Genomic DNA, 63455 nt, shown 5'->3' on the forward strand with positions numbered 1-63455 from the left:
AGGCATTTAGCCGATTTGTTTTTTATCGCCATAAAAATAAATCGTTTTAAATAACGCGACAAATTATCAAAACGAGAAAACATTTTAAGATTAATTCATAAGTCAATAAAAATATCATGCAATAATAATAAATTGCCTTTTTTTCTTCGATATATTGTTTTATAAAGCAACAAATTGTTTTAAATTAAGGCGAGCAACGGGAAAGTTTTCAGCTAAATCGAGATAAATATGGCACGATTTTAACCTGTTCATTTTCATTTTGATTTTGGAAGGATCAGGTCGCCATCACATTTGAGCATTTTATTTCAAGCAAATGGAGGTAAGATAAGAAACAATTTATTAAATGATATCTCGCCGCGATATAGCCTTGTTGTGCTCATGTGGCGTTAAACAAACAACAATCAATCAATCAATCATTAAGTTATTGTTGTAAAAAAACTTCTATAAAAAGGCTTTTACACGTGTCTGCCGTAGTATACACACGTTAGGGGAATTAAGTTTTTGGTGCATAAAAAACCCAACCCTTTTTCCCCAGCTGTGAAAGTATAATGGTCGCTTTAAAAAATAATCAGGTTTGACTATAAATTAACATAGGGTGTCACGAAATTTACGTTGAAGAGAGCCAGTCGAGTTCTAATTTTTTTAATTCACAGTTGCGGCAAAATAAGATCCTTTGATGTTTTAACTCTGAGACACCACAAATTCATTTGAACTATATAGACCCCCTCCCCCCTATATATAGTTCCAATGACTGTTCTTGTGACTATTGTTACTTTGAAGTTTTCAGTGAGAAAAAAAATCTCGTGCAGTACTAAAAAAATGACGGGGCAGATTAATTATTGTTCGGTTAATATAAAAAAGAAGATGTGGTGTAATTGCCAATGAGACAACTCTTCACAAGAGACCAAATGACACAGAAATTAACAACTATAATAGGTCACCGTACGACCTTTAACAATGATCAAAGCCCATACCGCAATGTTTTTGTATGTGCAATACACAGTACAAAGACGACAAATTTTATCAGTGTTTCGGCTGTTTTCTGTTCTTTAGTCAGGTTGTTGTCTCTTTGACACATTCCCAATTTCCATTCTCAGATTAAGTAAACAAAAATTTCCCTCTATGATATATATAAAAAAGAAGATTTGGTGTAATTGCCAATGAGACAACTCTAAACAAGAGACCAAATGACACAGAAATTAACAACTATAGGTAACCGTACGGCCTTCAACAATGAGCAAAGCCCATACCGCATAGTCAGCTATAAAAGGCCCCGAAATAACAAATGTAAAACAATTCAAAGGAGAAAACTAACGGCCAAATTAATGTACAAATAAATGAACGAAAAACAAATACATGTAACACAGCAACAAACGACAACCACTGAATTACAGGCTCCTGACTTGGGACAGGCACATACATACATAATGTGGCGGGGTTAAACATGTTAGCGGGATCCCAACCCTCCCCCTAACCTGGGACAGTGGTGAAACAGTACAACATAAGAACGAAAGAACATGACACAGAAATTACCAATTATAGGTCACCGTACGCGTACGGTACAAAACCAATACCGCATAGTCAGCTATAAAAGGCCCTAAATGACAAATGTAACACAATGAACAAAACATAAATATGTAACACAACAACAAACGACAACCACTGAATTACAGGCTCCTGACTTAGGACAGGCACATACATACATTATGTGGCGGGGTTAAACATGTTAGCGGGATCCCAACCCTCCCCCTAACCTTGGACAGTGGTGTAACAGTACAACATATAGGAACGAACTATAAAAATCAGTTGAAAAAGGCTTAACACATCAGATGGATAGAAATACATCTAACAAAAACAGAGTGGCTCAGCACTTATACATCCCAACAACAAAAAGACTATTGGGGAATATTGTCCCTTGTACACTCACAAGCTCGTGCAATAATATTAAATTCTACTCCGGACAATTCCCCAATATTCATACAATAACCCTACATAATATAGGATTCGTTTTCTGAGACAAGTGCCTGTGCCGCCATATATACATGTCTGGATCACAGGGGCCGGTAACATACTGTTTGAAAAAAAAATGTTTACACTGATATGTAATAATACGTATTATTATACTTTACTATAGTAACCACTATAATAAAATAACCTTCACAAATAACCCCTCTTTCCCGCGGGTAACTGCGCATAGGCAGAATAACTGTTAGGGAATATGCACGTTGTCAAAATAACCCCATATTTCCCGCGGGCAACTGCGCGTATGCAAAATAACTGTGTGGGAATGAGCGCGTAGGCAAAATAACTCATTTGGTGGCAATTTGCACGACGTCTTTCAAATAACAACTTAACGTTCAGTTCAGTATAATAATACAGTTATGGCCTTTATAAAAGTTAATATCCAAAATTATTAAATCTCGAAAAAGATTATTTTCCCTCGGTCCTACGGACCTCGAGGAAAATAACTCTTTTCTCGATTTAATAATTTTGGATATTAAAACTTTTGATGAAGGCCATAATTGTATATTATTACATATCAGTGTAATTTTTTTTTCAAACAGTATGTTACCGGCCCCTATGATATGGATCATGTGGATGATCGTACCTGGGGACAGTCAATACAGATCGTTTCATTCCCCTTTCACCGAATATTCCTCTGTGAGTTCCATCAAATGCGCTACAGTAGATATGTATAATCAGGTATATTTTAGTTACTATAAAAATAAAAAAATAAATAACATATGTATATAAATTGAATATCCGAATATTTTGTTTTGTGAAGGAGGGCGCACAAGAGAATATATATATATATATATGTATATATATAGTAGTATGATTTCTGTCTTTGGGGGCCACGGGGGGTAACTTCGATTTTATTTGGTAGGAGTGTGCCATTTTTGCCATTAAAAACTGTACCCATTCTTATATAGCATACACTGAAATTGGGAAAAAACAAATGTAAGGAAAAAAATCACAGGAAAAAAGTCACATACAAAAAAATCAGGGATAAAAAGTCAGAGGAAAAAAAGTCACAACTTTATTTTGAGATATTTTGTCTGCTTTTTCTTACAAAACTTATTTTATTTAAATTTCTTTTTGATTTTATTAATAAATAAGATGTTGTTCAACTTTGTATTCTTTTGTAAAGGGAAAAATTATCTTAAACTGAATAATTATAGCTCTTTATCATTTAAGCATTGTGATAAAGATTGAACTGAATTTTCTGCAATATAAACACTTGAAACTGCTTGAGAGAGGGAATTTATTTGCATCCCAAAAAATACAGAATAAGAAAAAAAGAATCACATGTAAAGAGAATAAATAATAATACATTGTGGCCTTTACATGTAGATGATTTCCAACCTTTTGAAATGAAGAAATACAAAATTTCTATTTCAATCTTTAAACAAAACTTATACACATGTAGACAACTTCAATGGGAAAAAAAACAATTCACCTGTACAGGTAAAGTACTGATGCAGGATAACATTTACACACCTTTTAAATAAATAGATAAAAAATAATGAAACTGATTAGCTTGACCACCAGTCCATGGTTTATGACCCCAATAAATGGCCAACATCCCAGGTTTTATGACCCCTCAAATAAATGGTCACCATTTGATGCGACTATAGCAGATGTTGACCATATACTAAGAGTTTGTTCCAGGTTGTACTCTGGGTTGTACTGTAAGAGGGAGGTAGGGGGTCTCAAGAATTTTTTGGGATGAGTTTTTTATTTTCACTTTTTGCGTGGTGGTTTATTTTTTGTGCACACGACCATTTATTTTCAACCTCATTTAAAACTAATTCCCCTCTTGTCATGCCAGATTATTTTTTTCCTGACAATTGGGCTCAAGTTATTAGGGCCCCGCCAAAGGCGGGTCGCCCTATAGTGATCAGTCCGTCTGTCCGTCGTATCGTCCGTCCGTCCGTCCGTCCGTCCATAACAAAATCTTGTCCGCTCCATATCTTGAAAACCGTTATTTTTTCAAAGTTTATACTTCACATTTATATTGACCAACACCAGAGGGTGTGTCATAATGTATGTTCAACTTTGTAGGTCAAAGGTCAAGGACAAAAACTTAGGTTTTAGTATAGAACCCCATGTCCTATGGGAAAGATCCTGTCCGCTCCATATCTCAAGAACTGTTATGATTTCAAAATTATACTTCACATGTATATTGACCAATACCAGAGAGTGTGTCATAATGTATGTTCAACTGTGTAGGTCAAAGGTCAAGGTCAAATACTTAGGTTTTGGTATAGAACCCCATGTCCTATGGGAAAGATCCTGTCCGCTCCATATCTTGAGAACCATTATGATTTCAAAGTTTATACTTAACATGTATATTAACCAACACAAGAGTTGTGTCATAATGTTTGTTCAAATTTGTAGGTCAACGGTCAAGGTCAAAAATTTAGATTTTATTATGGAACCCCATGACCTATGGGAAAGATCCTGTCCGCTCCATACCTTGAGAACCATTAGGATAAGTTTGTACTTGACATGTTTATTAAGCAACAATTTTGTAGGTCAAAGGTCAAGGTAAAACACTTACAGTTGGGAATCCCATGTCCTATGGTAAAGATTGTGTCTGTTATTGACAGCGGGCCCACAGTGATGGCTCCCAATGGCCATCTCACTGATATCTAGTTATTTTCAGCTTTTTTCAGGACAAGTTATTTATTATTCAAAATCCTCCTGGCCCTCAACATGGTCGTCCCCTTAAATAGTGTTTGAAGGTAGAATTTGCTAGATATTTTAATTTTTCTAATTTTGCCTTTTATAAAGAACTTCTAATATGAAGCCTACATACTTTTAAGCATTTTATCAAATTACTTTGAACTCATTTTCAACTTAGTAAAAAAGCTTGAAAAGTTGGATCCCTGTGTTTAAAAGTAATAAAAACTTTTTAAATGCATTTTTAGCTCACCTAGCCTAAAAGGCCATGTGAGCTTATGCCATCACTTGGCGTCGTCTGTCATCCGTTGTCCGTCGTCGTAAACTATTTCAAAGATCTTGGATCTTCTCTGAATCGCATTTATCCATACTCATAGTTGACTAAAGACTATATTATCATACAAAAATCACGTTTCTATACATAGAAGTCCATACATAAAGTATACCTGAGTTTGATTGCATTTTTTTAAGGACACAGAGAAGACAAAAATACCGTTAAAGATTTTTACGCATGACAGGAGGATAAGAAAAGGTGTATTTGCCTCTTCATTTGCAGATATGGTCAATAAATGTAAGTTTATACTGCTATGGTTTGAATTTGAATAGTAATAATAAACAAAACAAGAAGCTGGACATCCAGGGTGATGTATTGCCATCAACTTTGTCCTCTGTCCAACTGTCTCATCTGTTGCAAATTTTCCTTTAAAGAATTCTTCTTTTGTGAAACCTCTGAGTCCATTAAAAATACCTAAATGTAAAAATGCCCTACCCTACTAGTGAGGCTACCTAGCTAGAAAATAGCTGCCTACTCAAAATCTTTTATTGTCCTGATGTGAAAAAGTACACAATGCTTATTACCATTAAACACAGATCAGGTTCGAAATTGGAGAGTGTCACTTTAACTGTTACTGAGTTATGCCCCTTTTTAACATAAAAATTGCTAAATCTGTGGTTTCCAATCTCTAACGTTCTGTAGTTTGCCTCAACCAAATATTATGAAACTTACATACAATGCTTATTACCATAATACACAGATCAAGTAGTGCCACTTCTATCGTTCTTGGGTTATACCCACTTATAAACATAAAAATAGCTATAACTTTTAAGTTTCCGATCTCTAACTTAAGTTTGCTTCAATCAAATATTATGAAACTTATACACAATACTCATTATCATAACACACAGATAAACACACAGATAAAGTTCCAAATATGTGAGTGTCAAATTTACTGGTTGGTTAGTTATGCCCCTTTATAAACATAAAAAAAACAAAAACAAATATATTTACATGTGGGGGCATCTGTGGCCAATGGACACATTCTTCCATTTTTTACAACTCTGTTAGAAAGAAAAAGGACACAATATATATAAAGATTGTCTTAAATTCTAATGAAACAATTATCAAAATCCATCTAGGATAAAGATTGTTCATGAAGTAAGTAAATTGGTAGGAGCAACACAGGTCCTGTAGCAGTCTGTCAAAATTAAATTACTAAATATTAAATGAGCATGTCATTTGTTTAATTTTTGGAATTGGGATCATTTGCTGTAATTTACATAATATAATCACATTTATATGAATAAAGTCATTTCTTTTTAGGTAAGGAAAAGTTTACTATTGCAGAGGGCAACCATATAACATTTGTTCTAAATGAAGATGGTGTGGAAATAGATGACAAATTTTTTTCAACTCTCACACCAAACACAATCCTCATGATTTTGAACGAGGGTGAAACATGGAACAAGCAGTTTGGTATGATTTTTAAGTTTTGTTGTAAATTTGCATCAAGATGGTTAAAAGGTTCAAAATGGATGTTATAATTGCTTCCAATGTGCTTAATTATAGCATGGAGTTGTTGTAAAGATGAACAAACACTAAAAGCATCCAATTCTTTATTTTGTACAACCATAAACAAATGTCCTTAGCATTGTTTATAGACTTAGGGGATAACATTATTGTATTGTATTTTAACATCAATTCTCTATAAGAATCAACCAACAGGTGGCCACCAAAAAAAATTGAGAAAACTTGAAAATGTATTTTTCCATGCAATATAGTTGTGTTATCACTAGAAATAAAGAAGAAAATTTGATTCTATCATGATTTCTTTGTTGTTGCTAGGGACAAATTTTACCTTAGCAACCAGCTAAAAAATTTTACTCAAAACTGATATTCTAAATATGGTCAAACTATTTTTTAATTGCAATTAAGGTTAAAAACAGATAATCAGTGATGAACAACATGGTATTATTCGTAATAAAACATACAGATACTTTGATATTTGTGAAATCTTAACTAAGTATACATGACACAAAGTCAGGTCTAAACCGATAAGTTTAATTTGGCCGAAAATGGGCATGTTTTGACCCTTAAATATTTTTTTGCAGAAATGTAGACCATAAAGGACTTTAACTTCATTTGGAATCACCTTTTATTTACACATTTATTTAGAAAAATATTGCTAAAAAAGGTATCACAACCCCCCTTTTTCACACAAACATGATGTTATTATTAACACACTGTTTCACAGAGATCTGTAATTCACCAAATATTACTTCATGCTACTAACATTAATGAATTAATGGTTTAATTGTTGCATTTGTATGGGACTCTGGCCTAAGACAATGATATATTGCTAAATTTTAAAGGGCAGGCGGGCCAATGGTCGCCCTTAAAAGACCAGTATGTCCATCCTTGCCTATGTCCATAACACATCATGTCCACACGTATAATTAAGAAATAATTGATGCCAGCTATACTTTATTGCAGTTTTAACATGGGTAGGCATTATATTCGTGATTATTTTTGCCAGAGCGATAGCGAGGGCTAAAATAACACGAATATAATGCCTACCCATGTTAAAACTAAAATAAAGTATAGCTGGCATCAATTATTTCGATTCTGATTAGGACAATTACGGTAATTTCTATGTTCGCTGTGTATAAGTGTACGATCTTCGTGTAGGCTCTTCCATCAACCTCGCTGTCGATTTTTATCCAACTAGTTCAAACCAGTTTAATTTCGCAAAGTTGTAGGTTTCTAAAATTCAAAATTGAAACAGAAATTAACAAATTAATTTATCAGCCTAACTAAAACAATATTTGAGTCAAAATATAACAGAAAATTTATATTACAACAGTCTTTTCCTTTGAGGTCAATTTCTGACACGCACATTTTCAAGTCAGTTGTCAATGGCGGTGGACGCACAAGGAGAATCGGGTAGGTCTTTATTTTACTAAATTAATCGTAAATATTTCGCCGGTTAATAGTGTAGCATTGGTAAATATGTTTATATTTGATAGAGGATTCCTTGATAAAGTTGTGCTGACATTTGAGACTTGGAAGGAGGGGCCCTTTGACAGAGATCCATTTATACTTGCGATGGCTACACCTTGTAAAGTTGATCAAAGGGCACGCCTTTGTGCATCTGACGATTTCAAATGCTGTATTACATGATGATTAAAATTAATACTGGGTGACAATCTTGTTGCATTTGTAAAATGGATTGGAAACCTTAGTGGTATATTGGTAATTACGCCTATTTTTTTTTATAGGAGAATGGGGTTCGATTCCCTGCTAGGGTCAATCCATTTTATCAGAAATATATGAAACAATTTTGTCATTTCAGTACAACAGTAATAATAACCTATACTTGATTTTATATTTTATCATCGGAACATATGTTTCAATGAAATTATTCTATACAATGACATGCCTTTTTAAAAGGAGAGATGAAACGTGTTTTTCAGAGGGAGGGGTTTTGAAGTTAGAACAGCCAACATGAACGATGCGGTATCTAGGTCAAATATGTCAATTACGAATTGTAACACATTGTTGTCATTGTAAAAGTATAAGTAACAAAATGTGTATCATTTTAGTGTTTGAAAGTGGTTTAATTTAAGGAAATACATTAAATGCATATCAATTTGACGAAATTCATTTTTCTGCCGTAGTCAATATACGCATGTGCAAACTAATTTTATTGGATAATAAAGTATGGTTTCTTTACAAAGCTTAAGAAGCACGTCATATTAGAATTACAAATTTTATACATTGCATATATATTTATTTCCACTAGAAAATGTTTTTTAATGTATGTACAACTCTGTGGATCAAAGGTGAAGGTCTAAAACTTCGATCAGATAAGAAGAATGAAACTAAATTACTGCATTTATGTTGCGATTAAACGTCGAGGGTTTTCATTAATGTCCATTTTCAGATTTTTAGTTTATTACCGTTATTTGTAAACATAAAATTTGTAATCAATTCTAATAGGTATTGATTGCGTTTTTAAGAATGTGATAGGGGGTAACCTGGTATATCCAGCTTAAAAATGAGCCCCAAATACCCTATGTTACAATTAAACTTTGGGGTATTTAAAAAATTTCAAGTTTTAAGCAATTTTGGTTAAAAAATATACTTTTACCTCCAAAATAACAAAAAATGACTACCAAGATTAGTGTAGCAATTTTAGTATATATATGATAGTGGGCAATTTCAGCTGTAAAATGAGCCAAAAAAACATTATGTTGCAATTAAACTTAGAGGAATTTCATAAATTTCCGGTTTTCAGCGATTTTGGGTGAAAAACCAGACTTTTACCCCAAAAATAACCAAAATAAAAGACAACTTGGCTAAATGGGGATTTTTACTATGTGATAGTAGGCACTGCCATCTTAAAAAAAAGCCCAAAATACATTATGTTGCCATTTTTTCTTTGTTCGGTCAGCTTTGGCATAAATTGACAGGACAGAAAGGATTGTTTTTGCCTGTAGGGCGTTATTAATAAGCACCATGTAGTTGGTTTCAGGGGTATTTACCCAAAAAAATGTTTTGGTGAATTTGATAAGAAAACAACCTTTTCTTCATTTTTCATAATGATATTTGAGGGGAATTCTGCATTTGCAGTTAATCCCATATTCAAAATTATCAAAATTATCAAAATTCAACTATTTCTTCAGTTAGAAAAATATAGAGAACGGGCCTTAAATCTTATAATTAGACAGAAAATTTTATCAAATATGGTTTTAAGGATATATTACACCAATATTATCCACAACCCAACTTCTGTCGAGGAATTTCTTGTTTGTTTTAATTGTCTGATTTTATTCCTCAAATAGGTCAATTACTAGAATATATGCAAAAATACCTTTGAAACCAAGGAAAGTCTTGTTACCATGGCAACGAGACCACAGGGATGAAAATTTTGGTCAGATTCATGACCTTATTTATGGTTGAATACTTTAATTTGAACCCAAAAAGTATAATAATGAAAAAAAAAATGTGGCCAACATTTTTCATATTTGGGTGATTCTTACAGAGAATTATAAGATGTTTAAAAGCTCTGACAGCATCAATTGGGATTGGGAGTTTACTGGCAACATGTTAGCAGAGACATCCCCAATTGATGCCGTCGAGCATTAAAATACAATATTGTTATCTCCATTCTAATGAAACTGACAGAAATTAGCAATGTTAAATCAAACACTAAAAACTGTCAAATGCCGTCTGCACTTGCGTGACGTTTTCATAGCATCAATTTGACACTTTCTCATAATCTTTATTTTTTTTTGGGGGGGGGGGGCAGCATGACATTAATGTTGGACGATATAATACGTTAAAGACCCCTGCATATACAGGTATATGTTTAAAAAACTGTTTTATCCTTATGCTACAATTAAAGCTTGTCCATATTTCATAACTTCAACAGATGTGTTGCACCAATAATCTGTCAGACTTAATTGAGCTGTGAGAATGTTGTGATTGTCAACTGTGTCACCACACAGATATATATATATATAGATAATAAGATAGAGTGGATAAGTTTATTCTCTAAAACCAAATAACAATTAAAGGAACAGAGAGGTACATACTGACTTTGTGGGAGTCTAAGCAGACAAAATTTTAATTAATATTTATTTTAAGCATTAAAAATGCAACTTTGTACTGATTGATTGAGAAACTCAGTTCATAACTGAAAATGTGTTAAATGTCATTACTGAAGTTGCCAGCTCCTGGGTACAGTTCTTGAAACTAAAAAGATAAAAAAACAAAACACGAACATCTTTGTCCTAAAACACAGTTGATGGGAAACATTCAATTTATTGTAGAATCCAGTGGTAGAGAGCAAGACACATCAGCACCAGGCATGGAAGGTTAGTGAAATATTTTTATACCCCCGCTTAAGGAGTTATTGCCCTTTAAAGAGAATTTTACACAATTTTGTCATCATGTTTGCTAACATTTAAAAATCTTCTGCTCTGAAACAACTTGGCTAAATACTTTGAAACTTTAACTGAATTTTCCTTAGGTTATTGAGTTTATGAACTATATCTGAAGTTTTGCTCATCGACAAACATGGCTGCCATGTCTAAAAAAAGAATATAAGGGTCAAATGCAGTTTTTGTGGCTTGTTAATGATTTAACATGTTTAAGGGAAATTATGCAGTTTTTGGTTATTGTCTAGAATATTGTTATAGATAAAGATATAAACATCAAATATAATCATGATAAAATATTTAAGCAAAAAATTACAGGTGAGCGACTCAGGCTCTTGAGAGCCTCTTGTTTCTTAAAATCCTAAAATATTTCAACAAAGAACCAATTGTAGTGCATTTGAATTAAAAATGTCAAAATATTGACCATTTTGAGCTGCATTTTGGTTTACAAAATATGTCATTTTTTGCAAATATGGTCATTTTAATAGCCACTATATATTTTGAGAATACTTTTTAGCTCACATCTCCAAAAGAACATGTGATTCTGATGCATGTGGTTGAAATTATTAGTGTGCACCATGATCCGCAGAATTTTATTTATTCATTAAAAGAAGAGATGCTCCAACTAAAGTAACTGTTATACATGTACTTAGTTATTGTGATTTGTAATTAAATCACATTTTTAACTCCATTTCGTTTCTATTTCAGTGTCTACCTCAAAAATAATGGGTTTCATTGAACAAGCCAGAGCTTCAAAAAGAAAATGTGTAAGTTCTACTATATACTTCCGTCTGTCAGTCCTGTTCTTGTAATAAGGACATACTATGTAGATGTGCATATTGACAGCAAATTATGATCAAATTTTATTTCTATGAGTTATGCCCCCTTGAACCTTTTACCTCAATATACTACAGTCTGTCAGTCCTGTAATTGTCATCGTAACTCTTCTGAAACTACAATACAGAATTTCATGAACCTTTGTAGATAATAATAAGGACTTACTATGTAGATGTGCATATCGACAGGAAATTATGATTCATTTTTTTTATGATTATGCCCCTTTGAACTTATTGGCTTCAATATACTAGCTACTGCAACAGTTTGTCATGGCAACTTTTCCTGAAACCACACAACCGAATTTTATGAAATTTTGTATATAATAAGGACATACTATGTAGGTGTACATATCGACAGAAAAAACAAAGTTTTGTGGAGTATATAGAAATAATTCTGTACAACCGTCCTCCCTTCTGCCTGTCCGTCTGTCTATCTGCCTGTCTATCTGTCTGTCTGTCTGTCTGTCTGTCTGTCTGTCTGTCTGTCTGTCTGTCTGTCTATATTTCGTAAACGGATGGACCAATATTGATGAAACTTTACACAGTTGTAGTACACAATGTAACAATGTGCTTAAAGTAAAAAATTTCTGGTCGAAATTGTTTTAAGGGAGATAATTAAATTAACTTTGTTTTTATATAGCCATAAATGGCAACAGGTCTTTTAAGCGCAACTACTCCTTAACAGATCTATCAATATTGAAATAACTTTACACTGTTGTTGTATACAACCTGAAGATGTGCATGAAAGAAGATATTTCTTGTCAGATGTTTACAAGGGAGATAATTGCGATTTCTTAGTTTAAATTTCACAGTATTTGGCAATAGGTCTTGTAAGCACAACTCCTCCTAAATAGCTGTAGCAATATTAATGACACTTTACACAGTTGAATACATGACCAGAGAATATGCATAAAGGAAGATTTTCTTTGTCTGAAGTATTTAAAGGGAGATAATTGAACTTACTTTATATAGATGTAGTTATATTTATTTCCACACACTACTTAAAATATGCAAAGATAGATTACTCTAATCATTATTAATTTTAAATGTTCTGTCAGTTTAATATAGCTATATGTAAATGTATGCATATTCCCTTTATTTAAAGTCATTAATAGTAGTGACACATTCATTGTGTGTCAGAAATCAATGATGTATTAATTATTTAATCTCAATCCAAATTCAGAGCTGTATCAAGCTTGAATATAGTGTAGCAAATATGCAATAATGGCATGAGGAGTATCCTTAGTGAGTTGACTAACAGTTTTATGCAATACCCGGGTACTCTCATAATGCATAATACTTTCCACACTCATCTGTGTCCACTCTTGTTTTTCTATGAGTTATGACCCTTTGAACTTAGAGTTTTGGCCTAAATATACAACTGCAACAATTTGTAAGTGCAACTCCTCTGAAACCACATAACAGAATTTCATGAAACTTTGAAGTTAATGCGGACATGATATGTTAATGTGCATATCCAGAAAAATTTTATCAGTTGACTTTTGTAGAGTTGTGAGGCTTAGTACTTAGGATTCTTGTGAGATTTTGTTTTTCCAGTTACAATGTAGGCTTGCTTTAAATTATAAATAATATAATGCCTTTGTAAAAAATCTTTCTTCTTTTTACATGATTGTTGATTGAATGTTTCATAAATGTTAATACACATTTTTATCCGGATTGTTGAGGAAAATAACGTTATTGATTTTGGGATGTAAGGCATGTGGTAAGGCTGGTTGCAGTGAAATGTTGTCCGTGCATTTACTCATAAACTGTTCAACCAAGTCTTTTGAATTTTAATATGTTGTTACTGACATAATGGAGGTAAAGTTCAATTATGACGATTTTGCTTTTACCGTTAAGGATCGAGTTACAGTTCTTGAAATATTGAAAAAATGGCGTTTCCTGTTGTGTGTGTGTGTGCATTAACTCTTGAACTGTTCAACCAATGTTTATCTAATTTTAATATGTTGTTACTGATGACTAAATTGAGGTCAAGTTTGATATTGGTGATTGTAACTTTTACCATTTAGGAGTTTTGGTCCTTGTGATATTGATAATTGCCAGGACACAAATACATGTAAAAAATCTGGTTTAGCTGTCATTCTGATAGCTCTTGTTAAGTATAAATTTGCCAGATAAACATTTACCATTACTTTACACAAAACAAAGCTTAAGTACTAAAATTCTGTTAGACTGATATATTTTCCATTTATACTGAGTAAGGTAAGAATGGACAGTATATTGTTAACTCTTCTGCTTTTTAGCTCACTTGACTAAAAGCCAGTGTGAGCTTTTGCCATCATTTAGATTAGAAAAAAAATAGTATTCTCTATAACCACTGAGCCAAATGTTTTGAAACTTTAAAGTGATGATCTTTTTCATATCCTTTGCAAAATTTCCTAATTTCAATTCTGTAAAAAAAAAAGCAATTGGTCACAAGGGCTAAAAGTAGAACATTGAGGTAAAATTAAGTTTTTTGCTTATAGCTCAATAAAACTGAATCGGATATAGTAAATCTGGCCTAGGTAAAAATGATTGGAAATTGAAGATCGGTCTACTTTGAAATTTTCAGAAAAATCGTATACTAAATGTTTGAGTTATTGTCCCTTTTAAAAATTTAAATTTTGACAAATGTTTGAAGTGTTTTTCTATTATCTGGAAAACCATAGAAGATAGATGAAAGCTATGAAATGCAAAAATGACCAGAAGGATACAATCTATCAACCCACTATCTTTCCTACAAATCAGACAACCCATTTAAGAGTTATTGCTCTTGAAATCACATTATTTGAGGCTTTTGGCTTTTATGTCCAAATCTATGGAAGATACATGAAATGTATGATCAACACAAAATTATCTGAAGGAAAAATTTATTTCCCTGCTTCATAATAGAACAATCTGTCAACCCCTTCAGGAGTTGTGCCTCTTGAAATGACATTTTCGTTTAGGTTTTTGGCTTTTATCGCCAAATCCATAGCAGATGAAAGATTGGATATTAAAACAAAAATGATAAGTTGGACAAAATTTTTCTACCTGCCAAATTGGAATTTAACAGTGACTGGCCCTGAACAGCCCTGAAAATAATGTTCAGTTTATCTTAAAAGGTGACATAAGAGCAAATTTACTTCGGATTACCCCCCAGTAGATGTAAAACCTATATCCCATATGTAGTAATGTCACATCATAAGCAGGTAAAAAATCTCTTAATAGTGTCAGTTAGTATTTATCTGAACTAAGTATCTGCACCTTTTGTCAGTATGAATAAGATGGACTAGTTTTACTCTGTTTGTTTTGGTATGAGATTAAAATTTGATAAAGCTAAATTCATGGTATGCCAGATTGCTTGTACTAAATCTACAATTTCTTTCCTGATGGTGTAATGTCCTGTAGCGTAATTATTGGCGGCATCTTCTTTTCCTGTAACCAGTTGCTCTGGGTGGAAAAGTTGACGGTAGGTACCAGTACGAACTGTGCAATGTTCATAATTTAACTTTTCAAACTGTTGTATTATCTATATTGTTTCAGACCAATTTACCAGGAACATCTGCACAGAAACTGCCAAAACCAGATATAGTTAAACTAGGTATCGGTTGGCAGCATTATTCCTATAACACTTCATCTTATCACCAAGTAAGAAGCTCCCGAAATAAGCAGATTCCATCACATGATATCAACCTGGCATATAATAAAGACTTCGAAGAAACTCTTCAATGTTTACAAGACATTTTTTTCAAAAATGGCAGAAACTTTAAAGGCAGAATTAGTGAAATGGAGTTGAGGATTGGTAATAGTGCAGGGAGAGAAATCAGTAGGGATGGGTTCACTGCAAAACAATATTTTGAAAGTTGTCAGACACAAAAGAAACGAATCTACTTATTGACAAAAATCAAGGTAAAAAATATATAATTGTCCATCTTTTTAACAGGAATACAACATTGAATTATCACTTAACCATAATCAACGAGTGTTCAGTTTTATAGCAGTATTTGTAATTTTAATTTGCTGCAGAATATTGTCATAGACACATTTCAGAAAATTTATGACAATGTGATTACTACACTAGTTATTGTAAATACAAAATTTAATTATTATGAGCTCACTTCTTGATTCCAAAAACATCTATTTGTAGTTCACCTGAATAAAGATCAGGGTGAGCTGTTGCATGATCATTTGCTTTCAGATTCTGTCCGTGGTAAACTTTACTTTAAAGGTCTTCTTTTCTGAAACCACTTAAGAGATTGCTTTCAAACTCAATACACATCATCTTTAGGTTGGTGTATACTAATTTTGGTAAATTGATTACCACCAACTGTCATCTGACCTTGACCTGATTTCATGGTTCAGTGGTTAAAGTTAATTTTTTGTGTTTTGGTTATTTTTTTCAAATACTGTATGCAATATGTCAACTATTTGTAGTGTAATAATATTTTACAATGTACATGTCAGTCTGGCATATTTTATGTGACCTTGACCTCATTTTATTGTTCATTGCTCAATGTTAAGTTGGTTTTTTTTGTGTCTGTTTTTTTAATACTATAGGCAATAGGTCAACTATATTTGGTGTATGGAATGATTGTAAGGTTTATATGTGTGTCTGGCAATTATCATCTCACCATGACTTCATTTCATGGTTCCTTGGTCAATCTTAAATTTTTCTGGTTATGTTAGTTTCTAAGATACTAAATGCAAAAGGTTAATTATATTTATAGCATGTAAAGTGTTGTAAGGTGCACATGTCTGCCTTGCAGGGTTCATCTGACCTTGGCCTCATTTTCATGGTTTATTGATCAAAGATAAGTTTTCCTGGTAAAGTTAAAATTGTTTCTTGGATGTGAAAAAGTTCAACTATATTTCAAGCATATTTGGTGTATGGACTATGATTGTAGGGTGTATATGTATTTCAAATTTGGTTTATCTGACCTTGACCTCAATTTCTTGGATCATATTTAGTTAATGTGATAGTATATATTTAGGACTATCAACATAATATCAATTAGTAGTAAAGAAGGCAAGACATTTCAGCGTGTGCACTCTTATAACAATTTCCCAAATTTTCGAAATGATTTTGGGAATATCATGACATCTGGTAGAGTAAGAGCCATAATTTTCATTGCAAATTGTTAAGCTAATCATGATTTACAAAGTGATTTAAATGTCAGATTTCTTTTTATTTAAGAAATCTTATTAGGGACTGACTTGATATCTAAATATTTCAAGGCTTGTCACTACTTTTGAGATACACAAAATATATTGCATTGATCATAACATTCTAAACATCCTATCCATGAACATATCCATAAATTTATCAATGAAATGTATGCTCAGATATTCCAGTTACAAAATGATGTTAAACTTGTCAAGAAAATTACATAACTTGTGCAGTTATGCTTAAATATTGATGAATCAGCTGCATTTTTCTCAATCTAAATAATTGAACTAGTGGTATTGAAAAAAAAATCATTTAATCAATAGGCATTTGTATACTTTATGCAAGCAATGTTTGCTGTAAATAAGATGAATATAACTTCCTATTTGTCAAAAAATAACTAGTGTGGCCAAAAGTATTCATCATTTTCAATTTTCACTATCTTTTTCATATATAAAACCATGTTTTTTAAAAAATCTGTTTCAAAGTAATTTCTGCACAGCAATAAACACATTCAATTCATTTCAAGAAATTTATAACAAACATATAGAAGAAAGTTAATGCATATTGTTATCTACTTTTTATCAAGTATCTTCCCTGAAACCATGGAAAACAATATGAAACCAAATTAATCCACAATCACTCCTGCTATACTGGATTTTCCTATCTGAGAGAAGATGTGCTGCATGATTATCCTAAATATGTGTAAAACTCTCAATTTTTATGACTGTAAACTAAGCTATAAGTATACAGATATAACAAATGAATCATGATCATGACAATAAGAGTTAAAAGGCTATGTTTCTTTCATAAAACAAGTAACCACTGAATTACATTTTTTTTTATAAGTTACAGGAAATTAAATTTTTTGGTAAACAAATAATTTGTTGAGAGAAAAATCAAGAATATTTGTTTTCAAACATTTTTTTTTTTTTAAATGTTTATAAAGGAGCGACTTATTTGTGTATCTTTCACTTTTCCCATAGGCTCAGCACATAACAAGTCTAGATTTTTCTATTACTTCTGATTCTGAGGAATCATTGCCAGATCTTGGTTCCCAGTTTACAGAAAACCTACTTTCATCTACCCTGCCTACAGTAACATGTTCCACTCCTTCGAATTCTGCACCACAGTTCACAGCACATGTAACCTCACCTGCAACATCCACACCTATTTCTCAGACAAGCTCTAATATTCTTGTTCATGCAGGTACACCAACAGTAAGTATTTGTTACAATCACAAGAATAAATTCAATGTTTGTATGTTCTGCATCATTGCATGTTGCTTGGTGTTTTTATAGGCCTGTCTTAGACGGAACATATTATGGTATACCGTTGTTCATCATTTAATTTCATATTATGTGTTTTGGATTAATGGGACTTTATCGGACTATAGCTCAAATTCCTTTTAACCTTATATTTCCTCACATTATAATAACACAACATTAGGAATTACAGAAGAAAGCTCCCTTTTGATTTAGAAAAAGCAATTGCCGTGTTGTTTCAGAGTAATTAGAATTTTTAACAATTTGAATTCAGGCAATTTTCCCCATTTTTCACACTTTCTGTAGTGTTTCTAAATTTCCTGATTTCCTTGAAACTTTACATTACTGTTGGGATTGATATAATGAAGCTCCCTTTTGATTTTTTATTATTTATTTGTTGTTCTGGAGTTACAGGACTTAAACAATGTGAATTAAAGGAAATTATTAATGCTGTCTTTTCCAATTTCTATATGCGCAATACAGGTGTATCATGCACTGTAGGCACAGCTGTTTATTTTATTTACCTTATCATATGTAGTTATACACAAAAATAACATGTGTTTCTGTATTCTGTTTTGGTAATAGAAGATACATTTTGGTTGAATGCATTAGAAATGAACAGATAAGGGGAAATAACTCTGTAATTTCAACTTATTTGCTGTCCTTCTAACCAATTTTATAACTTATTTAATTATTATTACCAGACACTTCCAAACAAAAGACTTAACATTTCTAACTCAGGAGGTTATTTACTATAAAATAGTATACTTTTTTTTCATCATGTTTCAATTTTTGAATTATTTGCCTGATTCTTCATAGACTGGCACTTAACATCATTTTTAATCTTATCTTAACAGGTAACCATGCAACTACCTAATACGGCGAGAAAATGTATCATATGTGCTGATCGGGAAATTGATGCCGTCATACAGCCATGTTTCCACAGCCTGTGTCTGGTATGTGGACTACAGATACAAGAACATGGCAGGAAATGCCCAATATGCAGAGGCAACATTGAAAATGTCCGCTCAATATTTTATTGTTAAATTCTAGATATTGGACACAAAACAATGTTTTTGAGAAATAATAATATGTAGTTTAAAGAGACCGGTCAAATTTCTCAAGGCATGGGACCGGTGCAAATTAGCATGGGACATGGACTTTTTAAAAGCAAAATTTCAATGGGACCAAGATTTTTTTCATCTAAGATCTGCATGGGACATTGACTTTTCTTTTATTAAATCAAATTAAAAAAAGTTCTGACTGTAAACTATGTATAATCGACTGCACAGCCACAAGGTTAAGGATAGTTCCACATATTTCTTTGCAAGGAAATGATAATCATGAAAACTCTCCCAATAAAATTCCTGTCTGGTTGAATTTTCAGTTTGCACAAAATTCAGATAGTAATTTTTTTTTAATTTTATAACTTTTTCAAATCAGTTTGGAATTCCATTTAACTTGACAGCTATAATCCCAATTATATACTGTCAAAGTAATTTGGTATTTGGTTTATTGCTGTCAAATCTATTATCATGTTTTAAGAAATAGTAAAAAAAACTTCGATTTTCAGTTCGGATTAAATACAGATGGTCACCTTTAAAAATATCCACAACTTTGTCAAATCAACTTTAATTGTCATAAAACTTGCCTTTTTTGTATATTATATACTGTTCTTACAAATTACAAAGTTATTTGGAATTTGGTTTATTGCTGTCAAACCTATAATGTTTTAAGAAATAGGTAAAAAAAAGCTATAATTTTCAGTTCGGATTAAATACAGATGGTCACCTTTAAAAATTTCCATAACTATTTCAAATCAACACTGATCGTCTTAAAACTTGATACTGTTCTTACAAATTACAAAGTTATTTGCTTACATACTGTCAAATCTACAATATTGTAATAAATAGTTAAAAAAGCAAAAATATTAACTTCAAGTACCAACTAAATATAGATGTCACCTTTAAATATTTTTATAACTTTTTTAAATCAACTTTGATTTTCAACAAGCTTTACAGTTATTTTTTTTTTATATGCTGTTCTTACAATTTACAAAGTTATTTAATATTTGGTTAACTTAATTACTGTCAAACCTATAATGCTTTAATAAATAGTTAAAAAAGCTAAAAAAAAGTACTGACTAAACACAAATGGTCACCTTTAAAAAATTCCATAACTTTGTCAAATTAAATTTGACTTTCATAAAATTTGATTGTTATCTTAATTATATACTGTTCTTACAAATTATAAAGTTATTTAGTATTTGGTTAATTACTGTCAAAACTATAAGGCTTTAATAAATAGCTAAAAAAGCTTAAATTTTCATTACAGACTAAATACAGATGGTCACCTTTAAAAAATCAATAACTTTGTCAAATCAACTTTGATTTTCATTAAACTTGAAAGTTATCTTTATCATATACTGTTCTTACAAGTAACAAAGTTATTTAATATTTGTTTAATTACTGTCAAACCTATAATGTTTTAATAAATAGTTAAAAATCTAAAACAAAATTAGTATGGACTAAATACAGATGGTCACCTGTAAAAAAATCCATAACTTTGTCAAATCAACTTTGATTTTCATAAACTTGATTATTATCTTAATTATATACTGTTCTTACAAATAACAAAGTTATTTAGTATTTTGTCAAATACTGTCAAACCTATAAGGTTTTAATAAATGGTTAAGAAAAGCAACAATTTTCAATACAGACTAAATACAGATGGTCACCTTAAAGAATTTCTATAACTTTTTCAAATAAAACTTGACATCAATGTTTTAATTGATAGATTAAAAAAAAGGTACAGTTTTCAGTTCAGACTTTATAATTCAGATTGTTACCTTTAAAAATTTCTATAACTTTTTAAAATTAACTTGGAGTTTCATTAATCCTTACAAAATATGAAGTTACTTAACCTGTTAAACATGGCTGTCTTAAACAATTTTGCAACACATTTTAACAGCACTGTCATCACATCACATGTCAGTTTTATTTGAATGATGTATGCTGTCTGGAGCAAAAGACATCTTTGATATACTTTATGAATTAACATGGGACACCAAGTTTTTTTGTTGCAAAAAAGAATGGGACATCAACATTTTTTCATCTGTATAACCATGGGACTTCAACTTTTATTATAGCTCATTTTAATTTTGCACCAGTCCCATGCCTTGAGAAATTTTTACCAGTCCATAACTTCAAATTTGATTGTCATATTTTTCCTCATACCAAATACAAAGGCCTTTGTATTCATTTTAAACAAAACACCTTTAAACTTATTTTGTTGATTTTAAAAGGCTTCTTATTTGTATATGATTAATTTCTAGGTAATTTATCTAGTATAACATATCAGGAGATATTCTTTATTAATATCTTAGTCTCCCAAACAAAGTTTGATGACTTATTGTTTTTGCCCATAAAATGTTAGACTAATATGTCTAGGGGAGCTTCGTTTGTGTATTGGGGTCTATTTAGGGGTATTTCGAGGGGCCAAAAGATGGGTCCTTGTCTGTCAGGTATTTTAGCTCTCCTGGCCCAAAGGGCCATGTGAGCTTATGCCATCACTTGGCGTCAGTCGTCGTCCGTCGTGGTCCATCGTTGTCTGTGGTCGTCAGTTGTAAACTATTTCAAAGATCTTCTCCTGTGAAACTACTGGGCCAAATACTTCCAACTTTAATTGAATGTTCCTTGGAGTATCTAGTTAATTAATTGTATCCGAAGTTTTGATCCATGAACAAACATGGCCGCCATGGCTAAAAATAGAACATAGGGGTCAAATGCAGTTTTTGGCTTATATCTCAAAAACTTAAGCATTTAGAGCAAATTTGTCATAGGGTATAAATGTTCAATAGGTCCAGATCTATCAGCCCTGAAATTTTCAGAATAATCAAACAACACATTGTTGGGTTGCTGCCACTTTTAATAATTGGTCATTTTAATGAAATTTTGCAGTTTTTGGTCATTATCTTGAATATTATTGAAGATAAAGATAAACTGTAACAGCAAAAATGTTCAGCAAAGTAAAATCTACCAAAAAGTAATTTGACCAAAATTGTCAATTGACCCCTGAAGGAGTTGTTGCCCTTTAAAGACAATTTTACACAATTTGTTCATCTTATTTGTGAACATTTTAAAATCATCTTCTCTGAAACTACTGGGCCAAATGCTTCCAAACTTAAAATGAATGTTCCTTAGAGTATCTAGTTTATAAATTATATCCGAAATTTTGATCTTTCTACAAACATGGCCGCTATGGCTAAAAATAAAACATAGGGGTCAAATGCAGTTTTTTGCTTAAAATTGAAGAAAATATGAAAGATCCAAACTGTTATGTGTCAATTTTAAGCACTCATTGATATATATTGAAATTCAAAAATAATCATTGATGAAAGATTTAAGCCAAAATTTACAGGTGAGCGATACAGGCTCTTGAGAGCCTCTTGTTATTAGTTGTTTTAAGAATATTAATGATATTTAACTAATTCATTTGCACAACATATTCACTGACCGTTTATTTTGACATGTCACTTTCATCTAAATTTCATTTTTCATCAGATTCATTATATATGTACCTCTTCGATTTTGGACTTTTTTCACATAACTTTTTAAACTAATACATTATATTTTGCATAATTATTAGATAGCATAATGCTATTTACCAATATCAAACCATCCTTATCTATATTTCACACATGGTTATGTTTCAAATATTAGTTTGAACTTGTAAGACCCAATAAAATGTCTGAACAGTTATCAAAAATTTATTTAAAGCTGTGTATCATAACAACCACACATTTTGGTTTAATGAATGTTTTGTTCCTGATGAGCATAAGACAATTAGATTGACAGTTGGTATATATAAAATTAAAATCTAAAACAATTGTACACTAGGTTTTGATATCTACCAATATTCATGTCAAGTTTCTATTTGTAAGTTAATGTTATTGCTCCTCAAGCAGTCTCTGAATGAAAAAATGTTTTAAAATGTTTAGGGGATCATTTCTGGTTTCTTTTTTAAATTAGAAGTTTATTCATGTATTGAAAGACATTTTTGCAATATTTTATATTGTTCTCTGTTAATGCTTTGACTTTTTTGAGTTTTTAAAAGAAAAACTCCCCTTAGTGCAAGGAGAAATTGTCATTTATTTTATTGTTTTGAGACCACGATAATAAAGATATTATTTGTGTAATTTTATTTAATATGTATGTATTTCTTTCACTTGACAGGGTATTAATACTGAATTAAACTAAAGTCCCCATTCAGTTGATAGTACAATGGTTTATGTCTCGCCTACAATACATAGGACTGTTTTACTGACGATGGTGGTATAACTGTTGCATCTAATTTTATTGCTAAGGTCCATATCTCGTGAAGTATGAGGCATGGTCTTTAATATTTGGTATACAGATGCTCCACTAGTTCACATTAGTCTGACATGTGTCATTAATCCTTGACCTTTTTTCATAAAAAGAAGATGTGGTATGAGTGCCATTGAGACAATTCACCATCCAAGTAACAATGTATTAAAAGACCGACCATCTTACTTTAAGGGGGGGACAGGGGTATGGTATTTTCTTTATAAAAGATTCTGAGAAAATATTGAAAATATTGTGGTTAAGCAAGTGACAAACAGTAAATTCTGAGATCCTTATTTTCCCCAAAATAGGTGGGAAACTCGAGTTATTTGCAAAAATCTCAAACAATTGCATATAAAGGAAAATTGAGGAGACCTTTCTTTTTAAGCTTTACAATCTTTATTTTGGCCCGGTTCTATGATAACCCTTGTAGGAGTTATTAATCCGTAAACGTCAACTTTCAGGAAGTGATAAATATTTACTACAACTAGAGAACACTTATTTAGATGACTAAAACATAACGTCTCTATATATTACTTTATTAAGAGGTTATTATTTGACCATGATGTAGAAGGTTAAGGTTACACAAAGGTCATTTAAAGATGTCACACATCGCCTTATAGTCATGCAGCCGCACATTAAGAAGAAAGAAAAGAAGTTAGCTGTATCCTTCAACTTTACTTTCCGCTATATAGATGATGTTCTCTCACTAAATAATTCAAAATTTGGTGACTATGTTGGACGCATCTATCCCATTGAACTTGAGATAAAGGATACAACAGATACAGTAAAGTCTGCCTCATATCTTGACTTACATCTAGAAATTAACAATGAGGGTCGGTTGAAAACAAAACTTTACGATAAAAGAGATGATTTCAGCTTTCCAATTGTGAACTTTCCATTTCTATGTAGCAACATTCCAGCAGCACCTGCGTACGGAGTATATATCTCCCAGTTGATACGCTAGTCCAGGGCTGGTGTTTCCTATCATGATTTTCTTGATAGAGGGTTGCTGCTAACAAGGAAACTATTAAATCAAGGGTTCCAAGTGGTGAAGTACGTTGAGGTCATCTCTTCGTACGGACGGACGCCATCACGAGATTGTTGACCGTTATGGAATAGGCACTGGCTACGGTTACCTCCAGGGAGTATACTTTGAACATACATGTATATGTCGTGTACAAGTTGCCATTTTGTACAGGTTATAACGTGTACAAAAATATTGTACATGTTATAACTTGTATAATGCAAAAATACAAGTTATAACATGTACAAAAGTACCTCATACATGTTATAACCTGTACAAAATATTGCTTAAAAATGGTTTTAACTTGTACAAAATCGAAAAATAAGGATGTGTTTCTATTATAGAAACAAATGTTATTGACCTCAATAATATTTTCATAACTTTTTTTATTATTCCTTCATGTAACTTTGTTAGTGTGTTTTGTCCTTTTTTGATACAGTTATTGTCCATGCAGGGGTTGGTTTTACGAAGCATTCCTAAGACCTTTCATAAGATATATTTTAGGACATGTCTTATAATCCTCTTATGACTATCTATGGACATATCTTTATTTGATGAATTATAATTGTGAGTGTCCACTTAAAAGGCATAGTAAAATACTTTCATTCTACTGCTGTGACACTAAAAGACATAAGAGGATAGCCAGGATAGATGTGTCTACAAATAAAATTGGGAATGGAAATGGGGTATGTGTTTAAAAGACAACAACCGCCCTTGGAGCACACAACATCCAAAGGCCACAAATACATGCTTTTAAAGTAGAGGATATATATTTAAAACATCAAAATGACATTCGCCTCATGCAATGATCTTATAGTTTATAAAAAAAAAATGAGTTATAAATTTACATAAGTCATGCTGAAGGCCAAAAATGTTGAAGAGTAGATCCAAAGATATTGATAATGAAGCGTGGTCCAATGAAAACTATTTCAGCTCTCTCTTGCTTTTACAGAGTAAGCATATAAGACATTGTTTTAGTCTTTGCATGCTATAAAACAAGAGGGAGGAGTATTACCCAAAATTATTAGACATTGTTCTTAAAATTTTTGGAAGAATTTAGTTACTAGTATCTAATGTAATTGTCATTGAGGGAATGCAAGCTTTTAGTAAATAGTGTCACACTTATTTAAGCCATGATTGACTGCATAAAACATACAATTACATGAAAACACATTTTGCCAGCATAAGTCATGAAACATATATTTCTGAAACTTTGTGAGCATTATCCTCTACAGAAAAAGACACGTTCTGGCCTATTTATTATTGTTCTTTATGCATTGGTGAATTTAAATGTATATTTTACTTCATTAAGGTTTATCTTAAATTTTGTACAAGTTAAAACCATTTTTAAGCAATATTTTGTACAGATTATAACATGTATGAGATACTTTTGTACATGTTATAACTGGTATTTTTGCATTATACAAGTTATAACATGTACAATATTTTTGTACATGTTATAACCTGTACAAAATCGCAACATGTACACGACATATATACTACGAATAAAGTGTATTTTCTATCTGATATCATTTCCACGGCGGTCACAGAGTTAATTAAATAGACAGGGTCTGTGAAATGTATCAATGACCGCCGTAGATCGATTAGTAAACTGAGAATTGAAAGTAAAAAGCAAATACACTTTATATTTATAGTAATATGAATGTTCATAATACACAGATATGCGCTAAAATTATTCATGTGATAGAATGCCCGCGAAGTCGCGGGTGTGTTCTAGTATTTCATTATAATACGTTAATTTGATCAGCAAACAGCAATCTCGTGTTTTTATAGCTGACAGGCTATGCGGTATGGGCTTGCTCATGGTTGAAGGCCGTACGGTGACCTATAGTTGTTAATTTCTGTGTCATTTGGTCTCTTGTGAAGAGTTGTCTCATTGGAAATTACACCAAAATCTTCCTTTTTTATAATTATTCTGAAATTAACCTTCATTTCAAAATGAAATGTAACATTCATGATGTCATGACCTTCCACATGAATGTATATGTAGGCTATTGGCTTCCACAATAAAGTGCACAGATAAATAAAAGAAAGAACCTGATAGAAATTGTACTTTCATGATCCGAGCCAAAAAAATGTAATAAGAAGTATTGAATGCTTTTTTTAGTAGTTCTATAGAGTTGTAAAAGCGTTGACCGTGCGCACATTTTTATAGAAGGAAGCGTGCTTCATACAAAATATACGCATTTTACAATCCAATGCATTTACAAATAGAAGCATTCAATCGTTAAGTATATTTATGGAAAGAGCATCGTCCATAGATTTCCAATAGTTATACACGTGTATAATAGTTACGCTGAAAGGTGCCCACAGGTCACCTCTGAAAAAGTGCTATTTGCTAGTAATATTAAGGTTCTAAAAATAGAATTCTGCCGTAAGGTGACCAGAGGTAACCGATGTCAATATCGGTGTATTAGCAAGGGCAATGTAAAAAATAATCGGTGTTTGGAGATAACAGATAACCAGTCAATGTCTGTATATCCCTTTAAACGATAACCATTTTATCATACGAGAAAGGTATAACCAAATGATGTTTCAAAGTATTGATTACAAAGCGTCAACTAACACATACAGACTATGGTTACCTCTGGCCACCTTACACAGCTATATATTTATTTTCTTTAATTTCATCATATAAACAGCAAATTATTTTAAAACAACCATTTAACTTAACAATAAAGGGGGGGGGGGACTGGCAACATCTGGGCATCTGACACAGAAACAGACGATATATTGTTATGTCTGGTCTTATATCAAAACATCTTATCAAAATCTGGTTAAGTGATACATATATAAAATAAGATAAACCCTGGTTACTCAATACAGATATATACTTAGGTTACCTGTGGTCACCTTACACAGATATATACAAGGGTTACCTCTGATCACCTTTAACATATATATACTTAGTTAGCCCTGGTCACCTTACATGTATATCGACTATGGTTACATCAGGTAACCTTACACAAGTATAGACTTGGGTTACCTCTGGTCACCTAACACAAGTATAGACTTTGGTCACCTCTGGTCACCTTACACAGATCTAGTTAAAGAATCAGATATATACTAGGTTAACCTCTGGTCACGGTTCATAGAAATAGACTGTGGTAACCTCTGGTCACCTTACACATATATAGACTTGGTTACCTCTGGTCAACATACACATATAAAGACCTGGTTACCTCTTGTCACCTAACACGTATCTAGATAAAGACACAAGTATAGACTTGGATTCAATCTGGTCACATTACACCGATATAGACCTTGATTACTTGTGGTCTCCTTATTTGTATATAGATTTGGGTGACCAATGGTCATCTAACATATATATAGAAGGATTGCTTCTGGTCACCTTACACTTATTTAGACTTGGGTGACCTCTGGTCACCTTACACAGGGTGTGTTTGGATATAAACCTGAGGCGGCCTATGGTTACCCATATATACCTATGGTTTGATATTTTGTGTATAAAATATCAAACCATAGGTACCAATGGGTAACCATAGGCCGCCTCAGGCGTATATCCAAACACACCCACAGATTTAAATATCGTTCATAGATATAGACTGTGGTTACCTCTGGTCACCTTACATATATATAGACTTGGGGTGTGTTTGGATATACGCCTGAGGCGGCCTATGGTTACCCATAGGTACCTATGGTTGGATATTTTATACACAGGGTGTGTTTGGATATACACCTGAGGCGGCCTATGGTTACCCATAGGTACCTATGGTTTGATATTTTGTGTATAAAATATCAAACTAAAGGTACTTACTGGTAACCATAGGCCGCCTCAGGTGTATATCCAAACACACCCATAAAGGCCATAGGCCGCCTCAGGTGTATATCCAAACACACCCTTGGTTACCTCTGGCCACCTTACACTTTTCTAGATATAGACTTGAGGTGTATCCGGTCACATTACAGAGATATTGACATAAGTTACCTATCGCAACCTTACATGTATATAGACTGGTTACATCTGGTCACCTTACACTGATATAGAATGGGGTTGCCTATGGTCACCTTACATAGATCTCGATACAGACACAGATAAATACTAGGTAACGTCTAGTCACCGTTCATATGTACCTTACACATATATAAACTGAGTGACCTCTGGTCATCTTGGTACGCTGACCAGAGGTAACCCAAGACTATATTTGTGTTAGGTGACCACAGGTCACCAAAGACTGATATATGTGTACGGTGAGCAAAGGTCACTCAAGACTTATATCTGTAACCAGAGGTAACCCAAGTCTATATATGTGTAAGATGACCACAGGTCATCTAAGACTGATATATGTGTATGGTGACAAGAGATAACCCAAGTCTATATATGTGTACGGTGACAAGAGGTAACCCAAGACTATATATATTTGTAAGGTGACCAGAGGTAAAGCAAGACTATATATGTGTTTTGTGACCAGAGATAACCCAGGACTATCTATGTGTAAGGTTACAGAGATAACCCAAGTCTATATTACTGTAAGGTGACCAGATGTTACCCATGTCTATATCTGTGTGCAGTAAACAGAGGTAACCCAAGACTATATCTCTGTGAGGTGTTATCATGTGTTTATCTGTGTAAGGTGACCAAACCTAACCCATGTCTTTTATCAGTGTAAGGTGACCAGATGTTACCATGAGTATATCTGTGTACGGTGATTAGAGATAACCCAGGTATATATCTGTATAATTTGACGAGAGGTATCCCCAAACTATAGCTGTGTTAGATGACCAGATTTAACTAAAGTCTATATATGTGTAAGGTGACCACAGATTACCAAAGTATATATATATATATAAATAGGTTTGAACGTTGTTTTCAATTTAGACTTGTTTATATTTTTTCGTTTGGGCTTGTATTATATTTGCCTTCGGGTTTATATGATCCGTTCATCCTATTTTGACTCTTTCAAAATTCAAGAGTCTATCCTAAATTGAGGTAAGTTTTATGGCCTTCCAAATACCGTTTCGATTCCTAACATCACTGAAGAGACATCAATTGTCTAAATCCGGATATGGTGTACAAATTTTTGCACCTTATGTTTGCGGTATACCATCTTTTCCGCAAGTTTGTTGTTTTCTGTTTGATAATAAATTAATAATAAGATCCATTTTGTAACACCTGGTGATCCGTTTATTTGGAAATCGCCAATGGCAGTCAGCAGAGTTTAAGAACATCAGTTGTTCGACCTGCTAGTCAAATGCGTTTTGTTAAAATATTCTTTCTCACTTTTTTGGTCTTTTGGAAAATGTTGTTTGTGCTGTATTTAGACCCCTCTACCAAGAAATTGTTTTACATGCACACGTATAAAAATTGCGGTTTTTATCCAACGCAATCATAGGTTTGAACGTTGTTTTCAATTTAGACTTGTTTATATATATATATATATATATATATATATATATATATATATATGTGTATAAGGTGACCAGATGTAACCCAATGCAATTGTAAGCGGATAGCAGATTTCAAAGTTTTCTAATTTTTACATTTTTTTCTTTGCAGTTTGAAACAATGATAACAATGTTTTTTAAAATGTTTTATGCACGAATATTGCAAAAATATCACTTTTATTCTGTTTACCCTGTATCAACTATATGTAACGTTCGTGAAATAATGTACTTTTTTCGCTTAGATATACATTTTCAACCGTTTCTGTTGGATGACCTAGCGTAACTATTATTCTTATGCATAGTTATAATGGTGAAATGTAATCTCTTTTTGGTGATACTATGGCAACAATCTACATCTATTTAATACAAAATATTGCAAAAAGGGGATGAACAAGTCTCCAAAGTGTGGTTCAAAGTTGAATTTCAATCCATTATTTAGTGATACCTTTCCTGAAACTATAGACATTTATTTATAGACGTGTAAAAAAAACTATACCTTTTTCCCCGTTTTTACATAAAATTGAATTGAAAAGATCGAGGGTCAAATTTTTGTTGAAAAATACTACAGTAATTTCCGGACCTATGGGCGGTACGGATGTGAAAATCAAAATAGCATATAAAACATGCTAAAACATTCTAGACATATAAACCTACTGCCAGTTACTGTGAGTACTCTCAGATCTTTACTAATGGCCTTTTTGTTTTTGGGATGTATAAGTGCCCAGCCACTATCACTCTTTTTTTGTTTTTTCTATGTGTATCCATCTGACGAGTTAAGCCTTTGTCAACTGATTTTTATTTGTACTGTTACACCACTGTCCCAGGTTCGGGAGAGGGTTTGGATCCCGCTAACATATTTAACGCCGCCACATTATGTATGTATGTTCCTGTCTTAAGTCAGGAGCCTGTAATTCAGTGGTTGTCGTTGGTTGCTGTGTTACATATATGTTTCTTGTACATTTATTTGTAGGTCGTTAGTTTTCTCGTTTGAATTTTTTACATTTGTCATTCCAGGACCGTTTATAGCTGACTATGATGTATGGGATTTGCTCATTGTTGAAGGCCGTACGGTGACAAATAGTTGTTAATTTCTGTGTCATTTGGTCTCTTGTGAAGAGTTGTCTCATTGGCAATTACACCATATATTCTTTTTTATATTGGAAGGCTATATTATTCTTCAACTATCTAAATTCAATTTTATTGTACAAAATCTTTTATGCTTACACATGGCCAAAATGCGAAACTAATCTTCTAACTGTGTATTGTTACCTTCACTGTTTAGTTAATTTTTGATAATGGCCATTTGACGTGGCTCGGTACTTATACATCCCGTCATATAGTGTTGTTGTGCTTTGGTGAAATTTGTATGCTTGTCTTTTTTGCTGGTGTGCTGTGTCTGTATGTCTTTTCCCGCTTCTTTGATGACATAGTTGTTTGTTTTTATAGTGATTAAGATTATAACACAATAATGACTGCTGTACCCCTATTTTGGACATTTTTTTCTTTTATCTCTGTTTGTTTTGATCACACATCGTTATCAATATAATGTAATTTCATGCGACTGTCATACAAGTGGGAGGTTAAGCAAGCTATAAAACCAGGTTTAGTTCACACCATTTTCTACATAAGAAAATTCCTGTACGAATTCAGGAATATGACAGGTGGTATCCATTCATTTAATGTGTTTTAGCTTATTATTTTGCTATTTGATTAGGGACTTTCCGATTTGAATTTTACTCTTAATTACACCTTATGTAAGAATCCCTGGGTATTGATTGTTTTTTGGACAATTGAAAAGTCTATGGTTTTGCAGGGGAAAACCCAAAAATTATTTTGAGCAAAAACAAAATAGGAGGTGCTCAATAGCATTACATCATGAAGAATCTGAGAAAGTTTTATCAAATAATATTAAGTGGTTCAGGAGAAGTTGCGGATACAACATTGGTACCCTCATTTTTAGGCAATGGCAAAGTCCATGTTTTTTAAATAGAAATCCCAAAAATTATATTGAACTAAAACGAAATAAGAAAAAGAGTGGCAAAAGATACCAAAGGGACGTTGAATCTCATAATTAATTAAAAAAAAAAAAAAAACTGACAAAGCCATGGTTAAAAAAGAAGCAGACACAGACAAACAGACAAACAACACTTAACACAACATAGAAAAATAAAGATTGAGACACACGAACCCCACCAAAAACTGGGGGTGATCTCAGGTGCTCCGGAAGGATAAGCAGATCCAATAAGAGGTGCACAATGGTTCAAGTCTACGAAGTCTCATTCATGTTTTTTTTAACCATTTCATTGTCTTCTCTTCTCTTGGTATACAGTTTCAGCGTCATTTGATATTGAAGATTACGTCAACATTAATATATTACCTTTACAATAGCTTCACTGAGGAGTTACATTTCAGCGGAGGAAATGTATTTATATGTATCTTTGTGAATCTTTGGGATCACGACAGATCAACCAATCAGCTGAATTTCAAGTATTGGAATTGTGTATTTTTAACGCTGTTTTTGCATACTTAATAGGATAAAAATGTAATGCTGTTAGTATACATAAAACAGGCAATAACTCTCGTTACTCCTGGGAAAATTGCCGGGATTTTGCAACCTAAATGGGTAATTTAAAATTAATATTTTTGTTTCGTCGAACTTTTACCTTACGTTCATGGTTCATATGCCAATGTTGGATTTCTTTGAATTGGTCTGTTTTTCAGATACTTTAGGATAGTCAAACTATGTATGGCGTATTTAATAATTGTAGGGTGTACCAATCTGTCCGGCATGTGTCATTTTACCTTGACATCATTTCATGGTTCATTTTTTTCTATGAGGTTTGTTTCTGAGAAAATTTTAGCAATATGCTAACGGAATTCGATGTTAGGAATGATTGTAAAGCCTACATGTCTGTGTGAAAGGGTTTAGTTCGACTTTAATGCATTACATTTATCACTTACATGTTAATTTAAAGTAATGCTTGAAGAAAAAAATCTTTTTTGTATTATCAACATAAATTAAAATGAGAATATTAGAACAGGCGACAAATATAAGTGTGTCCACTCTTGTTGCTTTTCGGTCAATTCCTGCAAATTGATATATATATATATATATATATAGCTATTAAAACCAGGTTAGCGATTCAGGCTCCTATGAGTAAAGTTAGATTACCGGAAATCGTTAAAGTGTGACCTTATCTTGGCCTCAATTTCACAGCCCAATAACAGAGATTCATCGAATGAGCGATTTAGACACCTAGTATATTGTTTAATTATATAACAATTTGTACATTATGGAATGTATTAGGCTGTCGTCATCACGGTCTGTGGCATAACGATAACTGTTTTGTTATATATTTATATGTCTTTATTAAATTGATTGCTGTTTTACTTACAGCGGCAAATAACAAATAATTTTCATAACGATAATATAAGTTTACTTAATTCTTCACTATTGAAAACAGAAATGTGGGTTGGTTAACAATTTTCCAAAATAAACTGATTTCTGATAGAATAATAAAAGTCGATACCCATGAATTCATATATATCTCGAACATTTTCACACGTTGATGAGAAATAAACTAAAATCAATAATCAAAAACCTAGCAAAACACAGCTTTCATAAACACTTTTTTTTCAAAATAGTAAAGGTTTATGATTCGTATCTCAAGGGAGAACAGAAGTAAGCATACAAAATAGTGTTTTTGCTTCCTGTGGTGTGTCCACGACGTTGAAATCATCCAGATTCACACTTGTAATTTGCTGGATGAATTGACAGAACTCTTCTGAACAGCCTCTGGGCAGCATTGGTTTGGTGTAGAGCCTAGTAATGTCATCAAAGAAACTTTCGTCACATGGTATGTCATAGGAATAGTCGACAGCGTCATAAAGTAGTGGCTGGTTGTACATAACATCCGGGACGCCATAGTTTTGATCAACTTGACGTTGTGACCGAATTCTATGACTATTCCACATATTTTTGAAAATATCTAAATGTTGTTGTATAACTGGCAGGAAACAAAAACGTACACACTCTAGATGAACTGGATTTGTGTTATTGAGCTCTCCGTTATCTATCATGTCTTTAAACATATTTCTCCAGAATGTGGTGAAGTAAGGACACAGAAAACTCCACAGCATCTCAATCCTTTGATTCCCAGTTGATCGCCCCTCAGAAAAACTTCTGTACCCTGACATGTTATCATTGTGAACTGCACGTAACGCTATTTGTATCGACCTTATAATAACGTTCTCCGTACCAGCATCTGACCGAACCAATCGTGGAACACGCTTGGATTGTCTAAGGAATTCTACAAAATTAAGCGCAACATTACGTGGGTTTTTATTCGTATGACTTGCAGTTAGCCAAATGATTTTTCGAGAAAAGCCATCGATTGCTCCATGCACTGATATTCCAAAGGGTTTGAGTTTATCATATCCATCTATGTGAATACAAAAATTTGGTCCTAGATTACAATATCTTCTTCGCACAAGTCGACGTCGAGATCTTGCAACTACACCATCATAATGTATAGCTGTCAGTGCAATTCTCACCGTTTCCTGAGTAGCATTGATGCCACAGCAAGAATTAAGTATTTTCCACATTGCTCTATATCCAATATTAGAGTATCCTTGTTTGTGCAGTTGAATTATCTTTTGAACGATATTAATCAATGGACTCTCTGCACCATATCTTCTCAGTCGAAGTCTTTTCATCATTCTGTAGACTGTCTTAACACTAACAAATTTATTATGAACGAAAAGTAAAAATCCAGCTATTTCTTTAGCCGTATATGAAGAAGTAAAATAATAAGCAACTAACTCATCCGTTGAAGCAGTGTCACCTGGGTAACGCAAAGGATTTACAGTGTCAGCCATTTTATAATATGTTCTGAAGAAAAAAGTAAACGGTTATATACTTCAAAAGCAAAATCGTAACTAAAACATGCTTATAATGAGGCAAGCATGTTGGAGGTCACAGATTGAGAATAAAGCCAGTTTTAAGTTCAACTTTTCATTCTATTCAAATTAGGGGTTCATATTGTATTGTACATTTCATGATGACTTTTTGTTAACGCAACTGCACGTACTTAAATACTTTCGTTATGACCTTGTTAATTTATCAGTTCCTTCTACATTACTATTTTCTGAATATGTTGCAGATCTCGCAAATTCACAACTTTTTTTGCAGAAAACAAAATATGAGCCAACGAACATGGAAGTTACCTTTTTGGTTTATTTACAAATTCAGCAAACATATCTACATACATCTTACAAACATATAGAAAAAATCCCTGAAGTTTAATACTACCAGTAAATGCAGTTGTAACTAATAAAGGAGAAACAATATCTTGAAAATCTGAATTTTAGATTATCATTCCCAATCCTACTCTGAGCAGCACTTTCATAATTTATTTCACGCTTTCAAAAATTGCCGTGAATTCTTTCAAACAATGCATTTTTGTTAATAAAATTAAAAAATAAGAGATTTCCTCTCTCCAAATTTGATGCAACACATTTAAGATATATGCACTATACACATATATATCTTTATCGTAGTGACCACAGATAAATACCCATATAAAAATATTTTCAAATAATTTGAACTTCGACAATTAAAAAAAAATATAAATGCAAAAAATGATATTTGATTCATATCATATGATTTTAGTATTTTGGTAAACATAAAAATATTGTTTGAACCATTCAAGTATCTGTATTTGCAGTTTTAGGACAAAACGACCAGCACTAAATGCTAGGATTTGAAGTAAGAACATAGGGTTGATACGTTTTAAAAGATAAACTTGTATCAACTGGTGCAAGAAGATATGTGTCTAAAAACGTCATAAAAAACATATTTTTCTACTTGAACCGAGTAGTGGCGTAGTTTTACTTATTTGTTGTCAAAATATGTCTATACACTGTACATATATAAACTTAAAGTTCATACCCTATATATGCGACAATATATAACTTAAAATACAGTCAGCTTCAATTGTCTTTCAATTGAAAGCTGTTGATTTACATACTGAACAGCTTGATCTATGTCAAACTGTGAAAAGAATGAAACATGTAAAAATCTAAGTTGCTCACATGATGATACAATCAAACAAATATCAGTAAACATAAAATAAATTTGGCATGCATCAAAAATGACAAGAAATTTGAAATTTCGAGACAAATCTGCAATGGTTGCAGCAGTAACCTTAGTGAATGAAATATAAAGGTGTCTCAGTTGTGAAGCATGTGACAATATTACTACTTGGTTATCATTTATTGATGTCCCACTTATATCAAGGGTGGTTAAATTTCGCAAGGACATTACAAATGCAAGATTGTTTAGCGGTGTTTCTGCTACATACAATTCTTGAATAGTAGGAGTAAGCTTTAGCATCAATTTGGTAAATCTGTGTGACCCAAAAGTAATATTTTGGTTACTTAGATTGAGACATACAAGCTGATTATTTTTCACGATCATTTCCATCATTGCAATGTCTATAGTATAGGAATCGTCAAATTCTACAATAGTCCACAAGCTTTGCATTTTTCGCACAACATCCTTTAGACCTCTGCATATTTTACAGACTGTATAAAGTAACTCCGACACAGGAATATAACTAAGTACCATTATCACTAATTCTTCAGGAAGGTCTAATAGACTAGCTGAAAATATTAAACAAGTGAATTATTGCAAACACCTATATTTTATAAATGTCATACTTATTTTTTCAAGAATCTAATATACTTTTATTCTATATGTACGAGTGCTCAGGTGAAGACCGAAGAGCGTTGTTTTGTTATATTTGCCATTTTATAAATTAAAACAAAATTAAAATGTATCAATAGCTTCAAAAGTTATAGATATATTTTGACATTTTAACTGAGTTTACAAATGGAAAATATAACATAATAAAACCTCCAATGATGTTGACTTGAGTCTTTTTGTCGCTGTTTTTAAAAGAAGTAGAAGCTAGATATCTGCACTGAAATATATATCAAGCCACTCAGTGACTCACATAAAGTTTCAAGACACTTTATGTTAAAAAACTCCAATGATTGGAGACCATGGTTCAAAGGTAAATTACTCAGAAATGAGTATGCAACATTCACCAATTTTAGATATTGATAAATTAATTATGTATATTTTTCATGTTAATTAATTTTACTAATATTCCACGTTTGATATGGAAACAAGGTATGGGATACCCATAATTGCCACCTTTATTGCAAGCCGTTCACGTCAAAACTCAGTATGTTTAAACCATTTTTCGAAAAATTTACACACTGAGAATTAGAAAGAAAATTACTGAGATGAAATAAACTGAAAAACACATCCTGAGAATTGAAAATTACACAATGAGATTTGTGCGCACTTTTTCTGCGCACAGATCTAATTTGCATATCTAATCTGTATCTATTACAATCTTAAACAACTAGGAGACAGAACTCGCTTTTAATTTGTAGCCTGAGTTCATGGCTCAAATTGTTATTTCGATTAAGTTTATGTCATCAGCAGTCCAAGGTCTGTTTAAGTTACGATTAGTAAAGATGTGAAGAATTTCCCTAAATCTCCTGTATCTTTAATTGACATTATTAGGAAACTCGAGAGTTCTAATGCATCTGTATGTATTTAAAACTTTAAAAACAGGTTTAATCCACAATTTTTTACATTATAAAATGCCTGTACCAAGTCAGGAATATGACAGTTGCTCTCCATTCGTTTGATGTGTTTGAGCCATCCCCTTGTTTTTGCCATGTGATAATAAGGACTTTCTCTTTAGAATTGTCCTTGGAATTCGGATTTTTTGTTATTTTACTTTTTACAACTTGCACACAACATGTACATAAATCTCATTGTGTAATTTTTGAAGTCTCAGTGTGTAATTTTCAAAGCTCACTGTGTGTTATTTATATTTTTGTAATCTCAGTGCGTCTTTTTGATATCTCAATGTGTATGTTTTTATTCTTAGTGTGTGTTTTCAGGTTTTTTAATCTGTGGTTTTTTTTAATTCTCAGTGTGTTAATTTTTCGAAAAATGTTTTAAACATAGTTTTGACGAGAACTGCTTGCCATATACGATGATATAACGTTACCACATCTCTGTTCATACACATATTATACTTACAGTAATTGCAAGGGATCTCTAAGCTGACCTGTAAAATACAAGAACAGATCAAAAGATTTAATCACATTATAAAGTGCCATAGTTTGTCAGCTTGGCGTGTGACATCAAATTTCCCTCATTTTTTAAACTAGCTTATAATACAGACATTACAGCAATCGGACTTGAGTATGTACAGGTTCAAACAAAATCTTTTGTTAGCAACCTTGCTAGCTGAAGCGTAAAGTCGTTATTAGCTTATAAGGTTTACCTTTATTACCCTTATTTTGAAGTAGTTTAGTCCAAAAGACGATAAATTGATTAGTCCACTCTCAAATTAGGGTAGTAAAGGTAAACCTAAGAACGATGTTACGCTTCAGCCAGCAAGAAAGGTAATCAAAGTTTTTGATTGAACGTACATAGTCAAATCCGATGGCTGTAATGTTCAACATGATTAGACAGTCATTTATTTATTCCTGGTATGGCGGACTAAAACAGCTTATTTTTAATACGAAGTTAACAATACGTCATGTCAGTATTTATTGTAAAAAAAATATGGAAAATAAGGATAGATCATAGAGGGAAATTTTTGTTTACTAAATTTGAGAATGGAAATTGGGAATGTGCTAAAGAGACAACAACCTGACTAAAGAACAGAAAACAGTTGACAAAATTTGTCGTCTTTGTACTGTTTATTGCACACACAAAAACATTGCGGTAGGGGCTTTGCCCATTGTTAAAGGCCGTACGGTGACCTATAATAGTTGTTAATTTCTGTGTCATTTGGTCTCTTGTGAAGAGTTGTCTCATTGGCAATTACACCACATCTTCTTTTTTATATTAACCGAACAATTATAATTAATCTGCCCCTTCATTTTTTCAGTACTGCACGAGATTTTTTTTCTCGCTGAACACTTCGAAGTAACAAGAGTCACAAGAACAGTCATTGGAACTTTATATAGGGGGAGGGGGTCTATATAGTTCAAATGAACTCGTAGTGACTCAGTATTAAAACATCAAAGGATCTTATTTTGCCGCAACTGTGAATTAAAAAAATCAGAACTCGACTGGCTCTCTCCAACGTAAATTTCGTGACACCCTATGTTAATTTATAGTTAAACCTGATTATTTTATGAGGCGACCATTTTACTTTCACAGCTGGAGAAAAAGGGTTGTGTTTTTTTTTGCATCAAAAACAAAATTCCCATAACGTGTGTATACTACGGCAGACACGTGGAAAAGCCTTTTTATAGAAGTTTTTTTACAACAATAACTTAATGATTGATTGATTGATTGTTGTTTGTTTAACGCCACATGAGCACAACAAGGCTATATCGCGGCGAGATATCATTTAATAAATTGTTTCTTATCTTACCTCCATTTGCTTGAAATAAAATGCTCAAATGTGGTGGCGACCTGATCCTTCCAAAATCAAAATGAAAATGAACAGGTTAAAATCGTGCCATATTTATCTCGATTTAGCTGAAAACTTTCCCGTTGCTCGCCTTAATTTAAAACAATTTGTTGCTTTATAAAACAATATATCGAAGAAAAAAAGGCAATTTATTATTATTGCATGATATTTTTATTGACTTATGAATTAATCTTAAAATGTTTTCTCGTTTTGATAATTTGTCGCGTTATTTAAAACGATTTATTTTTATGGCGATAAAAAACAAATCGGCTAAATGCCTTGTTAGGCATTTTGTCGAAAAAAATAAATCGCAGTAATAAGAAAAAAAAGGCAATTTATTATTATTGCATGATATTTTTATTGACTTATAAATTAATCGTAATTTTTTTTCTCGTTTTGATAATATGTCGCGTTATTTAAAACGATTTATTTTTAAGGCGATAAAAAACAAAGCGCCTAAATGCCTTGTTAGGCATTTTGTCGAAAAAAATAAATCGCAGTAATGAGAAATAAAGCATTTTCTCGCTAAAAGTTATATCGTCATCTTGGATTATAAGTATTAAAACGAGGGTAATATACGCTTCCGTAGACCTTTTTTTATAGACTTCCTTATTTGCTTAATATCCACATCGTAATATCCCCTATAACCTAATTTTATTCTCAATATACGTTTAAGACAATGTATTAAAATGCACCCACAAACGATACTGTTCTATTATTTCAACAAAAAATAATGTCTAAAAAATAAATATTGTAAGATGTAGAAATGTTTAAAGTTTTCTAGTTTATTTTGCGATGATATTATTCATGATCTGGTTCATTCTTCTGACGAGGTGAACACCAAGAAAAATATTTATTGAAAAGTTTGTTATCTATTCTAATCAAATTAAAATCGTAAAAATTTCCATTTGTGTTTTACCCATTAGGTAATGCAAACAGACTTCATAAAAAATAAGGCCAAATAAACAATAGAACTTCAGATATTTCCGTTTTATAAAAATCTAAAGTTACTGGTTACTAATTTTTTTTAAATATCGATTTTATTTTAAAATTTTTGTTAGATTGAAATATTTTGTTCCCTTTCATGCCAGGAAATACAGAAACTGGACGTCATAGGTCAAAAGTTGACGTCATTCACACTATGACGTCACGCCAGGTATGCGATACGGGGTATGCGATTCGGGTTTAGCCATGCAATACGGGGTATGCGATACAGGGTATGTGATACAGACTGGAAAAAATACCCTTTATTAGATATACAAAATTGCTGTATTTTGTACTAAGTATATGATAAAAGGATTTAACATATACTTAGACTAAATAACATATAAATTTTACCGTATGATAATAGCATTAAATTGACGTAAATTCCATATTTTTCGAATTGGTGCTTAGCGGGCTGATATGAAAAGTTTATCACATGCTTCGATTGTTATCACATGCCTTTCCGTAACGTTATCACATGGCATTCCAAACTCCCCGGCAGTTCCAGTTCCGATCCGCATACGGGCCCGAATACTACTCTACACTAATCACTGCCTTCGGCTTTTTTCGTTACGCGCTCTTCAAGCGGTTTGACCCGGATTGACCTTTTGTTGCTACTGAAGCAAATATGGCTGAACATTGATGAATGAGGATATTTGTTATCAACTTTACCAGTATATATATGAATAAAAACACTAACCGTAAGTAAAATGCACTCAATCCAAATAATTTTACAAAATAAAAATTTGCAAATTTCTGTATCGTTAGGTCGAAGAATTCAAGGCATGAAAACTCGATCGACTTTGTTGCATTATGATTATGCCATATAAAAAAATCTTCGTCAATGAAGAAACATAAAATATGATCTTCTCGTCTGTGAAGTTGAAAGAACACTTAACGCTATAGCTTTTGATATTAAATTGGACATACTTTTAATAAACTGGCACCCAATCATCAGCTAATAAACTCGTTTGAAGAACAGAATAAAATGTTGGGAGAGTGGCTAAATTTTACCCGAGAAGCTCAAGGATGGAGCATCTTGATAGACCTATTTTTTGAAAACTCTTATCAGAAGCTTTTTAATGTCCAGTGCCAAATATTTCTTGTAAAATGATTAGAAATTTTACAAAAGACAAATTTGGACTCTATAGGGATAAATTTAGGATTTCCTGGGAAAGGGGTGCAAATAATGCCAAATTGACACATGGCTTCAAATACATTATTTAAACGAACTTCAGTAAGGGTTGTATTACATGTATATTATATTAAGACTGTTTACTTACCAATCTCCGAATTTCTCAAAACTCAATTTAGATTTCATGGATAAAAAAAAATAAAACAATCATAAATTATTATAATTGAAAAATAATATAGGGTAACACACACATTACTAAATTTGTTATGCAATTTGCTTTTATTATATATATGTCACCATGGTCATGTATGTATTAATTTACAATATTCTGGATGGGAGCATTTCCATTTCGATATTACTATATTTTATTGAATTATTATCCAGTCAATTTATAGTCTATACAATATAATAATAATTAACCCCCCCCCCCCCCAAAAAAAAAAAAAAAGAAGTAAAATCTTTATAATTTTGGTCCAATTAATCTGTATTCTATTTACCCTTTAAGAACCACATTTAGGCCAAATAAATAAATATGTGTGTTTCCTATTTCCCTCTGTACTAAACCCTATATGTTTTAAGCTTGGAAATAGCTGCCTACCTTAAAGTTTTTTTTGTAATTTTTCAATAAGCACTGTTTAAGTCAGAATATCTCTCCCTTAGACTCAATGTAAAAAAAAAAATGTTGAATTACATAAATTCCCTACCTACCTACCTACCATTTATTTTCAAAGATGTAATAGGAAACACACACAGTATTTTATTTGGCCTTAGCCCTTATATATACAATGTACATGTACTCTTAATAAACCTTTTATTCCTGCAATAAAAAACACTTTTGACTATAATTCTAAGACGCCAGTAATCAATTCTAATGTTTTTATTTTTATCTTACAGATGGTGACAAAAAAAGATAACAGCACAGTGTTAAGATTGAATCAGAATGAATAAAACAAAAAGATTATAATAGGTATTGGTTTTTTTTTTAAATATTTTTATTTGCATGGATTAATTACTTTATCAATTTATAAAAAAAATACTATTTAATTATCCTGCCTTGCATGGAATAAAATGACAACTTACATTGTTCTAAAAAAAATGTTTGTAAATAATGAGTAAAATTAATGCTCAATAACAATGTTTAAAATGTTAACATGAAAACTGATTTTGATTTGAAGCCATATTTTATAAAATTGATTAATGTAGACAAATCTTTTTTATAGTAACAAATGTAGGTGACACTTAAACACTCAATATCTTTCTTTAATTAGTATAGTAGGATGATACAGATTGATGCCTGTGAAAGAATTATAAAAAAGGTTGCATTCAGTTTTTTATTGTCAATAATACTTCCCTCCCCCTATTTTTCAAACTTTTTATATGTTAAATAATGCAGGTCCTTGCATTTCAACAATTTATTTTTAGTTATACTCATTTTATTATTTCATTATTACTTTCAGCTCCCTCAACCAGAAGAACTATGAACACAGTTATTGATTTCTATGTTTCCTTGGAGATTTTAACAGTTATTGTTAAAACTTGAAATCTAACAGAATGAAAATTTGAGAAAATTTACATATACAGTGTACATGTACATGTAGCTTCAATATAAATCAACTGATACACCGTAAGTATGTCTTCTATATATGAAAGTTATAAATTGGTTTGTTTACAAAATTAATTTTTTACTAGATATATTTGAGTAAATACCGGACCAAATTATATATTAAAGCAAATACTCACAAACGTTTTTTTTTTTAAAATTACTAATATTTCCTATATGGTGATATAAATTATATGATCAAATTGTGGATACAACTACATGGTTTGTGCTATAAACTGTGAATATAAAAAAAGAGTATGTTGTATGATCGCCAATGAGAAAACTCTTCCAACAAGAGACCAAATGACAGAAGTTAACAACTGTAGCCTATAGTAAGTCATAGTACAGTCTTAAACAATGAGTAAAGCCCATACCATTCAGAGAGCTATAAAATACACTGAAATGACAAATGTGAAACAATTAAAACTAGAAATTTGGCCTAATTTATCATACATGTATGTACAAAATAATGAACAAAAAACAAATATGTGACACATTAAAAAACAAACCACTGAATTAAAGGCTCCTGATTTGGGACAGACACAGACATACATAATGTATCGGGTTAAACATGTTCGCTGGGACCCAACCCTCCCCTTACCTGGCCATGGGACAGTGGTGTAAGAGTACAAAATAAAAACAAACTATAAAATTTAGTTGAAAAAGACTTAAATCTTAACTCATCATGAGATGGATACAAGTAGAAATAAATAAAACCAAGAAAAAGGGGGCATGGTCAGGTACTATTACATACAAACAACTGAAAGACACTTAGTATAGATCTAGATTATTTACTCTAAACACACTCAAGCTTAATAGGTGTGAAAAATACCCTAAATCTGATAGGTCCTGCAACTTTTGAAAGAGACTCCAAAAAATTACTTATAAAGGGAACTCAATCTAAATTTTGTGTTAAAATTTCATGAGAAATTGTTCAAAGCAAAGGAGAAGGGCATTAAAGGACTATTTTTTGCCGTGCGGCTCTTGGGCTGATATTGAACCTAGGGCTGGTAATACATGCGATATGAAAAATGCCATGTAATAATCTGATAATATTGACCGGAAAGAAGTATATTGACTGAGGACGAAGTCCGATGTCGATATACGTCTTTGGGTCGATATATCCTGTATTGACCTCATACAAAGGCTATATTTGTTATATTATTAATTTCTGACCATATTTGTATCAAAATCGTCATTTAGGTTTGTTGGAATTTTATAGATATTACATTGTCTCCTTGACAATAACAACATATTAGTTGTTATTTCATTTACTTTTTTTTTGGACATCTTATGTATTTGAAGATTTTTTTTCATCAAATAATCGATCACAGATATCATGTGTTTCAAAACGTTAAACAATATCCTGAAATTCATTACATGAATTCACAAAGTATATTGGTTTTTAGATATTCTATAAATAACCGTGCAATATGCTTTTTGCAGGTCAATATGCGTTTTGCTATCCGCCGTTTTCTCTCTACCTTCGAAAATATAGTTTAACATGTGACTATCCCTAAACGAAATAAATTTGTTAAAATATACGAATTAATAATATTAAAACTTAACTGAATGTTTAGCTTTCTATCAAACGTGGAAATAAATAATGCAAGGTCAGCATTTCTAAAATTTTGTCGAATTACTTATCTTTGTTGACAAACTAATCATTCAACTTCTACCTCTACGATTTTGTCAAGACACTTATCCAATGACCCTTTTATCTGTAAAATGACTACTCTAACAACATTGCTTCCATTTCAAAATGAATATACAACGATGTGCAATTTATGATTTGAAGCGCAATTCTAGGACTTCTGTATCATGAATGAAGGCTCAAACACAAAAATATATTCCTGAACACGTGATCTATTCAACATGAAATGTTGACATCGTGCGCAGCTTGTGTACCAATCATAATCTGACATAAAGACAAACATCTGACGAAGCACATATGTGAAGCAGGAAATTCACACACTTTCAATATATCCTGCTCAATCGTTAGTTTTATGTGATATATATTGTTTGGTTTTTGTTTGTCTGTTTACTATTTGGAAATGTCGTCGTTTTGTTTTTGTCTTACAATTTTCATTTGCCCCTTTGGTATTGTATCTCTCCATTTACATTTAATACAAGTTTATGTAATATCTAATTGCAAAAATATGTTTAAGTAGATGTAGTAATAAGTAACTCAGGCTGTCAGTTACCTAATATTGTCTCGCCAAATAATAATATCCAGACTTAACTAATCGATCAGATCGGTAATCGAACACTAATCGATCATATTTGATCAGTACTCGATTGATGACTTGAAGTCATCGATCAGTAATCGATCAAACTCTCTCAGGAGTTTGATCGATTAGTGATCGATTAGATTACAGATCGATTTAAGACCGATTACTGATGGATTAGTGATTGATTAATGATTTTATTATTATTGAGAAAACAATGCTATTCCATCATTTGTGAAATAAAAGTTCCATGAAAATATTTTCACCATTGACAAAATTTTCTGGAATTCCTGGATTTACTCAGTAATACATAGAGAATAATACATGGCAAAATCCGTATCATATGTCGTATCATCCCGAGACATCAATATCAGCCCAAGGGCCTTTAGGCCCGAGGGATGATATTGGTCGAGGGTGATACGGCATGTGATACGGATTTTGACATGTATTATACACTTTATCATATATTTCAACAGAAGAGTATTTATATTAAATGAACTGTTTTCTGGTCCATAGCACTGGGTTACCTTCAGTTCTACTTTTGTCTTGTTTCAAAGGCCTTAAAAGAACTGCTTAATTACTTATCCGAAGCACCTGGGTTACCTTACAATTTGCGTGCTGTTGTTTTAAAAATATTTTGTTTATTATTGTATTAATTTGTGTGTTTTGTATTTTTCATAGTTGCATTTAGTGTGCCAAAAAATATGAAAACTTGACGTTCGTGACGTCACATACAATATGAAAACTCGACGTTCGTGACGTCACATACCAAACAATGACGTCATTCAAAAAATTTACTATTTTGAGGAAAATTTTTCTTAAGCAAAAAAAAACCAAAACTGACTTTATGTAAAAAAAAAAAAAAAAAAAAAAAAAAGTAGGGGTGTGATAAAGGGTAGGGGTGTGATAAAGGGTATGCGATAAAGGGTGCGCATCAAAGTTGCGCGATATGGATTAAACAGCAGGCTATTTATCACATATGCAAAACTACTGTATTTACTACTAAACGTATGATAAATGTTTATACAATATGCAGTCGTAACCAAGTGAAGTGTATCTAAAAGCTTAGCCCTATTACATATTCCTGACTAAAAACTACATTTTTGTAGGTTTACTCGTGTATATTAGTCCTAAAAACTATGATATGACGTCTTGAAAGGCTATTGTATTTTTTTTCTTTTACGCCTTTCATTGACGGAAGGGGTCAAAGCAAAATTTAAATAGACTTTCAAGATGTCATAATTATTTGGACTACTGTTTATATAATTAGATATGACCTACACATTATTTCCATGTGAATTTTGATCCAGCACTTACCCAACCCTTCCCGTATCATATTTTTACTTATCAAAAATGTATATCTGTCATAAAATGTTTTTTTTTTATGAAAATAAGATTAACCTAAAGTATACATGTATATAACTGATGAAAGATACATTGCTATTTTTTCTAAACACATCAGAATTTCTTTTCAGGATACATTTGTAGTAATGTAATGTTTCATTATTATATATTGTTAATGTTAATTAGGTGAAAATGTCAAATTGATAGGATCAAAAGCACAAACAGCAAATACATAGCTTGTAAGATTGTATGGGAAAATTGATTTAGAGATAATTGATTTGACCACACTATTGGAAACATTAACAAACATCAAAAGATTCGGACATCTAATTAGTTTCAGATACTTGTGATATAAACAGGCAAGTTGAAAACTTCACCTCCATCTAAATTTCACGATTTTATCATGAAATATGTAATAGAGCTTGAAATAGTGACCATGGTGACCAACTCATCCCTACCACTCAATTTATTCAACAACACTACCTGCTAAAGTTTACTAAGGAATGCAATAATCATTCCATAAAATTTCTAGACCTTGAAATCCTCAAAGAAGAACACATGAAAATACTGGTGTTTAAGAAATTAAGAAAAAGGAAAAAGTTTAAAATAGATGTTATGTGTCATTTACATATTATCATCCTCAAGCAGAAGAACTTCAAAAAGTATTCAGGAAATACTGGCATCTTATTAAAACAGATTCTTCAGTAGGTGCTACATTGTGTATCATATCCCATTAAAACCTATCCATAGGATTCAAAAGAAATAGAACATTGGTAAATTAATGAAATGACCTATAAAATAGTTTGTATGAAGGTCACAATTCCTTCAAAATATTTCACTGTGCAGAACTAATTAATGACCATCATCATGTAAACCTCACATGTAAACTGAAATTTTTATAAGACAAAATTCTACCAGGAAACACTTAATTCAACATTTATTGAAATAGGATGAAATAGTTAGAAAATCAAAAACAGAGTTCGTGAAAAGTGGTGGTCCTCGGGATTTTACCACCAAAATTTTGCATAGGACTGACACATTTTTTAGTATTTTTCAATAGAATTAATAATTAGGACCAGCAGATTTTCTCCAAGGACCACCTGGGGAAAAAAGATTTCGTGAACTCTGCAAAAAAACAAAAAATCTAAATTCAAATTAACAAATTTTACAAAATTATGAAAAAATCAATAAATTAAAAACAGTAATAAAAAAAATGACAAACTGAAGGGGTGGTCTCTGCTGAAAGTTTCTTTTTAAGGGGGCTCCTGGGTATAAATGAATTTTTTTTTTCTAATATAGGATTTCGCTATATATTTTTTTATAAATGAAATTTTTCATATACTTTGAAAGAAAAATGAAATAAAAAAAATGGAGTCACCGTTCATTTAAGCACACAATCTGCCTCCGGAAGAAGCATACATTTTTGTTAATGTCCTTTTATTTCTGTTGAACTAATAGGAGAAATAGAGGTAATATCGAAATAAAAAAATAACCTAATTACATAAATCGCTTGAATTTTACAATTATTTAGTTTATGTACAGCTTATATGAAAACAATAATAAAAAATATAGGTCACCGATGAGTTAAAAAAGATATTTCAAAATTAATGCCAAAAAATGGCATTTTTGCACCAAAGGGAGATAATTTGGAGCTTTTTCAATGATATAAACATTTTAAAAGTCATCTGGGGCCAAACCGAATCGATTTTTTGGGTTGATTTTTTTACCATATCATTAAGTAATAACTAATAGTGTTATAAATAAAATTTGTAATGAAAAAATAAAGGTTCAATTTTTTGCTGAAATTTTTGTACCCACGAGCCGTCTTAATCACTATATTTACAGAAAAACTATACGTTGCTACACAGTATCAATGAAAGGCCAGAACAATGATTTGTAGTTGCACTATGCACTATGCAACTACAAATCATAGGTGGATATAACGGCCTTATTTATTTAAAAACAAATATGTAACACATAAAAAAAAAGACAATCACTGAATTACTGAGGCTCCTGACTTGTACACTCAGCAGGCACATACTCAATTCTATTTAAAAACATCTGTAATTTCAGGAGCCTGTAATTCAGTGGTTGTCGTTTGTTTATGTGTTACATATTTGTTTTTCGTTCATTTTTTTTTACATAAATAAGGCCGTTAGTTTTCTCGTTTGAATTGTTTTACATTGTCTTATCATGGCCTTTTATAGCTCACTATGCGGTATGGGCTTTGCTCATTGTTGAAGGCCGTACGGTGACCTATAGTTGTTTTAATGTCTGTGACATTTTGGTCTTTTATGGATAGCTGTCTCATTGGCAATCATACCACATCTTCTTTTTTATATTAATTTCTTATTCATATTCATTCTACTTATCTTTAGATGTGTATGCTTTCGTGTGAAAATAAAACACTAACCACTATTGCCTTGCATTAGGACTATTTTAAAATTTAAAAAAAAGGGGGGATCTTCTGTATGTAAATTCAAAAGTCAATAGAAAGTTTTCCACTGACTCTGATAACAATCTATTTATTTTTATCAGTATTTTGCAATCCTTAGTAGAGTCATAGTCCACAGCTGGTCATTTCTGGTCAGTCTTCTACAATATTATGGAAATTAGACAATATCCTGCTGTGAAGACAAACAAGTGTGTTTGAATAAATGATGTATCAATTTTCTGTTAATTGGTAAATGTTCTGGCTATTTAGTTGTGACCTAAATTCTGGCATTATAGTTACAAACCCTAAATTTCATCATAAAGTTAAGGATATATCAAATTGCACAATATATTTGTGTTGATTAATCCGTATATATGAAAAATACAGATTTTAATATATATTAGCTTGGTTGAAATTTTCATCTTCTTAATAAAATCACAAGTGTCTGAAGCTAATATTATATGTAAAAATTAATTTTGATGTGTTAACAAAGGTCATTAACTTAAAAGGCATCAAATATTTATCAAACCATGGAAGTATATATATATACTACTATATTCAAGTCAAATGCTGTTGTTAAAATCTATTTTTTCACTCTTTTGATCTTTTGGAAAATGTAGTTTGTGCTGTATTTAGAACCCTCTACAACCAAATTTGTTACATGCACACATATAAAAATTAGAGTTGTTTTTATATCAATAATTATGACATCTTGGATGGCTTTTTTAAATTTTGCTTTGACGCCTTCCTTCAATGAAAGGTTGTAAAAGAAAAAATACAATAGCCTTTCAAGACGTCATAGTTATTGTACCAATATACATGGGTAAACCTACAAAAATGTAGTTTTTAATCAGGAATATGTTAGGGCTAAGCTTTTAGATACGCTTCTCTTGGTTACGACTGCATATTGTGTAAAAATGTATTGCTGAGTAAATCCTGGATTTTTTGGCATATTTAGACAGAAACATAAATTCAAGACTTAAAAATAAACACTGATGTCTGGCATGGGTATTGGTTCTAACCTTTACACTCAAATTTCCAGACATATTGACAACATCATGAAAAAAAATTCCAGTATCTTCTTAGCGGTGAAATGATTTTAAATTCTAGAATTCCAGAAAATTTTGGCAATGGTGAAAATATTTTCATGGAATTTTTATTTCACAAATGATGTCTTTCATCAGGCTTATTTCTGGAATAGCATTGTTTTCTCAATAATAATAAAATCACTAATCTGTCATTAATCAATCACTTATCCATCAGTAATCGGTCTTAAATCGATCAGTAATCTAATCGATCACTAATCGATCAAACTCCTTAGAGAGTTTGATCGATTACTGATCGATGACTTCAAGTCATCAATCGAGTACTGATCAAATATGATCGATTAGTGTTCGATTACCGATCTGATCGATTAGTTAAGTCTGGTAATATACAGTAGTAGATATCATAGAACGTCATTGACTGTCAATGCAATCATAATACTTAAAGACTCTGAAACATGCAACATAACACTATCTATATGTGGTTCTAAGAAAGACTTTTCGTACTATTTTCGCCGAAAATCATCGGTTAAGTGTTTTTTTTTGGTGACACTTTCTGTCATTGAATAGACTTGTGAAACCACCTTATGGCCTTTAAAACATTTGACCGATCAAATGGTTTGTCATCACGCATGCACATAATACATTTCTAATCACCTGATGAATGATGTCACTTCCGATTGAAGATGGTCCGAGAGCTTGGTATATAAAATTTGATGTCCATATTAGAGACTTCACTAAATTTGTATCAAATGCACTTTACAATGTCTATTGTACCTGTTCCATTTCACATACTATATTTCTTTTCTTCTGTAGGATAGCAAGTGGTTTAAATATAAGCCTGTTGAGAATAAATTGCATGAAAGTTTTTCCCTAAAAAGGCAAAAATCTTTGTTTCAGCCCATACTGCTTGTAAGAAAAGTTATTTGCAAGAGTCTTTTTGTGCTCAGATTTGTTGTATCATGTCACATGAGTATAGAAATGATAAAAAAGACACACATTTTTATTTTTTATAGCCTCAATATGCATTTTTAAATGTAAATATGTGGCACGGCCTTAATTGACCCTAAATTTTTTCCAGTCTTACTTGGCCTAAGACCCTTTTAAACTAATATGATATGTTATTTGTAACTTTTCTTTCCATTTAAAGTACTTTAAATACATATGTAAGGATTATTTATAACCAAAAAGCTTCACAAATTTAAAATTGCTGGAAAATATTACATCTTCACGTAAGGCTCCACTTCATTGAAAAACCTGAATTTTTAGGCGCAGGCTCATATAAATTTGACTTATGAATAATTATGCCAAGTCTGATAAATCAAATGAGTACTCTATTGCTTTTAGTACATGATAAGTTATATATTAAGGCATTTAACAAGTATTTTTTTGCAATATTTAAATTTTTAAAGCCCCAAATGTTGATAGTTGAAATTTTTCAATTTTAACGTCAAAATTTTACACGCAAAGATGAGTATAGAACTAAACTTAATGTCTATAATATACATCCTATTGTCATGAAACTTTGTAAGTAGTGTTATAATACATTAAGCTTTGTTCATACCAAGTTTTTTTAAGATTTGTCTACTCTTTCTACCCTAAGAGGTGAAATCTGTAAATATAGAATTTGTACTCTGGCAACTTCCCTAAATGATTTGATGGTGTCAACTTGTCAAATAGCATGAAACTAAAGGATTTAAACTTTTATTTTATAGAATTTCTGCCAAAACGACCAATTTTGACATTTTATGGTCAAAATAGGCATTTTATAACTTTTTCAATATTGATGCATAAATGGCATCCTGACTTTCTATCTGACAGGTTTTTATGTGTCAATATTTGTGTTTCTATGCCTTTACCTGCTTCTTTTACTTATTTATGAACTCTGAATCTACAGAAAAGAAGTTTATCTCAGATAAAATGTGCAAAATGTGTTGTATGAATGACCCTTGTCTAACGCCTTGTTTGGATGAAGGCAATAGTGGGGAGCTTGGTATATAAAATTTGATGTCCATATTAGAGACTTCACTAAATTTGTATCAAATGCACTTTACAATGTCTATTGTACCTGTTCCATTTCACATACTATATTTCTTTTCTTCTGTAGGATAGCAAGTGGTTTAAATATAAGCCTGTTGAGAATAAATTGCATGAAAGTTTTTCCCTAAAAAGGCAAAAATCTTTGTTTCAGCCCATACTGCTTGTAAGAAAAGTTATTTGCAAGAGTCTTTTTGTGCTCAGATTTGTTGTATCATGTCACATGAGTATAGAAATGATAAAAAAGACACACATTTTTATTTTTTATAGCCTCAATATGCATTTTTAAATGTAAATATGTGGCACGGCCTTAATTGACCCTAAATTTTTTCCAGTCTTACTTGGCCTAAGACCCTTTTAAACTAATATGATATGTTATTTGTAACTTTTCTTTCCATTTAAAGTACTTTAAATACATATGTAAGGATTATTTATAACCAAAAAGCTTCACAAATTTAAAATTGCTGGAAAATATTACATCTTCATGTAAGGCTCCACTTCATTGAAAAACCTGAATTTTTAGGCGCAGGCTCATATAAATTTGACTTATGAATAATTATGCCAAGTCTGATAAATCAAATGAGTACTCTATTGCTTTTAGTACATGATAAGTTATATATTAAGGCATTTAACAAGTATTTTTTTGCAATATTTAAATTTTTAAAGCCCCAAATGTTGATAGTTGAAATTTTTCAATTTTAACGTCAAAATTTTACACGCAAAGATGAGTATAGAACTAAACTTAATGTCTATAATATACATCCTATTGTCATGAAACTTTGTAAGTAGTGTTATAATACATTAAGCTTTGTTCATATTAAGTTTTTTTAAGATTTGTCTACTCTTTCTACCCTAAGAGGTGAAATCTGTAAATATAGAATTTGTACTCTGGCAACTTCCCTAAATGATTTGATGGTGTCAACTTGTCAAATAGCATGAAACTAAAGGATTTAAACTTTTATTTTATAGAATTTCTGCCAAAACGACCAATTTTGACATTTTATGGTCAAAATAGGCATTTTATAACTTTTTCAATATTGATGCATAAATGGCATCCTGACTTTCTATCTGACAGGTTTTTATGTGTCAATATTTGTGTTTCTATGCCTTTACCTGCTTCTTTTACTTATTTATGAACTCTGAATCTACAGAAAAGAAGTTTATCTCAGATAAAATGTGCAAAATGTGTTGTATGAATGACCCTTGTCTAACGCCTTGTTTGGATGAAGGCAATAGTGGGGAGCTTGGTATATAAAATTTGATGTCCATATTAGAGACTTCACTAAATTTGTATCAAATGCACTTTACAATGTCTATTGTACCTGTTCCATTTCACATACTATATTTCTTTTCTTCTGTAGGATAGCAAGTGGTTTAAATATAAGCCTGTTGAGAATAAATTGCATGAAAGTTTTTCCCTAAAAAGGCAAAAATCTTTGTTTCAGCCCATACTGCTTGTAAGAAAAGTTATTTGCAAGAGTCTTTTTGTGCTCAGATTTGTTGTATCATGTCACATGAGTATAGAAATGATAAAAAAGACACACATTTTTATTTTTTATAGCCTCAATATGCATTTTTAAATGTAAATATGTGGCACGGCCTTAATTGACCCTAAATTTTTTCCAGTCTTACTTGGCCTAAGACCCTTTTAAACTAATATGATATGTTATTTGTAACTTTTCTTTCCATTTAAAGTACTTTAAATACATATGTAAGGATTATTTATAACCAAAAAGCTTCACAAATTTAAAATTGCTGGAAAATATTACATCTTCATGTAAGGCTCCACTTCATTGAAAAACCTGAATTTTTAGGCGCAGGCTCATATAAATTTGACTTATGAATAATTATGCCAAGTCTGATAAATCAAATGAGTACTCTATTGCTTTTAGTACATGATAAGTTATATATTAAGGCATTTAACAAGTATTTTTTTGCAATATTTAAATTTTTAAAGCCCCAAATGTTGATAGTTGAAATTTTTCAATTTTAACGTCAAAATTTTACACGCAAAGATGAGTATAGAACTAAACTTAATGTCTATAATATACATCCTATTGTCATGAAACTTTGTAAGTAGTGTTATAATACATTAAGCTTTGTTCATACCAAGTTTTTTTAAGATTTGTCTACTCTTTCTACCCTATTAGGTGAAATCTGTAAATATAGAATTTGTACTCTGGCAACTTCCCTAAATGATTTGATGGTGTCAACTTGTCAAATAGCATGAAACTAAAGGATTTAAACTTTTATTTTATAGAATTTCTGCCAAAACGACCAATTTTGACATTTTATGGTCAAAATAGGCATTTTATAACTTTTTCAATATTGATGCATAAATGGCATCCTGACTTTCTATCTGACAGGTTTTTATGTGTCAATATTTGTGTTTCTATGCCTTTACCTGCTTCTTTTACTTATTTATGAACTCTGAATCTACAGAAAAGAAGTTTATCTCAGATAAAATGTGCAAAATGTGTTGTATGAATGACCCTTGTCTAACGCCTTGTTTGGATGAAGGCAATAGTGGGGAGCTTGGTATATAAAATTTGATGTCCATATTAGAGACTTCACTAAATTTGTATCAAATGCACTTTACAATGTCTATTGTACCTGTTCCATTTCACATACTATATTTCTTTTCTTCTGTAGGATAGCAAGTGGTTTAAATATAAGCCTGTTGAGAATAAATTGCATGAAAGTTTTTCCCTAAAAAGGCAAAAATCTTTGTTTCAGCCCATACTGCTTGTAAGAAAAGTTATTTGCAAGAGTCTTTTTGTGCTCAGATTTGTTGTATCATGTCACATGAGTATAGAAATGATAAAAAAGACACACATTTTTATTTTTTATAGCCTCAATATGCATTTTTAAATGTAAATATGTGGCACGGCCTTAATTGACCCTAAATTTTTTCCAGTCTTACTTGGCCTAAGACCCTTTTAAACTAATATGATATGTTATTTGTAACTTTTCTTTCCATTTAAAGTACTTTAAATACATATGTAAGGATTATTTATAACCAAAAAGCTTCACAAATTTAAAATTGCTGGAAAATATTACATCTTCATGTAAGGCTCCACTTCATTGAAAAACCTGAATTTTTAGGCGCAGGCTCATATAAATTTGACTTATGAATAATTATGCCAAGTCTGATAAATCAAATGAGTACTCTATTGCTTTTAGTACATGATAAGTTATATATTAAGGCATTTAACAAGTATTTTTTTGCAATATTTAAATTTTTAAAGCCCCAAATGTTGATAGTTGAAATTTTTCAATTTTAACGTCAAAATTTTACACGCAAAGATGAGTATAGAACTAAACTTAATGTCTATAATATACATCCTATTGTCATGAAACTTTGTAAGTAGTGTTATAATACATTAAGCTTTGTTCATACCAAGTTTTTTTAAGATTTGTCTACTCTTTCTACCCTAAGAGGTGAAATCTGTAAATATAGAATTTGTACTCTGGCAACTTCCCTAAATGATTTGATGGTGTCAACTTGTCAAATAGCATGAAACTAAAGGATTTAAACTTTTATTTTATAGAATTTCTGCCAAAACGACCAATTTTGACATTTTATGGTCAAAATAGGCATTTTATAACTTTTTCAATATTGATGCATAAATGGCATCCTGACTTTCTATCTGACAGGTTTTTATGTGTCAATATTTGTGTTTCTATGCCTTTACCTGCTTCTTTTACTTATTTATGAACTCTGAATCTACAGAAAAGAAGTTTATCTCAGATAAAATGTGCAAAATGTGTTGTATGAATGACCCTTGTCTAACGCCTTGTTTGGATGAAGGCAATAGTGGGGAGCTTGGTATATAAAATTTGATGTCCATATTAGAGACTTCACTAAATTTGTATCAAATGCACTTTACAATGTCTATTGTACCTGTTCCATTTCACATACTATATTTCTTTTCTTCTGTAGGATAGCAAGTGGTTTAAATATAAGCCTGTTGAGAATAAATTGCATGAAAGTTTTTCCCTAAAAAGGCAAAAATCTTTGTTTCAGCCCATACTGCTTGTAAGAAAAGTTATTTGCAAGAGTCTTTTTGTGCTCAGATTTGTTGTATCATGTCACATGAGTATAGAAATGATAAAAAAGACACACATTTTTATTTTTTATAGCCTCAATATGCATTTTTAAATGTAAATATGTGGCACGGCCTTAATTGACCCTAAATTTTTTCCAGTCTTACTTGGCCTAAGACCCTTTTAAACTAATATGATATGTTATTTGTAACTTTTCTTTCCATTTAAAGTACTTTAAATACATATGTAAGGATTATTTATAACCAAAAAGCTTCACAAATTTAAAATTGCTGGAAAATATTACATCTTCATGTAAGGCTCCACTTCATTGAAAAACCTGAATTTTTAGGCGCAGGCTCATATAAATTTGACTTATGAATAATTATGCCAAGTCTGATAAATCAAATGAGTACTCTATTGCTTTTAGTACATGATAAGTTATATATTAAGGCATTTAACAAGTATTTTTTTGCAATATTTAAATTTTTAAAGCCCCAAATGTTGATACATTTGTAGTTGAAATTTTTCAATTTTAACGTCAAAATTTTACACGCAAAGATGAGTATAGAACTAAACTTAATGTCTATAATATACATCCTATTGTCATGAAACTTTGTAAGTAGTGTTATAATACATTAAGCTTTGTTCATACCAAGTTTTTTTAAGATTTGTCTACTCTTTCTACCCTATTAGGTGAAATCTGTAAATATAGAATTTGTACTCTGGCAACTTCCCTAAATGATTTGATGGTGTCAACTTGTCAAATAGCATGAAACTAAAGGATTTAAACTTTTATTTTATAGAATTTCTGCCAAAACGACCAATTTTGACATTTTATGGTCAAAATAGGCATTTTATAACTTTTTCAATATTGATGCATAAATGGCATCCTGACTTTCTATCTGACAGGTTTTTATGTGTCAATATTTGTGTTTCTATGCCTTTACCTGCTTCTTTTACTTATTTATGAACTCTGAATCTACAGAAAAGAAGTTTATCTCAGATAAAATGTGCAAAATGTGTTGTATGAATGACCCTTGTCTAACGCCTTGTTTGGATGAAGGCAATAGTGGGGAGCTTGGTATATAAAATTTGATGTCCATATTAGAGACTTCACTAAATTTGTATCAAATGCACTTTACAATGTCTATTGTACCTGTTCCATTTCACATACTATATTTCTTTTCTTCTGTAGGATAGCAAGTGGTTTAAATATAAGCCTGTTGAGAATAAATTGCATGAAAGTTTTTCCCTAAAAAGGCAAAAATCTTTGTTTCAGCCCATACTGCTTGTAAGAAAAGTTATTTGCAAGAGTCTTTTTGTGCTCAGATTTGTTGTATCATGTCACATGAGTATAGAAATGATAAAAAAGACACACATTTTTATTTTTTATAGCCTCAATATGCATTTTTAAATGTAAATATGTGGCACGGCCTTAATTGACCCTAAATTTTTTCCAGTCTTACTTGGCCTAAGACCCTTTTAAACTAATATGATATGTTATTTGTAACTTTTCTTTCCATTTAAAGTACTTTAAATACATATGTAAGGATTATTTATAACCAAAAAGCTTCACAAATTTAAAATTGCTGGAAAATATTACATCTTCATGTAAGGCTCCACTTCATTGAAAAACCTGAATTTTTAGGCGCAGGCTCATATAAATTTGACTTATGAATAATTATGCCAAGTCTGATAAATCAAATGAGTACTCTATTGCTTTTAGTACATGATAAGTTATATATTAAGGCATTTAACAAGTATTTTTTTGCAATATTTAAATTTTTAAAGCCCCAAATGTTGATAGTTGAAATTTTTCAATTTTAACGTCAAAATTTTACACGCAAAGATGAGTATAGAACTAAACTTAATGTCTATAATATACATCCTATTGTCATGAAACTTTGTAAGTAGTGTTATAATACATTAAGCTTTGTTCATACCAAGTTTTTTTAAGATTTGTCTACTCTTTCTACCCTATTAGGTGAAATCTGTAAATATAGAATTTGTACTCTGGCAACTTCCCTAAATGATTTGATGGTGTCAACTTGTCAAATAGCATGAAACTAAAGGATTTAAACTTTTATTTTATAGAATTTCTGCCAAAACGACCAATTTTGACATTTTATGGTCAAAATAGGCATTTTATAACTTTTTCAATATTGATGCATAAATGGCATCCTGACTTTCTATCTGACAGGTTTTTATGTGTCAATATTTGTGTTTCTATGCCTTTACCTGCTTCTTTTACTTATTTATGAACTCTGAATCTACAGAAAAGAAGTTTATCTCAGATAAAATGTGCAAAATGTGTTGTATGAATGACCCTTGTCTAACGCCTTGTTTGGATGAAGGCAATAGTGGGGAGCTTGGTATATAAAATTTGATGTCCATATTAGAGACTTCACTAAATTTGTATCAAATGCACTTTACAATGTCTATTGTACCTGTTCCATTTCACATACTATATTTCTTTTCTTCTGTAGGATAGCAAGTGGTTTAAATATAAGCCTGTTGAGAATAAATTGCATGAAAGTTTTTCCCTAAAAAGGCAAAAATCTTTGTTTCAGCCCATACTGCTTGTAAGAAAAGTTATTTGCAAGAGTCTTTTTGTGCTCAGATTTGTTGTATCATGTCACATGAGTATAGAAATGATAAAAAAGACACACATTTTTATTTTTTATAGCCTCAATATGCATTTTTAAATGTAAATATGTGGCACGGCCTTAATTGACCCTAAATTTTTTCCAGTCTTACTTGGCCTAAGACCCTTTTAAACTAATATGATATGTTATTTGTAACTTTTCTTTCCATTTAAAGTACTTTAAATACATATGTAAGGATTATTTATAACCAAAAAGCTTCACAAATTTAAAATTGCTGGAAAATATTACATCTTCATGTAAGGCTCCACTTCATTGAAAAACCTGAATTTTTAGGCGCAGGCTCATATAAATTTGACTTATGAATAATTATGCCAAGTCTGATAAATCAAATGAGTACTCTATTGCTTTTAGTACATGATAAGTTATATATTAAGGCATTTAACAAGTATTTTTTTGCAATATTTAAATTTTTAAAGCCCCAAATGTTGATAGTTGAAATTTTTCAATTTTAACGTCAAAATTTTACACGCAAAGATGAGTATAGAACTAAACTTAATGTCTATAATATACATCCTATTGTCATGAAACTTTGTAAGTAGTGTTATAATACATTAAGCTTTGTTCATACCAAGTTTTTTTAAGATTTGTCTACTCTTTCTACCCTATTAGGTGAAATCTGTAAATATAGAATTTGTACTCTGGCAACTTCCCTAAATGATTTGATGGTGTCAACTTGTCAAATAGCATGAAACTAAAGGATTTAAACTTTTATTTTATAGAATTTCTGCCAAAACGACCAATTTTGACATTTTATGGTCAAAATAGGCATTTTATAACTTTTTCAATATTGATGCATAAATGGCATCCTGACTTTCTATCTGACAGGTTTTTATGTGTCAATATTTGTGTTTCTATGCCTTTACCTGCTTCTTTTACTTATTTATGAACTCTGAATCTACAGAAAAGAAGTTTATCTCAGATAAAATGTGCAAAATGTGTTGTATGAATGACCCTTGTCTAACGCCTTGTTTGGATGAAGGCAATAGTGGGGAGCTTGGTATATAAAATTTGATGTCCATATTAGAGACTTCACTAAATTTGTATCAAATGCACTTTACAATGTCTATTGTACCTGTTCCATTTCACATACTATATTTCTTTTCTTCTGTAGGATAGCAAGTGGTTTAAATATAAGCCTGTTGAGAATAAATTGCATGAAAGTTTTTCCCTAAAAAGGCAAAAATCTTTGTTTCAGCCCATACTGCTTGTAAGAAAAGTTATTTGCAAGAGTCTTTTTGTGCTCAGATTTGTTGTATCATGTCACATGAGTATAGAAATGATAAAAAAGACACACATTTTTATTTTTTATAGCCTCAATATGCATTTTTAAATGTAAATATGTGGCACGGCCTTAATTGACCCTAAATTTTTTCCAGTCTTACTTGGCCTAAGACCCTTTTAAACTAATATGATATGTTATTTGTAACTTTTCTTTCCATTTAAAGTACTTTAAATACATATGTAAGGATTATTTATAACCAAAAAGCTTCACAAATTTAAAATTGCTGGAAAATATTACATCTTCATGTAAGGCTCCACTTCATTGAAAAACCTGAATTTTTAGGCGCAGGCTCATATAAATTTGACTTATGAATAATTATGCCAAGTCTGATAAATCAAATGAGTACTCTATTGCTTTTAGTACATGATAAGTTATATATTAAGGCATTTAACAAGTATTTTTTTGCAATATTTAAATTTTTAAAGCCCCAAATGTTGATAGTTGAAATTTTTCAATTTTAACGTCAAAATTTTACACGCAAAGATGAGTATAGAACTAAACTTAATGTCTATAATATACATCCTATTGTCATGAAACTTTGTAAGTAGTGTTATAATACATTAAGCTTTGTTCATACCAAGTTTTTTTAAGATTTGTCTACTCTTTCTACCCTATTAGGTGAAATCTGTAAATATAGAATTTGTACTCTGGCAACTTCCCTAAATGATTTGATGGTGTCAACTTGTCAAATAGCATGAAACTAAAGGATTTAAACTTTTATTTTATAGAATTTCTGCCAAAACGACCAATTTTGACATTTTATGGTCAAAATAGGCATTTTATAACTTTTTCAATATTGATGCATAAATGGCATCCTGACTTTCTATCTGACAGGTTTTTATGTGTCAATATTTGTGTTTCTATGCCTTTACCTGCTTCTTTTACTTATTTATGAACTCTGAATCTACAGAAAAGAAGTTTATCTCAGATAAAATGTGCAAAATGTGTTGTATGAATGACCCTTGTCTAACGCCTTGTTTGGATGAAGGCAATAGTGGGGAGCTTGGTATATAAAATTTGATGTCCATATTAGAGACTTCACTAAATTTGTATCAAATGCACTTTACAATGTCTATTGTACCTGTTCCATTTCACATACTATATTTCTTTTCTTCTGTAGGATAGCAAGTGGTTTAAATATAAGCCTGTTGAGAATAAATTGCATGAAAGTTTTTCCCTAAAAAGGCAAAAATCTTTGTTTCAGCCCATACTGCTTGTAAGAAAAGTTATTTGCAAGAGTCTTTTTGTGCTCAGATTTGTTGTATCATGTCACATGAGTATAGAAATGATAAAAAAGACACACATTTTTATTTTTTATAGCCTCAATATGCATTTTTAAATGTAAATATGTGGCACGGCCTTAATTGACCCTAAATTTTTTCCAGTCTTACTTGGCCTAAGACCCTTTTAAACTAATATGATATGTTATTTGTAACTTTTCTTTCCATTTAAAGTACTTTAAATACATATGTAAGGATTATTTATAACCAAAAAGCTTCACAAATTTAAAATTGCTGGAAAATATTACATCTTCATGTAAGGCTCCACTTCATTGAAAAACCTGAATTTTTAGGCGCAGGCTCATATAAATTTGACTTATGAATAATTATGCCAAGTCTGATAAATCAAATGAGTACTCTATTGCTTTTAGTACATGATAAGTTATATATTAAGGCATTTAACAAGTATTTTTTTGCAATATTTAAATTTTTAAAGCCCCAAATGTTGATAGTTGAAATTTTTCAATTTTAACGTCAAAATTTTACACGCAAAGATGAGTATAGAACTAAACTTAATGTCTATAATATACATCCTATTGTCATGAAACTTTGTAAGTAGTGTTATAATACATTAAGCTTTGTTCATACCAAGTTTTTTTAAGATTTGTCTACTCTTTCTACCCTATTAGGTGAAATCTGTAAATATAGAATTTGTACTCTGGCAACTTCCCTAAATGATTTGATGGTGTCAACTTGTCAAATAGCATGAAACTAAAGGATTTAAACTTTTATTTTATAGAATTTCTGCCAAAACGACCAATTTTGACATTTTATGGTCAAAATAGGCATTTTATAACTTTTTCAATATTGATGCATAAATGGCATCCTGACTTTCTATCTGACAGGTTTTTATGTGTCAATATTTGTGTTTCTATGCCTTTACCTGCTTCTTTTACTTATTTATGAACTCTGAATCTACAGAAAAGAAGTTTATCTCAGATAAAATGTGCAAAATGTGTTGTATGAATGACCCTTGTCTAACGCCTTGTTTGGATGAAGGCAATAGTGGGGAGCTTGGTATATAAAATTTGATGTCCATATTAGAGACTTCACTAAATTTGTATCAAATGCACTTTACAATGTCTATTGTACCTGTTCCATTTCACATACTATATTTCTTTTCTTCTGTAGGATAGCAAGTGGTTTAAATATAAGCCTGTTGAGAATAAATTGCAGGAAAGTTTTTCCCTAAAAAGGCAAAAATCTTTGTTTCAGCCCATACTGCTTGTAAGAAAAGTTATTTGCAAGAGTCTTTTTGTGCTCAGATTTGTTGTATCATGTCACATGAGTATAGAAATGATAAAAAAGACACACATTTTTATTTTTTATAGCCTCAATATGCATTTTTAAATGTAAATATGTGGCACGGCCTTAATTGACCCTAAATTTTTTCCAGTCTTACTTGGCCTAAGACCCTTTTAAACTAATATGATATGTTATTTGTAACTTTTCTTTCCATTTAAAGTACTTTAAATACATATGTAAGGATTATTTATAACCAAAAAGCTTCACAAATTTAAAATTGCTGGAAAATATTACATCTTCATGTAAGGCTCCACTTCATTGAAAAACCTGAATTTTTAGGCGCAGGCTCATATAAATTTGACTTATGAATAATTATGCCAAGTCTGATAAATCAAATGAGTACTCTATTGCTTTTAGTACATGATAAGTTATATATTAAGGCATTTAACAAGTATTTTTTTGCAATATTTAAATTTTTAAAGCCCCAAATGTTGATAGTTGAAATTTTTCAATTTTAACGTCAAAATTTTACACGCAAAGATGAGTATAGAACTAAACTTAATGTCTATAATATACATCCTATTGTCATGAAACTTTGTAAGTAGTGTTATAATACATTAAGCTTTGTTCATACCAAGTTTTTTTA

General features: G+C 31.4%; 2 protein-coding genes and 1 long non-coding RNA gene across 6 annotated transcripts in view; 2 read left to right on the forward strand and 1 right to left on the reverse strand.

Annotated features, from left to right (window-relative positions):
* Window positions 1-23354, forward strand: part of LOC139489149 (uncharacterized) — a 23639-nt gene extending 285 nt beyond the window's left edge. Inside the window, exons 1-9 of one of the 3 annotated variants that reach the window (XM_071275311.1) lie at window positions 1-2360; window positions 2565-2703; window positions 5158-5257; window positions 6287-6439; window positions 10798-10842; window positions 11614-11672; window positions 15267-15632; window positions 17874-18107; window positions 19010-23354. The exon at window positions 1-2360 is cut by the window's left edge and continues 281 nt beyond it. In XM_071275311.1, coding sequence (XP_071131412.1) covers window positions 2566-2703; window positions 5158-5257; window positions 6287-6439; window positions 10798-10842; window positions 11614-11672; window positions 15267-15632; window positions 17874-18107; window positions 19010-19198 — 1284 coding nt within the window. In that variant the 5' untranslated portion in view covers window positions 1-2360; window position 2565 and the 3' untranslated portion in view covers window positions 19199-23354. Of the gene's footprint in view, window positions 2704-5157; window positions 5258-6286; window positions 6440-10797; window positions 10843-11613; window positions 11673-15266; window positions 15633-17873; window positions 18108-19009 lie in introns of all 3 variants that reach the window. The other 2 variants (XM_071275309.1, XM_071275312.1) reach the window with 2 other exon arrangements.
* A 9874-nt stretch (window positions 23355-33228) lies between these two features.
* LOC139489163 (uncharacterized) lies at window positions 33229-40002 on the reverse strand. 2 transcript variants are annotated; one of them, XM_071275330.1, is made up of 3 exons: window positions 38095-40002; window positions 36595-36632; window positions 33229-34860 (listed from the first exon to the last, which is right to left on the reverse strand). In XM_071275330.1, exon 3 carries the CDS (start codon window positions 34845-34847, stop codon window positions 33636-33638), a length of 1212 nt encoding a protein of 403 aa, XP_071131431.1. In that variant the 5' UTR covers window positions 34848-34860; window positions 36595-36632; window positions 38095-40002; the 3' UTR covers window positions 33229-33635. The 2 variants fall into 2 exon arrangements, with proteins under 2 accessions (XP_071131431.1, XP_071131430.1); XM_071275329.1 differs by having other exon boundaries at window positions 36424-36632.
* Window positions 40003-40954: 952 nt separating this feature from the next.
* LOC139489150 (uncharacterized) lies at window positions 40955-44154 on the forward strand. Its single transcript, XR_011656157.1, has 3 exons — window positions 40955-41169; window positions 42498-42570; window positions 43061-44154. It is a non-coding gene; the product is annotated as an uncharacterized lncRNA (long non-coding RNA).
* The last annotated feature ends 19301 nt before the right edge of the window (window positions 44155-63455 follow it).

Source organism: Mytilus edulis, chromosome 9, assembly GCF_963676685.1.
Source record: "Mytilus edulis chromosome 9, xbMytEdul2.2, whole genome shotgun sequence".
Classification (NCBI taxonomy): domain Eukaryota; kingdom Metazoa; phylum Mollusca; class Bivalvia; order Mytilida; family Mytilidae; genus Mytilus; species Mytilus edulis.

What these genes read in the sequence shown, in the direction of transcription:
- LOC139489163 (XM_071275330.1), bottom strand. Translation starts at nt 34,847, where the DNA reads ATGGCTGACACTGTAAATCCTTTGCGTTACCCAGGTGACACTGCTTCA.